A 56,683-nucleotide genomic window follows, 5' to 3' on the forward strand; every position below is an offset into this window, starting at 1 on the left:
AATAGGTGACAGGGAGCCATGAAAAATATTCGAATAGAGGTATGATATGACCAGATAAAACATTAAAAAATTTTATTCTGGCATCAACATGGCAAGATGGATTGGAGGGTGGTGATTGTTTTTGGTGCAGGGTCATTGTGGGGTGGAGAATAGAGGTAGGAAGACATGAAAAGAAGTTATTGCAAGAGTGTGGTGGGTTGGAAATGCAGGTCTATCCTAGAATAATAATAGCTTATGTTTTTGTAGCACTTTAAGGTTTGCAAAGCACTTTACACATGCTATCTCATTTCATCCTCTCAACACTGAGAGATAGGTGCTGTTTTTATCCCCATTTTACAGGGGAAGAAATTGAGGCACAGAGGTTGAGTGACTTACCCAGGGTCACACAGCTAATAAGTGTGTGTGGCAAGATTTGAACTCTGGTCTTCCTCACTCCAGGGCTAGCATGCCATCAACTATGCTATCTGAATAGAAAAGAAGGAATCATTGAGACAGATGTTGTAGAGGTGGAATCCAAAGGGCTTGGTATCCAATTGGATATGAGATGTAAGGCGAAAAGAAGAGTCAAAGTAACACCAAGGTTTTGAATGAGGTAAATGGTAAAATAGGTAGAAATAATAATTTTTAACAACAAAAACTAATAATAATAGCTATCTTTTAGATAGCATCTTTAGATTTTCTTTTTTTTTTGCATCTTTAGATTTTCAAAGCAATTTACATATTTTATCTCATTTGATTTTTGCAACAAACCATTGAGGTAGGTGATATTATTATCTCCATTTTATAGATAACGAAACCAAGTGTTAGGGGAAGGATTTGAACTCAGGTCTTCTTGACTAGCTAGGTGATGAAGGGGATCAAGTATTGGGCCTAGAGTCAGGAAAATCTAAATTGAAATCTAGCCTCAGATATTCAACTAGCTATGGGACCCTGGGCAAGTCACTTCATAGCTTCTTCATGAGCTGTAAGATAGGAATAATAATAACTACCTCCCAGGGTTGTTGCAAGAATTGAGTGAGATGATATTTGCAGGTTTTTTTTCTGTTCATCCCTGGTTTTTATGGTAGATGAGAAAATTCTTCTTGAAAAATAATATTTTATTTTTTCCCAATTGCATGCACACAATTTTAAACATTCAGTTTTTAAAATTTTGAGTTTTTAATTCTCTCCCTTCCTTTTCCCTCTCCGAGATGGTAATCAGTTTGATATAGGTTATATATGTGCAATTATGCAAAACATATTTCCATATTAGTCATATTGTGAAAGAAGACAAACAAAAAATCTCCATAAAAAATAAAGTGAGGGGCAACTAGGTGGTGCAGTGGATAGAGCACTGGCCCTGGAGTCAGGAGGACCTGAGTTCAAATCTGTCCTCAGACACATAACACTTACTAGCTATGTGGCCCTGGGCAAATCACTTAACCCCATTGCCTAGCCAAAAAACAAAACCAAAAAAACAAAAAAATAAACTGAAAAATAGTATGCTTTGATCTGCATTCAGATTCCAATTAGCTCTTTCTCTGGGTATGGATAGCATTTTTCATTGTGAGTCCTTTGGAATTGTCTTGGATCACTGTATTGCTGAGAATAGCTAAGTCATTCACAATTGACCATTCATTGTACAATATTGCTGTTACTGTGTACAATGTTCTCCTGGTTCTGCTCACTTCACTTTGCATCAGTTCATGTAAGTCTTCCCAGGTTTTTCTGAGAGCATCCTGCTAATCATTTTTTATAGCACAATAGTATTCCATCAATATGTTCAGCCATTCCCCAGTGGTTAGGCATCCCCTCAGTTTTCAATTCTTTGCCACCACAAAAAGAGCTGCTATAAATATTTTTGTACAAATAGGTCCTTTTTCCTTTTTTTTTTAAGTCTTTGTGGGATATACATCTAGTAGCGGTATTGCTGTGCCAAAGGGTATGTACAATTTGTTCTCTCTTTGGGCTTAGTTCCAAATTGCTCTCCATAATGGTTAGATTGGTTAACAACTCTACCAACAGTGCATCAGTGTCCCAATTTTCTTATATCCTCACCAATATTTATCATTTTCCTTTTCTGTCATATTAGTCAATCTGATAGGTGTGATATGGTACCTCAGAGTTGTTTTAACTTGTATTTCTCTAATCAAGTGATTTAGAGCATTTTTATATGATTGTAGATAGCTTTGATTTCTTTATCTGAAAACTTCCTGTTCATATCCTTTGATCATTTATCAATTGGGTAATGACTTGTATTCTTATAGATTTAACTCAGTTCTCTATATAGTTTGTGTAAAACCTTTTTAATTTAACATAATCAATATTATCCATTTTACATCTTGTAATGCTCTATCTCTTGTTTGGTCCTAAATTCTTCCCTTCTCCATAGATCTGACAGGTAAACTATTCCTTGCTCTCCTAACTTGCCTATGCTATCACCCTTTATATCTAAATCATGTACCTATTTTGACCGTATCTTGGTAAACAGTGTAAGATGTTGGTCTATGCCTAGTTTCTGCCATATTGTTTTCCAGTTTCCCTAGCAGTTTTTGTCAAATGGCAAGTTGTTATCCCAGAAGCTGGAGTCTTTGGGTTTATCAAAGGATGGATTACAATTGTCATTTACTACTGTGTCTTGTGTACCTAATCTATTCCACTGATCCACCACTTAATTTTTTAGCCAATACCAGATTGCTTTGATGATTATTGCTTTATAGTACAGTTTGAGATCTGGTATGCCTAAGCCACCATCCTTCTCATTTTAAAAAAATTAATTCCCATGATATTCTTGACTTTTTGTTCTTCCAGATGAATTTTGTTATTATTTTTTCTAGTTCTATAAAATAATTTTTTTTAGTTTGATTGGTATGGCACTGAATAATTAAATTAATTTAGGTAGAATTGTCATTTTTATTATATTGGCTCATTCTTTTCTTCAGCAATTGATATTTTTCTAATTGTTTACATCTGACTTTACTTGTGTGAAAAGTGTTTTGTTATTGTGTTCATATAGTTCCTGGGGTTTGTCTTGGCAGGTAGACTCCCAAGTATTTTATATTGTCTACAGTTATTTTAAATGGAATTTCTCTATCTCTTGCTGCTAGACTTTGTTAGCAATATATAGAAATGGTGATGATTTATGTGGGCTTATTTTATATCTTGCAACTTTGCTAAGTTGTTAATTATTTCAACTAGTTATTTAGTCGATTCTCTAGGGTTTTCTAAGTATTATTATACTATTATTATCATGTTATCTACAAAGATTGATAATTTTGTTTTCTCATTGCCTATTCTAATTCCGTCAATTTCTTATTCTTCTCTTATTGCTATAGACAACATTTCTAGTACAATATTAAATAACAGTGGTGGTGATAATGGGCATCCTTGCTTCATCCTTGATCTTATTAAGAAGGCTTCTAGTTTGTCCCCATTACAGATAATGCTTGCTGATGGTTTTAGATAAATACTACTTATCATTTTAAGGGACGCTCCATTTATTCCTATGCTTTGTATTGTTTTTTAATAGGAATGGATGATGTACTTTGTCAAAAGTTTTTTTCTGCATCTATGAGATAATCACATGATTTCTGTTGGTTTTGTTATTTATATGGTCAATTATGCTGATAGTTTTCCTAATATTAAACCAGACCTGTACTCCTGGTATAAATCCCATCCGCTTATAGTGAGATATACATATATATGTGTGTGTGTATATGTATAGATATATATATCTATATCTATATCTATATATTTAGATATAGATATAGATATAGATATATCCTTGTGATATATTGCTGTAATCTCCTTGCTACTATATTTACAATTTTTGCATGGATATTCATTAGGGAAATTGGTCTACAACTTTCTTTCTTTGTTTTTGCTCTTCTGGTTTAGCTATAAGAGCCATATTTCTGTTATAAAAGGAATTTGGTAGGACTCCTTCTTTGTCTATTTTTCCAAATAGTTTGTATAGTGTTGAAATTAATTTTTTAAATTGTTTGGTGGAAATCACTTGTGAATCTACCCGGCTCTGGGGATTTTTTCTTAGGGAGTTCATTGATGGCTTGTTCAATTTCTTTTTCTAAGATGGGGTTACTTAAGTATTCTATTTCTTCTGCTGTTAATCTGGGTAGTTAATATTTTTGTAAATATTTGTTCATTTTGCTTAGATTGTCAGATTTATTGGCATATAATTGTGCAAAATTGCTCTTAATAATTGCTTTAGTTTCCTTTTCATTGGTGTTGAATTCATGCTTTTCATTTTTGATAATGGTAATTTGGTTTTCTTTCTTTTTAAAAAAAATCAAATTGACAATGATTTATCTATTTTATTGGTTTTATCATAAAACTAGCTCCTAGTTTTGGTTATTAGTTGCATGATTTTCTTAATTTTAATTTTATAAATCTCTCCTTTGGTTTTCAGGATTTCCAATTTGTTGTTTAATTGGGGATTTTTAATTTGTTCTTTTTCTATTTTTTTTAAAGTTGCATGCTCAATTCATTGTTCTGCTTGTTCTCTATTTTATTGACGAAAGTGTTTAGAGATGTAAATTTCCCCCTAAGTGCTGCTTTGGCTGCATGCCATAAATTTTGGTATGTTGTCTCATGGTTGTCATTCTCTTTAACGAAATTATTGATTTTTTTCCTGTGGTTTGTTCTTTGACCCACTCATTCTTTAGGGTCAGATTATTTAGTTTCCAATTAATTTTAATCTATCTTTCCACTACCCTTTATTAAATGTAATTTTTATTGCATTATGATTTGAAAAGGATGCATTTAATATTTCTGCCTTTCTGCATTTGATTGTGAGGTTTTAATGCCCTAACACAAGGTTAGTTTTTCTGTAGGTGCCATATATCACTAAGAAAAAGGTGTATTCTTTCTATCCTCATTCAGTTTTCTCTAGAGATCTATCATATCTAACTTTTGTAAAATTCTATTCATCTCCTTGACTTCTTCTTGTTTATTTTTTGATTAGATTTATCTAGTTCTGAGAGGGGAAAGTTGAGGTCGTTCACTAGTATAGTCTATTTTCTTCTGTATCTCATTTAACTTCTTTAGAAATTTGGATGCTACACCATTTGGTGCATATGTGTTTGGTATTGATATTACTTCATTGTTTATGGTACTTATAGCAAGATGTAGTAGTTTCCTTCCTTATCTCTTTTAATTAGATCTATTTTTGCTTTTGCTTTGTCTGAGATCATGATTGCTATCCCTGCTTTTTTTTTTTACTTCAGCTGAAGCATAGTAGATTCTGCTCCAACCCCTTACTTTTACTCTGTATCTCTTTGCTTCACATGTGTTTCTTGTAAATGACATATTGTAGGATTCTGGTTTTCAATCCACTTTGCTACCTGCTTCCATTTTATGGGTAAGTTCATCCCATTCACATTTGAAATTATTACTACTAACTGTGTAATCCTATTTTCCCCCATTTATCCTTTTCTTTCTTTTTCCTTTCACCCTCTTCTCAAATATTTTGTTTCTGATCACCGTCTCCCCAATCTGCCCTCCCTTCTATCAATCCCAACCCCTGCCCCCTCTGCCACCATCCCTCTTGCTTCCTACTTCCCTATAGGGTAAAATAGATTTCTATACCCAATTGAGTGTATATGTTATTCTCTCTTTGAGCCAATTCCAGTGATAGCAAGGTTCAAGAGATGCCCCACCACCAATCTTTTCCTCCACTGTTTTGTCCCTCTTCAAGTGAGGTAATTTACTCTTTTCTACCTCTCCCTTCCCTTTTCTCTCAATGCAATCTTCTTTCTTACCCTTTAATTTTTTTATATCATCCCATCAAAGTCATCCTCTGTCTATGTATATGCCTTCTAACTGTCCTAATAGTGATAAAGTTCTTAAGAGTTACAAGTATTATCTTCCCATATAGGGATGTAAACAGTTTAACCTTATTGAATCCCTTATGTTTTCTCTTTCCTGTTTACCTTTTTATGCTTCTCTTGAATTTTATATTTGAAAATCAGTTTTTTTTTTGTTTAGCTGTGGTCTTTTCATCAGGAATGCTTTAAAGTTCTCTATTTTTATTTAAAGACCATTTCTCTCCACTCAAGGATTATGCTCAGTTTCACTGGTAGGTCATTCTTGGTTATAATCATAGCTCCTTCGCATTCTGGAATATCATATTCCAAGCCCTCAGATCCTTTAATGTAGAAGTTGCTAAATCTGGTGTAATCCTGTGGCTCTGCAATATTTGAATAGTTTATTTTTGGCTGCTTGAAGTATTTCCTTCTTGACCTGGGAGTTTTAGAATTTGCCTATAATATTCCTAGGAGTTTTCATTTTGTGATCTCTTTTAGGAGGTGATGAGTGGATTCTTTTGATTTCTTTTTTACCCTCTGGTTATAAGATATCAAGGCAGTTTTCCTTGATAATTTCTTGAAAATATGATGTCCAGTTTCTTTTTTTGATCATGGCATTCAGGTAATCCAATAATTCTTGAATTATCTCTCCTCGATCTATTTTTCAGATCAGTTGTTTTTCCAATGAGATATTTCACATTTTCCTCTATTCTTTCATTCTTTTGATTTTGTTTGATTGATTCTTCATGTCTCATAGAGCCATTAGCTTTCACTTGTCCAATTCTAATTTTTAAGGAATTATTTTCTTCAGTTAGCTTTTGTAGCTCCTTTTCCATTTGGCTAATTCTATTTTTTAAGGAATTATTTTCTTCAATGGATTTTTGTACATCTTTTTTTTCTTCCATTTTTTGTGATTCCCTTACCAAGCTGTTGACTCTTTTTTCATGATTCTCTTGCATCACTCTCATTTTTTTTCTAAATTTTTCTTCTATCCCTTTTTTTTTATTTTTTGAAATCTTTTTTGAGCTCTTGTAGGAGTTTTTTTTTTGGGGTGGGTGGGTGGGGAGACTGAGACCAATTCACATTTTTCTTTGAGGCTTCATGTGTAAGCGTTTTCACGTTGTTGTTCTCTTCTGAGTTTGTGTTTTGATCTTTCCTGTCACCATAGTAACTTTCTATGGTCAGGTTCTTTTTTTCATTTCGCTCATTTTCTCAGTGTATTTCATGATTTTAAGAGTTAGGTTCTGCTTCTGGGGTTTATAGTTGTCTAGAGGTGAATTTGGGATAGTTCAGATGAGTTCCTGCCTTATTCCACCATCTTGGCTTTGCCCTCCGAGATAATATTTTTAAAAAATAATTTATTTATTTTTAGTTTTCAACATTCACTTCCACAAGCTTTTGAGTTTTAAATTTTCTCCCCTTCCTTCTCCTCCCCCTTCTCCAAGATGGCATGTAATCTGATGTAATCTGATATCCATATTAAGCATATTTTCACATTATTCATGATGTGTAGAAGAATTGGAACTAATGAGAGGAACCACGAGAAAGAAGAAATAAAACAACAAAAGTAAAGAAGAGCAAATAGTATGCTTCCATCTGCATTCAGACTTCATGGTTCTTTCTCTGGATGTGGATAGCATTTTCCATCATGAATCTTTTGGAGATGTCTTAGATCCTTACATTGCTGAGAAGAGCTAAGTATATCAAAGTCAATTATCACACAATGTGGCTGTCATTGCGTGCAATGTTCTCCTGATTCTGCTCACTTCACTCAGCATCAATTCATATAAATCTTTCCAGGTTTTTCTGAAGTCTGCCTGCTCATTATTTCTTATAGCACAATAGTATTCCATTACATTCATATACCACAACTTGTTCAGCCATTCCCCAATTGATGGGCATCCCTTCAATTTCCAATTCTTGGCCATCACAAGAAGAGCTGCTATAAATATTTTTGTACTTGTGGGTTTTTCCCATTTTTATGATGAAATAATAATTTTAAAGCACTCTGGAACATAGTAGGTACTTAATAAATGCTTGTCTCCCCTCCTCTGCCCACTACCCACTATATCATCTAATTGTCTAATAGTGAAATAGAAATGGTAAAGTTGGAAGGAGCATGTTTAATGGGTAAAATAATAAGCTTGGTTTGTGTCCTGTTGAATTTGAGGTGGTTGTGGGGTATCCAGATAAGGCTGTCCCAAAGGCAAAGTTACTCATGAGTTCAGAGCCAATGATACAGACTTGGTAGGCATTTGTTTTAGAACATCAGTTCCCAACTTTTTTTTGCTTTGTGAGCCCATATCAACAACAACAAAAATTATTGTGACCTCCCCCCAAAAGGGGGAGGCTGGGTGGCACAGTGCATAGAATGCCGGGTCTATCATCTTCCTGAGTTCAAATCTGGCCTCAGATTCACAACCAGCTATAATTGTAAGTCACTTAACCCTGTTTACCTCAGTTTCCTCATCTGTAAAATGAGCTGGAGAAGGAAATGGCAAACCACTCCAGTATCTTCACCAAGAAAAGCCCAAATGGGTTCATGAAAAGGTGAACATATCTGAAATGACAAACAACAACCCTTCCCAAAGCAATAATTTAATATACTATTCATAATATTCTTTACAATTATTTACTGCTTAAAATGTCATTGAAGAATTTTTAGTTGGAGCCCTTTGGAACATTAATTCAAACCCCCAAGGGGTTTGAGATCCACTAAATGAGAACCACCAACTTAGAAGGTGGTCATTGAAGATATGTAGGAGTGAATGAGATTGCCAAAGAAGAGAATGTAGAACAGAGAAACTAGAGAAAGAAGAAAAGAGGCCTTCAGAGCCTCCAGAGCTTTGGGGGAAATGGTGGTGGTGGTGAAGGTGGTGGGGAGAGTATATGTGGAGATGGGGAGGCATCAACATGGGCATTCAGTGTGGAGGAAACAGTGTAAGGCATCTGGGGAATGTCAAATAGCCAAGGCCAGTGGGGTTTATGAAAGGGGGTAGTGAGAGGGGAAGTCAGAAAGATTGGTTGGGACCAGATTGTGGAAAGTTGTTGTTGTTTGTCCTTCGTTCTTTTTTTTTCTTTGGCCAGGCAGTGGGGTTAAGTGACTTGCCCAGGGTCACACAGCTAGTAAGTGTCAAGTGTCTGAGGCCAAATTTGAACTCAGGTCCTCCTGACTCCAAGGCTGGAGCTCTATCCACTGTGTCACCTAGCTTCCCCTTGTCCTTTGTTCTTGGAGAGGACCATGACATCAGGAAGATGATGCCATGACTTGCAAGTGAATTGGATTTAAGGGAGGGCTGTGCAAAGTCACCAGCACCTCACTTTCTCCTCCACAGCCATCTCGATCCAGTGGCCAGATACAGATTAGGACAACTGGAGATGGCCCCTGTGGAAGGCCTTGAATATGAATTGAAAGAGTTTGGATTTTATCCTGTTGGTAACAGGTAACCTTTGAAAACTTTTGAGCCATGTACTGATGTGGTTAGAACTGTGATTTAGGAAGATGAGACTGCCCATATTGCTTCCCTTCTCCACCCGTAAATAAGAAGTCCTCCAAAAGTTTTAGTATAGTTTTCAAGCTTAATAGTTTTGAATTGCATTAAGACTTTTGGGACACCTTGTTAGACAGGAAAATTCACAAGGTATTATGTTTGAAATTCAGAGAAATCCAAGATGGAAAGGTATGAAATATTTATTGAATTGAAAAGATTGTTTCTTGTGAATTTTGTCTTTCTTTGTATCTGTAACAGCACAGTACCTGGCATGTTAAGGACACTTAATGTTTATTGACTGACTGATCTGCCTCTAATGTTCCTGGGGAAAGGTCATTTTTTTTCCCCTTCCTGATGTATGTGTGTATGGAGGAGGAGATGCTAAATAAGGATAAATACTAAGCTAAAAATTTGCTGGGGTTCAATCCAAAAGGCTGAACTCTGTCAAAGAGCCGAGGAACCATTTGCTTTAGCCCCTTTGACGATGGAAATTTCCTCAGAGGCTGAGACAGGTACCTAAGGCCCCTGAGAAAGCGTGGTGGTTTGCCCTGTTTGCAGTTTCCTGGGGTTAGAGAAAGGAGAAGCAGTGGCTCAAGTCCTTGAAAACTCTGCCCGATGTTCTGGCATCTTAGGAATCTGCCTAGACAACAGTTTCCGGGAAGGGATCCCATTTTGCCTCAGGGGTGAAGCCAATATTTGCCAATGAGGCCCATTCCAGCTGCCTCTGTCTCTCTGGGGTGGAGTGAGTGAAAGAAGAATGGCGAGCAAGGTTGAGCCTCTTGGAACCCATGGCTTCCTTCAAGGCTTGTGTCCAACGTCATCCACATGAGGCCTTTCCCAATATAATAATTGTTGGCACTTCCTCCCACTCCTGAAATTAAGCTCATAGGATCACAGATCTGGAGTTGGAAAGGATCTCAGAGGCTGTTGAGTCCAACCATCTCATTTTACATATAGTAGGGTTCTTTCCTGTGACATATAATAAGTATTTACAGTGTGTACCATACATATCACTGGGTTGCTCTGGTAGGGAAGCCCTACTTATAGGAATAAATCAGGGGAAGGGATAGAGGAGAGTAGAAGAACCCAGGAATGGCTGCTCCTTAATGTTTTCCAGAAAAAGAAGACTCCTCTCTCTAAAGTCCAGGCTTTTGGCTCTCCAATATCAATAATCCGTGGGAAATTTATGGCTTCAGATTTTCTTTCTCCTTACCTCTCTCCCTCCCTCCCTCCTTCCTTCTCTTCCTTCATTAGTTTGTTCCTTCCTCCCTTCTTTCCTCCTCTCGCTTTCTTTTCCTCCCTCCCTCTCTTTCTCTTTCCCTCCTTCCTTCTCTTTCCCTCTCTATTCCTCTCTCTTTCCCTCCCTTCCTTCTGTCTCTCCTGTCTCCCTCTCAGTTTTTCTCCTTGTCTTTATCTCTCTTCGTCTGTCCCTCTTTCCTTTTGTTTCTCTTGCTTATCACCCTGGGATGGCTTTAAAAATGTTCCTAGGCAGCTATCATGGAGTCTGGGAAATCTCTTCCACTTTCCTATCCAGTCTCTGCCTCCACAGTGGGTACTGGATGAATCTACTCTATTATTTAGATTTCACTGGCTCCCCAATTTCTAACACCCCCACAACAATACAGATAAAGGTTAGAGGTCACTAATATATTTTATGTAATACTAAAATAAATAGCAAAAAACAATGAAAAGAATTCTGAAGGTGAGGAAAAGGAACCACTATGGGCGTATGCTGACTGGGCACAGCCAGCTGCCGAAGGAATTGGGACTGTCTTTCAGTGATCTTTCCCACTCATAGTTTTGTAATTACAAAATTACCAAGAAATCTCCCAAGAACTCACGTATCCAAAGCTGAAATGAAAACATTTAGGTCTGGTTTTGCTTCATTCACTCACACAATCAAGAGCTGACTGAAGTCATCGTCATTTATCTCATCCTTCTCCTCTCGGGGAGTTGCCATTGGCTACTGGTGTGCTAAAACTGGGTGGGAGAAGGAAGTGGTGTGAGGACTCTGAACACTAGATAATTAAATCTGGCGTGACCAAGAATGGACCATAGGTGGATAAGGAGCCATGCAAATGATGATTGAAGTTTCCTGCAAACAAATATGCAGACCAAGCGTTTCTTACTGTTCCTTTTACCCAGCCCAAGCAATTTCCCAAGGAGAGCCCTGAGTTCTTCTGAAGGAAGAGAGGTAGCAAGGGAAGATGGCATTTGAGGGGCACTGGAAAGCATATGGTTAAATTAAGTGAAAGACAGGGAGTGCGGGGTGGGGGGCAGCGTTTAGACTGGAGAAAAGAAGGCTTAGAGGGAGACCTGATCACTGCCTTCAGAGACTTGAAAGGCTGTCAAGTGGCAGAGAGATTAAATTTGTTATACTTCATCCTAGATGTGAAAATGATAGGGATGCAGATTTGGCCTTGACGGCAGGAAAAAATGTAAATAATTTACATTTATGGAGCACTTTAAAGTTGGCAACAGCTTTAAATCTGTCAAGAAGTCCAAAGAGAGGATCCCAGTAAATTGAGTGGACATCTTGTGGAAGGTCTACAGGGTGGCACAAGAGGAGGAGGTGAGGGTGGGCTGTGAACCATTGGAGGGAATAAATGTGATGGAATTGTGGAGCTTCCGAACCCTGTGAGGTAGGTAGTACAAGGACCATCCCCCTATTGTACAGGTGAGGAAACTGAGGTTCTGGTCATGTAGCTTGGTCATGTACCTTGAGTGTCTGAGGCGAGGTTGTAACTTAAGTCTCTCCACTCCAAGCCCGGCACTCTTTCCCAATGGCTGCCTTATTCACTGGAGGTCTTTGGTCAAAGATTGGAGGATTGCTTTTTAGGGAGGTTGTAGAGGTTGTAGGGAGGTTTGCTGATCACGGATGGGTGGGGGGAGATGAGAATTAGTAGAGTGGAATGAACACTAACTATTGAAGGGAGAGAGCTGGGGTTCAAATCCCACTTTGATGCTTACTGTCTGTATGACCTTGGACAAGTCTTTGAGCCTTCCATGACCTCTGTGTGTGTGTGTGTGTGTGTGTGTGTGTGTTTGTGTCTGTGTTGGGGGGAGGTGTTAGACTAGATGACCTCTGAGGTACAAAGAAATAGATCCTATGACAGTTCTGAGATTTTTTTTTCAGTGATTGGATAGAGCAAAACTGCAGAAGAATCACAGATTTGTAGATTTAGAGCTAGAAGGGACCTCTCACAGGTCATTGAGTCCCCCCTCCCATTTCCATTTCACAGATGAGAAAACCAAGTTCTGCACAGAAGTTAAATGACTTTGCCAAGATTAAGAGTATTGGTCATGTCCAACTCTCTATGACCCCATTTGGGGTTTTCTTGGCAGATACCAGTGATTTGCTATTTCTTTCTTAGCTCATTTTACAGATAAGGAAACTGAGGTAAACGGTTGTAAGTCGGCCAGGGTCACACAGCTAGGAAGTATCTGAAGCTGGATTTGAACTCAGGAAGACTCATCTTCTTGACTCCATTGTGCACTGAGCCCCCTAGCTGTCCTTAATACCTATGTAACATTGGGCAGCTAGGTGATGCCAATAGTGCACAGAGCACCAGGCCTGGAGTCAGGGAGATGAATCTTCCTGAGTTCAAATCCAGCCTCAGATACTTCCTAGCTGTGTGACCTTGGCTGAATCGCTTAACCCTGTTTGCCTCGGTTTCCTCATCTGCAAAACGAGCTAAGAAGGAAATAGCGAACCACTCCAGTATCTCTGCCAAGAAAACGCCAAATGGGGTGAAGAGTTGGACACAAATGAAAATGACTGAACAACAAATAACAATAAAAACAAAGTAAGTGGTACAACAAGCTCAAACCAGTTACTCTGATTCCAAATCCAGTCCTTTTCCCATTACACTGTTCATGCAGTCAGTCAACAAGCATCTCTCAGCTACAAGTGCTTACTATGCAGCAGGCACTGGGCTAAGTGCACAGGATACAAAGAAAGGTAAAAAGCAAAAACAGCCCCATCTCTGTCCTCAAGGAGTGTACAACCTCATGAAAATGACCACAACCTCATGAAAATAATTAGGCGTACATAAGATAAAGCAGATAGAGGCAGGCAATCTGAGAGGGGAAGGCACTCGCAGGTGGGGAGCAGGGAGGAAAGCTCTCCTCCAGAAGCTGGGGTCTGAGTCTTGAAAAGGAAGCCAGGCAAACCAGGAAGAGGGGCAGAGAGGGAGGGGGAGGGGCCTTCCAGGTAGGGGCCGTGCTACCAAAGACTGGAGGTGGGACATGGAGTGTTGGCTCTGAGTAGGTCAGCGTGACTGGATTCTGGAATCTAGAGAGGGAAATGAAGTGTAAAAAGACTGGTAGGAACGGGTCAGATTATAAAGAGCTTTGAATGCCGAACGGAGGACTTCATCTTTGATGATGGGAGTGATAGGAAGCCAATGGCGCTCACTGAGTGGGGACGGGGGTGTGGGATAGAGTAAGGAGGATGGGTTAGGGGGGCAAACTTGAGGAAAAGAGCAGCTGGGAAGCTACTGTTATGGGATAGAAGGTTTGGGGGACCTCTTTGGGCACCCTGAATCATGAACCACTGTGATCAGACTAGTTTCTGTTGTTTTAAAAACAGCTTTAGAAGTGTCTTTAAAGGCAGCTAGGAAGGGAAGGGTAGCTTTCTTCTTTGAGGGCTCCCAAGGGAAAGGGGAGTAGCCACTGTCTGGGGACAGAATGTGTAGCTCTCCATTCGGCCTCATCCCCCTAACTCTAATCCCTTCAGCCCATCCCTGGGATGGCTCTCCATGGGAAGGTGGCCCCCCACCAGTGTCCTCATCCCTTCTTAGTCATCCTCCACCTGCCTGGGGCTGGGTAGGAAGCTGCCACTTGGCCCAGCCTGAGGTAGAATCAGTCTCCATCTCTTCACTTCTGAGGCAGCCCTGGATTTGTTATCCTTGCAAGATCCTCCCTTGGAAAAGAAAAAAACAACACAAACAAACAAATCCCCAAACACCACCACCCTCTCATTATTTCTCCCAGCCAGCTCAGAGTTAGTTTTGTTAATCCAAAATCCTTCAGGGCTTTACTCACAGCTGGTGTCTTGGTTCCAGCTCCACCCCTGGCACCAGGAGGGATGGAGGGTGGAGGGAGCAATTAAGTTGAAAGGGAAGTTAATCTCTGCATGTCCCCCTCCCCCATTCTCACATCCCCCTTCCACCCTTCATCTCAATTTGTGAGCCCAGAATTTTTTCTTTCACTTTCAAAGTCATAATCTTCTACTGGTGTCTGCATTTTTGTTTTGGCTGGGGATGAGAGAGGTAGGAGGGGAGGGTTAGTCCAGTGTGAGAGCTGGCCAAAAGTTCTAGTTTCAGGGAAATGATCATGCCAAGGGGGAGTCAGGGAGAGGGGCTATAGCGGAGGATTGATTAAGGGAGGATGAGGCAAATTGGAACTCTAGTCCTTCGGAAAGCTCCATTTCTGAGTCTATTTCCTCATCTTTAGAATGAGGGGGTTGGACAAGATGACATCTTCTCTCCCCTTTCTGAACAGCTACGGAGGCTTCCAAGATGACACCCAGCCCCATTTTCTACACACAGGCCCACCTCTCCCCCTCCCTTCCCAAGCTTCTCTTCTCCATCGGCCATCCTTCCCTTCCTACCTTTCCTTTCCTCAAAGTCTGAAGTGAGGGTTGGGTAGAGAAGCATGGTCAGTGTTTGGGAAAAGGGTCTGTCCCAGCTCTAATTTAATGATTCCATCATCTTCCCCCTTTCCTCTTCTCTCCCCAGTACAAAATTCAAGAACAACCAAAACCCTGAGAAGACCTCTGGGTTCAGAACAGAGAATTCTGCTCCCCATACTCATCCTAATATTCCCTGTGCCTAGGACAGTAAGGAACTCTCCAAGGTGTCTGATAAGGGCATTTCTGGGGGCTATGAACTTTGGAAACATGACTCTTGGAGGCCTTGGAGACAGTGTGCTAGGTATGGTGGGAGTCAATGCCCTTAGAGTTAGGGGATTTGAGGTTGACTCCTTCCTAGCTCTGATGCTTATTAGCTGTGTGACCAAAGACAAGTTACTTTGACATTCTCTTCCTCAATTTCCTCATGAATGGAAAGCCACCTCCTTATTGAAGGAGCTGGGTAGAAAAGTGGCTAGGGCACTGTGGTAGGAATGAAGAAGTCCTGAGTTTGAATCCTGCCATAGACATTTAGTAGCTGTGTGACTCTGGGCAAATCATTTCACCTCAGTCTACTCATCAGGAAAATAGGGATGATAATAATAATTCCTACCTCCCAGGGTTGTTGTGAAGATCAAATGAGATAATATATGTAAAGTGCTTTATAAACTTTAAAGGGCCAAATAAAAATTAGCTCTAATTAAAAGTGGGATGGTACTTTTTACATCACCTATCACATAGTTGTTGGGAGGAAAGTACTTTATAAACTAAATTGTTCTCATTATACTTTTTATGTAATATTATATAATAATCATTATTTACATTTGTGTCTTATTCTCCTTCTAAACTGTTAGTCCATGAGGATAAGAACGGGATATCTTCCCTGGCAGGGGCAGCTAAGGGGCCCAGTGGCTAGAGTGCCATGCCTGGAGTCAGGCAGATTTGTCTTCCTGAGTTCAAATCCTGCCTCAGAAACTTACTAGCTGTGTGACCCTGGGCAAGTCACTTAACCCTGTTTGCCTCAGTTTCTTCACAGATAAAATGAGCTGGAGAAGAAAATGACAAACCACTTCAGTATCTTTGCCAAGAAAACCCCAAATTGGGTCACGAAGAGTCAGAGACAACTGAAACAACCAAACAACAAAGCTAGGGGATACAGTGGATAGAACCCCAGGCCTGAAGTCAGGATGACCTGTGTTCAAATCCAGACTCAGACATTTGTTAGCTGTGTGAACCCAGGCAAGTCATTTAACCTCTGTTTGACTTAGTTTCTTCCACTGTAAAATGAGAATAATAATAGTACCTACCTCCCAAGTTTTTTGTGAGAATCAAATAAGATAATATTTGTAAAGTGCTCAGAATAGTGCTCAGCACATAGTAAGTGGTTATATGAATTATTCCCTTCCCTTGCCTTCCCTTCCCTTCCCTTCCTCTCTTCCTATCACGTGAGACTTTACTTTCCACAAGACCAACAGCTTAACGATACGGAGCCTAGAGTTTTCTGGAACTAAATTTATCTTTTTTTAAATGTCTCTCACTGTTTACCTTCCGTGTTGCATCTTTGCCTACTCATAGGTTAACTTCCTCCGCTTCCCTCGCTGTCCCAGCTCTGGTGTCTGCTCACTCACCAAGCATAGAGCTGGAAGGAACAGTAGAGAACATTTTAGAATAAACTCCCAAAGTAAGCCACCCAAGACATGACAGTATTCCTCTTTCCTGGTCTGGGCACCCTTTCCCATAGACAGCCTTCAAAGCCTACAGATGAGGAAACTGATGCCCAGAGAAGCTCTGAGCAGGTTGGACATATCCTTTAAATGCTCTGCCACAAGATGTTGTCTAGGGAGGGGCTCCAGCCACTGATATTTCCTGCCTTTTGGAACAGACCATAGGGTGAATTCTGTCCCACGCCACACCCCCCCACCCCCTTCCCCTCTTCCCCACCTGGGAGTCCAGTTGCAAACCTGGTTCCCTAGCAGGTGTAAGAAACAGAAACTATTTCTCAGCAAACCTCTAGAGGGCAGTAGGTGCAAAGATTGGGAAGAGAATAGGTGCATTAGCGGAGGTGAGAATGTTCTTCTGTTCTCAGGTGGTAACATGCCCGTTGGGAGATAATTATCATAACAAGAGCTTCTTGGTGGGAGTCTGTCTCTTCTCAGAGAAGGTTAGAAAAACAGAACTCCATGGTGAGCCAAGCCTCTTGGTTGGGAACTGGCCAGGTGCTCATGTCAGAAAGCTCTGACTCCCACTTGGTGATAAGTATTAGACAAGCCTCATTATAGTAATTTACATTATATGGCAGTGTAGTGTAATGGATAGTGCTGGACCTGGAGGCAAGAAGATTTGACTTCATATCCCCGCTCTGATAACAGATAGGAGATCATGGACAGGTGACTTTACCTCTCAGCTTTGTTGTGGAGTCATTTTTCAGTCATGTCTGACTCTTCCTGACCCTATTTGGGGCATTCTTGGCAAAGATACTAGAGTGGCTTGCCATTTCCTTCTCCAGCTCATTTTACCTATGAAGAAACTGAGGCAAACAGGGTTAAATGACTTGCTCAGGGTCACACAGCTAGTAAGTGTCTGAGGCCACTTTTGAACTCAGGAATATGAGTCTGCTCTATCTGCCACACCACCTACGTGTCCAGCTTCTCAGTTCCTTCATCTTATAAGGAGGAAATAAGATAGAGAGCTACCCATGGTACCTACCTCATTGGTTTTTTAGAAGGTCAAAATAATTAAATCAGCAAACATTTATATACTGCTTACTATGTGGCAGACTTTGTGCTAAGCCCTTTACAAATATTATCTTGTTTGATCCTCACAACAACCCTGGGAGGTTATTATCCCTATTTTACAGATGAGGAAATTGAGGTAAACAGAATTAAGTGATTTTCCCCATGGCCACACAGCTAGTTAAGTGTCTGATGCCAGATATGAGATCAGGCCTTCCTGGCTTCAGGCCCCGGGCTTTAGTTATAAACCTAGTTGTAAATGGTTCTGCAAACTTTAAATAACCATCAATTATTGTTGATCATCTCAGGGGGCATATTTTTGTGCACAAATTGATTCAGTCAAGAAGAAGACCTGTCCATCTTGTCATCACTCTAAAGGAATCAGAATGGATATAGGTTATAATTATCTGGAACAATTCAGGAGAAAGTAGAGGAAGTCAACCTGAAATTGTCCACAGTACCTTATAATTTTGGGTTTTTTTGTCTGAATCTTTGAAAATGCACGAAATTCCTAGTGAGGAAATTCACTTTACATATGGGTAACTTATCCATAACTTATATGGATATAGCACCAGCCATGGACTCAGGAAGATCTGAGTTCAAATCTAGCTGCTGACATTTACTAGCAGTGTGACCCTGGGCAAGTTGCTTAACCTCTGTTTGCCTCAGTTTCCTCATCAGCAAATGGGGATAATAACAGCATCTACCTTCCCAGGGTTGTTGTGAGGATTAAATGAGATAATTGTAAAATGTTTAGCTTAGTGCCTGGCACATAGTAAGTACTATGTGTGTTAGGTTTAATAATAATGATGTTTATGATTTATTATAGTCTTAGAGATTTGCTTGGAACTGAGAAGTTGTCAATAAGCATTTATTAAGTACCTACTTAATAAATAGTATTTTGCCAGACCCTGTTCTTAGTGCTAGAGATACAAATATAGGTTAAAAAAAGTCCTGACTCTCACAGTCTAATGTGTGATCCATATTAGCACAGTGCCTAATCTGTGGCGTGTCCCACTCTCAGTGTCCCCATTTGGATTTTTCTTGGCAAAGAGACTGGAGTGATTGTGCCATTTCTGTTTCCTGCTTAGTTTACAGATGCAATCTGAGGCTGGATTCACACTCATGAAGATGAGCTTTCCTGATTCCAAGCCCAGTGATCTATCCACTGCTGCTCCAGTAGACACTGAATAAATGCTTCTTGATTGGCTCGTCCCAAATCTAGTATGTATCAGAGGTAAGATTTGAAACCAGGTCTTCTTGACACCAATGCTTGCCATAAATTCACTGCACCATGTTGCCTCTTGCATACCTTGGATAGATTAGACACAACAAATGTTTGTGGAATTGAACTGGATTGAATCCAGCTGATCATTATCAACTCACTTCATTGCAGCTGTGTAGACCTGTGTAGACCTGAACTGAGGTATGGGGATGACAAGATTTGACAATCTTAAAGGAAAAACGTAAAGCTTTGTTGCATAGTCAGTGGAGGAAAGCAGAGAAAATGAAGAGTCCTGCAGGACTGTGGATGCCAGTGAATTGTGAATTGCTGGTGCTCCCAGGTCCTTTTTTGGTTCATGTTATTTTAGCCTTATTGTTGTGTTCAGTCGTGTCTGACTCTTTGTGACTTTGTAAACCATACCATCTATGAAGGTTTTCTTGGCAAAGATACCGAAGTGATTCACCATTTTCTTCTCCAATGGATTGAGGCAAACAGAGGTTAAATAATTTGCCTCATATCACAGAACTAGTAAGTGTCTGAGGCTGGATTTGAACTCAGGTCTTCCTGACTCCAGAGCCAGTGCTCTATCCACTGAAACCTCCAGCTGCCTCCTATTTTAGCCTTAGCCCACAGAAAATCAGCATTCACATGGGGCTTGTCCCTTAGAGTTATTTCATGCCTTTGATTTGGGACATAATGTGTTTCCCCAATTGGGGTATTTAGCTTTCTGGCATGTTTGCAGTTTTTGCAATAGATACCATCAACTCTTGGATCCTTTGCTAACTCTTCCATGTTCTTGCCCTTAAGTTGAAGGCCCCCTGGCTTCAGATTATCATTGCTATTCATCAGACATGCAATAAGAACTGGCTTTGCCATAAGAATTATCTTCTAGGAGGACTTTTGGAAAACAGCCAAAGGAATAAGAATTTAGTGCTGCTGTTTCTATTTTAGAGGGTCATGCCTTCCACAGGGATATTTCCTGCTGCAGGAATTTCTGGCACCTAGGACAGCACTCACCAAGTTCTTTTCCCATTAGGCTCCCCAAAGCCAAATGGGAACCATTAAGTTTTGAAGCACAGAAGGTGAGCTTCAAAGCTCATTTAATCGAGGGTCCACGAACTTGTTTTTAAAAGTATTTAATAACTATTTCTTTTTCTTTTCTTTTTTCTCCTTCCTTCCTCTCTCCATTCTCTCTTTCCCTTTGTTCCTCCCTCCCTTTCTTGCTCTTCCTTCCTTCTCTCCCTCCCTCTTTCCTCCCTCCATTTTTTCCTTCCTTCCTTCTATGTCTCTGTCTCTCTCTCTTTTCCTTCCTTCCTTCCTTTCTTTTTCTTTCTTTCTTTCTTTCCTGGGTCTCCCTATCTCACCAAGGCTGCACCAAGGAGCACCCATTCAAGGGTTTGATCCTACTGATGGACCAGTTTGCTCCTCCTTCAGCAGGCTGGCAGCCCCCAGGAGTAGGGGATCACTATATTGATGCTGAGTTTAGCGCAAATATCTGATTGCTTTTAGCCCCACTATGGTTCAGAACTCCTAAATTCAAGCAATCCCCCAGCCTCAGGCTCCCCTACTAGTAGGAATCACAGGAATGCACCTGGCCAAAGACAATATTTCAATAGAATTTGTTTCCTTTTTATTTCTATGAATTTTATTTTGTGCGTTTAGGAGCATTACACTGAGAAGGCTTCACCAGACGCCAAAGGGGCCCATGGCACAGAAAAGGGTAAGAACCCCTGATTTAGTTTTAACCCTCCCACTTTTACAGGAGAGGAATTGAGGCTGAGAGATGGGAAATGAATTGCCTTAAATGGCTAGACTTGAATCTAGACCTTCTGATTCTTAAATCTGGAGCTCTTTCTATTATAGTTGACTTCCTCCCATGTAGAAATTTACCTCTATAGCTTAGCAGAAATGGAGGGGTGGATGGGAGTCACATTTTTATGGGATTTCTGGTAACAGTGACTTTGACTAGATGGATTGGTAGCTTACAGGTATCAACCCCTATTATTTAGGGCAGAGATGCCAGAGGAATCTAATTCCAGATTTGCCACTACTAAGTGTGTGACCTTGGGCAATTCACTTCTCCCTGGGTCTTAGTTTTCTCAATGATCACAGGGAGGGATTGGAAAAGGTGACCTCCAAAGTCCTGCCAAGCTCCAACAGTCTGTGGTTCTGTGCATCTGCCAGCACAACACAATGTGGTATCTGCCTGAGGGGGCCAGGGTAATGGGAAATATTAAAAAGTGTCCTATGCCTGAGGGAAACCACACTGTTAGCTAGGTCAGCCTGACTGGCCTAGAAAATAACTTCTTGGAGCTGCCTTTCTCTTCTAGGAACTGTGGTTAAGATGCCAGCCAGAAGAGAAAATAAAATGGCGCTGGGTTGAGCATCTCCAGAAGTAAGAAAAAGATTATGGAGCAAACTCCCAGAAAGATTCAGATAGGCTTTGCAAACATGGCGCAAAACCTATTTTGAGATCGGCATTGAAATTTTGAGAAAATCAATCAGAGTGGCCTCACTAGAAGAGTCTCAGTTGCTCATAGATTGACAGGAAACCGCAACAGGGGTTGTGGTCTCTCTGTCTCTGTCACTCTCTCTGTCATTGTCTCTCCTTCTCTCTCTCTAAGTCTCTGTAGTATCTCTCTGTATATCTCTGTCTCTCACACACACTCTCTCACACACTCTCTCTCACACACACACACACACACTGCTGGGCAGTTTGGTGGTGAAGAGGGTAGAGCACAAGATTTGGATGAACCCAGACAAATCACATAATCTCTCTGTGTCTCGTCTGTTTCCTCATCTGCAAAGTTATTCAGTTATTTCAGACTCTTCATTACTCCATTTGGGGTTTTCTTGGCAAAGATACTGGAACGGTTTGCCATTTCCTTCTCCAGCTCATTTTATAGGCGAGGAAACTGAGGCAAACAGGGTTAAGTGACTTGCTCAGGGTCACACAGCTAGCAGGTGTCTGAGGCTGGATTTGAACTCGGGAAGAGAAGTCTTCCTGATTCCAGGCCCAGTCCTTTATCCACTGTGTCACCTAGTTGCCTCAATTTTGTCCAAAATTGCTGTTGCTATGTGCCTTGTTCTGGTTCTGCTCACTTTCACTCTGTGTCAGTTCATCCATGTCTTCCCAGGTTTTTCTGAAACCATCCCTTTGATCATTTCTTATAGCACAACAATTTTCTATCACATTCATATGCCATAACTTGTTCAGCCAGTCCCCACTAGATGAGCATCTCCTTAGCTCCAATTCTTTGCCACTATGAAAAGAGTAGCTACAAATATTTTTGTAATATGGAGTCTTTCCCTCTTTCTTTCTTAGATCTCTTTGGGGTACAGACCTAATAGTGGTATCCCTGGGTCAAAGGATATGTGCAGTTTAATGACTTTTTTTGCTGACCCACTAATTTAAAACGGAATGCCTGGGCTTTAGAATACGTGTACTTAACAAAGATGGTGGGGATGGAAATAGCTCTTCCCCTCCTGCTATATATATGCTGTTCAGTCATTTTTCAGTTGTGTCTGACTCTTTGTAATCCCATTTGGGGTTTTCTTGACAGAGATACTGGAGTGGTTTGCCATTTCCTTGGCCAGCTCATTTTACAGATGAAGAAACTGAAGCAAACAGGGATAAGTGACTTGCCCAGGGACACATAGCTAGTAACTGTCTGAGGCCAGAATTGAACTCAAGAAGATGAGCCTTCCTGACTCCAGGCCCAGAGCTCTGTGCACTATGGCACCACCTAGCTTCCCGTGTTATGTAGCCACAATAAACACAAATGGGGACCCCGTTCCAAGTCAATGTTGAAAGGAACATTTCAAGCCCCATATGGTAAATGACATTTCGTCTGGAGACAGTCTTAAGTTCACATCAATTTAAGAGAACATAAACAAGTAGAGACATAACTAATAATTTTTTTATGCTGGGGGCAGGTGGCAGGAAATGTGTGCCCTCATATGCTACTGGGAAACTGCTGCATGGGTGGAGTGCCAGGGAGGAGCTCATTCTGGAGACTGGGACGGTTAAGAAGTAGGTCATCTGGTAGCTTAAGATCACAGGAATAGGGATTTAGATCTGCAAAGGACTTTGGAGATCTGAATCTGTCTTCATTTCACAGATGAGGAAACTGAGACAGACAGAGAATAAATGATTTACCCAGGGGCACATAGCTAGTAAGTTTCTGAGGCAGAAACTCCATGCTGCTTCCATCTATTCTCTATGCTCATTATTCTTGCTAACTAGGTGCCATGCTTGCTGCAAAAAGACTGTGAGTGCTATTGATGCCCTCTAAATTACAGCACCCCATAAAAATAATGATAGGTACATTTCAGTGCCCTGGGGCAAAGTCCTGGTGGGAATGTATGGCTTTGTAAATGAGGAATGGGGTTTTTTCCACCCCTTCTGTAATCATTACAATCTGGGGGAACTTGTCAATTGAAACCTTGTCAGATGGCCTCTTCACAAGTTTACTTGAGTTTCAAGCTATTTATGACTTCAAGGACAAGTTGGTGAGGGTAGAGATCATAGCTCCTGAAACTCTGAGGAGCATCATCTCTGTGGAGTGCCTTTGCTAGAGCCGTGTGGTGGTGAACCTTTGTTTCTCTATGTAGCTCTACCGGTGAAAACCACTCACTGGGCATGGGTTTTACGTGACATTTAGAATGCCATTTCTGGCATTTTAGATGATTTATACATTCAAATCCTTTGCAACCACCAAAACTGACTGTTTTCTGCCTGTGGTTACTGTCTTGCTTTTGCATAAAAAACTATCAGCTAGGAATTTCCCTTTGTACAGCATTGGTTTTTTTTTTTTCCTTTCCCTGAATAGCTGTTCAAAGGGGCATAAAAGAGGGACTTTTTGGGGGAGGGTAAAGGAGGAAGAAAACATGAACCAGCCAGCTCGAATCGTCAGTGTGTCCTCATGTCTTTGAGAGTTTTTGATAGGGATAGGGTTTGTACTTAATACTGATGGATTGGTACGGTAAATGATTCCCAAACGGATATTTGTAAAGCACTTAGCACAGGGCCTAGCACATAGTAGGCACTTAATAAATGCTTGTTCCTTTCCCTTCTCCTCACATGATATGATCTCTGTTCTTTTGAACTGATATAAGGTCATTACTCGATAAGGCCATGGTGAACTGACCTGGCACATAGAAGTATTCCCACATTTCTCATACACTTGGCCACCTTCTAAAGCTTTATTAATTATGATCAAGGTGTGCCATGGCCCCAGGTCATCCCTGGGAGACACGTGATGAATCAGACTGTTCCTCTGATAGCAGATTCAGTCTGTTGCCAGCAACAAGCACTGACCGAGACTTTGCAGCCTGGTTACCAGCCCTGTTAGAGCTTATGCTGGGCTGGCAAAACCTTGGAGGGTTTTGTGTCCCACCGAGGTACTGGAGGAGTGCTCTTCTACCCTAGTGTCCAAGAAACCTCCATAGGCCAATCTTGCTCAAGTCACTTCACCTCTGTTTACCTTAGTTTTCAGATCTGTAAAATGGGGACAATAGCACCCACCTCCCATCCTCACCATGAGGATCAAATGAGATAACATATGTAAAGTCCTTGCAAACTTTAAAGTGCAAAATAATTGCTAGATGTAATAATAACAGCTACCTTTTGTACAACACTTTTAAGATTTACAAAATGCTTTACACATATTAACTCATTTTATCTTCACGATGACCTTGGGGGGGTGGGTCCTCCTACTATATACATTTTACAGATGTGAAAACTGAGGCAGGCAGAGGTTAAATGACTTGCCCAGGGTCACACAGCTAGTAAGTGCCTGGCGGTAGATTTGAACTCAGATCTTATTGACTCCAAGTCCAGTGTTCTATCCACTACGTCACCTGGGTCAAAGGACTGTAGGCCCACTCTGCTAAGTAGTTTCTCAGTGGATAGCTGAATGACCACTTGTCTGGTATGTCATAGTGGGAATTCTTTTCATTCACTGATTGGACTGGATGGCTGTGGAGGTAATTTCTAGTTCTCAAATTCTGTGATCCTGTGACTCACGGATGCATTTGGACAAGAAATACAAAGTATGAGAAGAGATGGATGGGGTGCAATTTGTATAAGTGGAGGGAATGCCCACGCTGTCGGACAGGTCCAGAGTCTTACCAATGTATGTAACACATTTACCATATCAGTATCTTGGGTGGGGCACAGAATGAATGCGAGTAGACACATAGTTTTCTGAACCCCTTTTCTCCAGATAGGCTATAAAACACCTATTTGATTCCATGGTGCTTAGAGAACTGAATTTTGTGAATGAATGAATGAATGAATGAATGAATGAATGAATGAATGAATGAATGAATTGAATTCTTAGCTACAAGAAGGGCAGAAAACCCAGGTTGCCTCATCCTCTGGCAAATATGGGGCAAAATTAAAAATAATATTTTCATAGCCCCAAATTACTGCATATAATAAAATATTTTTTATATAAAGCCTTGGTTATTAGAACTTTAAACTGCACTAAGATTTTTGTATACCCTGGATATAAATTTCATGTTTAATATTTTAGAGGATAATGTAGTAGGAAGACCATTGGATTTGAAATCAGAGGACCCAGGTGCAAAGCCTAGCTCTGATGCTTTCCACCTGTATGACCTTTAGTAAATCATTTTATCTTTCTAAGACTGCTTCCTTCTTCTACAAAATGAAGGCAGTTGGCCTCTAGATGTCTAAGGTTTGTCCTAGCTCTAAAGCTTTGATCTGATTTAATTTTTCTTGGGAGGAGTGGTGGTGGGGAAGAGTAAAATTGCACCATGTGAAGCAGTTTGGGAAACAAAGGAACCTGACCCTTGGATTCCTAGTCAGAAGGTGGCCAAGGAAAAAAGATCAAAAAGAATACTGCCTTATAGAGGTTGAAGGGTGCCAGTCTTTCCCAGGCAGACTGTAAGACAGGGGCTGCCTTATATGGGAGATTCCTGATTAGCTTTGGGTCAGAAGGGACATCCAGAAAGAAGAAATTGGTCTCTACTGTTCTGTCAACAAGAACCTACAGGACAGGTTGGAAAATTCAAAAAAGGGATGTTAATTCAGAGTGGTATAGTTATCAAACACCTAAGGAAGGGGTGCAGGATTTGGAGGCAGAAAGACATACATTCAAATCTAACCACAATTACTAGATGTGTGACCTTGGACAAGTTATTTAGCCTCTGCCTCAGTTTCCTCATATATAAAATAGGGATAAGAATAGCACCTATCTCCCAGAGTTTTTGTGAAGATAACGAGATCATTGTAAAGCGCTTTGCAAACCTAAAAATATTATTATTAAAGGGGCTAACTGAAGCACTCACTGAATCATCTGAAAAGTTAAGAGAAGCCAATATGCCCAGTATGCTAGAAACAGGACATTACAAAAACTTTAAGGAATTTCTTTCCCCCCCCCCCAAATCTTCCTTGCTGTTTTCTTTTCTGCAATGTATTTTATTTTAAACATTTTTATTGATCTTTTTTTTTTATAATAGCTAGCATTTAAATAACACTTCAATGTTTGCAAAGTGCTTTTAGACGTTATTTCATTTGAGCCTCACAACCACTTGGGGGGGTGTGCTATTATTATTACCATTTTACAGATGAGGAAACCAAGGCCGTGGAAGGTTAAATGACTTGCCCAGTGCCACACAGCTGTCTGGGGCAGGGTCTGAACTAGGTTTGGCTGACTCAAACCCAGTGCTCCATTTGCTCTGTCACCTAGCTGCTTAATTTGTTAATTTAATTAATTTTAATAACAACTTCTGAGATCCCTTCTGACTCTGAGGTCTTGTGCTTTTATGACAGCAACATGAAAATTAATAACAGCTTTAGGGAAACTTATAGATAAAAGAAAGGGGGGGATAAATAGATTTAAAGTTTGCCTCAAGACTCCTAGAGAACTAATTACGATTTCATCATTTTTTCTTTTGAAGAATTCACACTAAGTGACTGCAGGCCAGGTTGTTTATTTGCAAAGATGTCATACTGTTTAACTGGCAGGTTGTTAGAAACTGACTGTTGTTCTTCCAGAAGGGCTTTGCCTAGCCCAGAGGTGACAGGGAACAAGATAAAACGTGTGCATTTGCTGAAACTTTGTGGAGAGAATGAACATGCATGGTGGTATTTGGTTTGGGGTGAGGGTGGGGGGACATGGTAGGGTTTCTGCAGTGGGGATTTACACATAATCCACATTTTGTGGGAGAAACCAAAGATTTGTCCTAATAATTGCAGGCAAGAGGTATCCATAGAGTAATCGGAAATCTGTGTCAGGATTTGGAAGCACATGGTAACTTAGTTCAGCTTTGTAAATTCACATAAATTTTCAGAGATGCCAACCAGTCAGGGTGGAGCCAAAGTTAAGTCCAAGCCAGCTAGTGGCACAGCAAATAAAGCATTAGGCTTGGAGTCAGGAAGACCTGAGTTCAGATCCAGCCACAGACACGTATTAGCTGTGTGAAATTACTTACTCATCTTCTCAGTGCTCTAGTTAATTCTAAGACTATAAGGTGCAAGAAAGTTGCAACCTGCCCTGGTAGAGAAATTCCTCAACTAAGGCTCTTTATACAAATGAAATTACAAGTATAGCCCTGTAACTGTAATTCAGGTTTTTCTGAAGCAAGCCCTATAATTTGGCATCACAATCACTCAAGTTGTAAGCCAATTTTGGGCCCAGGCAAGTTTGCAGGGGAGTTTCAGACAAGACAAATCTCCACTATTGGACACTGGTTAGAGATATCTTTGTAATCAATGGCCCTCTCCACAGCTGTATGAAACAGTCTTCCAAATACTATGTCTTTTGACTATGAGAACATACAAGCAATGTTTAGAGATCCTTATAAGGCTAGAACCACATTGCCTGAATTGGAAGGAATCTTGGAAGACAGCTAGTTAAACCCATACCTGAATAAGAATCATCTTTCACAGCACAGGCTCACCTCCTCAGAGTTCGCAGCCTAAAGGATTAGAACATTGGAAGGAAGGAAACAAGAATTTTTATATTATGCGCCTACTATGCGGCAGGCACTGTACTAAATGCTTCGCAGATATTTTCTCATTTGATATTTGATCTCATTTGGGAAAGAACAAACCAAAACATTAACAAATGAAACAATGTATATACCATTATAACCCTTTCCCCCATGATTGCCTTCTTCCAGCTGGGAATGTGTGCTCGGTTTCTATTTTGGGTATTTCCTTCCTCTGTGGAGACTTGAGACCCTGTAGTAATTCCTCAGGTTTCATCATCTCAGAAAAAAGGAGACAGGAAAGCTTTGTCCCACCTTCAACAACTGGTAATTCCTGGGCAAAACACTCCGTGTGTTGAGATCTGTAGTTATGCCATTGTCACCCATAGGGGCAGCTAGGTGGCACCATAGTGCACAGAACACCAGGCCTGCAGTCACAAAGACTCATCTTCAAATCTGGCCTCAGTTACTAGCTGCATAATTCAAGTCATTTAATCCTGTTTGCCTCAGTTTCCTCATCTATAAAATGAGATGGAGAAGAAAATAGTAAACCACTCCAGTATCTTTGCCAAGAAAATCCCAAACGAGGTCACAAAGAGTGGGACTGAACGTCACCAATCACAAGCTTTGGGCAAAAGGCAATGAAGCAGGTGAAAGTGATTGATTATATGAAGACCCGACCTAGATTCGAAAAGTGACTTCTGGGCCCGAGTTACATCAGGGAAGCATTCATATCTGGATGCTTACATAGCTTTGTGAAGGCCTCCTTTGCAACACTAATTACCCAGTAGAGTGCCTAATTTTTAATGTTTAAGTGGGTAGCTATTTTTTCCAAGGCAGCTTGGGCACCTTGTACTTCTGCCTGCTCTTCAGACTTTTGAACAGACCAACCAATATTTTGCCTGTTAACAGTTGAGAGCCAAGAACAAATCTCTATGAGGTATAAAGCAAAAGACACCCACTTTCTTTGTGGTCTGTGGGCTATTTTGTTCCTTTCTAGCTATGTCAGAGGTGATGCAGTTGGTCACTTCCTTTGTACAAATGTTCCTGAATTGCAAGGAATGAAACCAAGCTGTGCTTTGCATGTGTTAACCCATGTATTAAAAACACTACTTGAAAGACCAAAACATTTTATTACATTTGAAATTTTAAAAAGAAACATGTCATTGGAAGTGCCAGTATTTAATAAAAGTTTCCTTTTCATGAAGGAGATTCGTTACGTACTGTCTTGTCTGTTTCCATGAAATTGTATCAAAAAAGTAGGCTCTAAGCTAAGGAAATCTGCAGCTTGAAGTTTTAATTCTAATACAATTATAAAACTGTATCCTGTGATCTTAAAAAAAAAATCAATGGATAACTCCCAGCTGAAGTGCTTTGAAACAGGCTACTAGCTTCAGGAGGCCTGCTTATTTTATATACACACAAATGTGTGGGAAACTCCCAGTATGGAACTTTCCTTTGCAAAGTAGATTAATTTCGACCTTTCTGACTTAGGTAGGTCTTAGGAACTGCCTCAACTTCTAATGGTGAAGAGACACGTCCACAGTCAAACAGCCAATCAGTGTGAGAGGCTGTAATGAAATCCAGGTCTTCCTGGATCCAAGCCCAGCCCTCTGTCCGCTGTACCACCAGGCCTCTTTAGTCTATATAATGCACTTTCAACTGTTAAGTTTGGGATCTTCTCCATCTTTGGAAAGTTTAGTTTAAAAAAAAAAAGTAGTTTCTTGAATTAACTGGATCAACTAAAAATGGATGATATTCATTCCCATGACAGAAACTTGGATGAATTAGAGCAAACTATACAACATGACATGTTTTTCATGCCCCTGTGGAGTGACCTATTTCACTAACTAGTATTCCTGCTGCCTACAGGGACAGTCAGTAGATGAACATGGTCCAGGTGTGGGAGGTGAGGCCACTCAACGCCTGCAGCACTCATCTCTGAGGATACCTCACTTGAGGAGTCAAAACACCAGGGAGGTGTATGTAACATCCATCTGTGTGTAAATCCTGCCTCGACAGAAATGAGCAGGATAAGGGCGCTTCAACACACTGCTGATAGGAACCAAGAAAGTTTAAAGCTGAGGCTTTGCTAAGGACCCAAGTAAACCATGGAAAGGCATCTTTAAGAGTCAAGTCGAGTCAAGTCTACGGCATCAAAAGTTAATTCCATAAAAAGAGATGGAAATTCCTTCCATCCACTAAAGTTTTGAGGCTTTAAGTAGTCAAGCCTAGAAACAAAGTTCGAAGAAAACAGTGATCTCTACACAAGTGCTGAAGAAAGGCCATCATACCACTAGGGATATCATAGGTAAGTGGTGCAGTAGTCTTTGGTGAAGGACAAAGAGAGCATATACACAAACCACAAAACACCAATAAAACTCAAACAGTATTTCATTAAAAAAAATAATTCAAAACACATGTAATTCAACATTTATTCTTTCTTCTCACTGTCGTCTGGCGCAGGGTCTGTTGAAGGCTCTTCCACTGTTGCACTGTTGCTCTCTGACCCAGTGTTGCTGTCGCTGGTCCCTTCTTCTGCCAGACTATCCACTCCCTCTTGGCCGCTCTCTTTATCTTCAGGGGTAGATGTTCCTTCTTCACCATTCTGTTGACTTTCTGTAGTTTCCTCTGGGTGTGTCTCTTCTGCAATCAGATATTTTTTCACTGTCAGTCTGAAGGCTAAGATTTACTCTTCCTAAATACGCTGACAAGCAGTTCTTGGGGTGAAATGTGGCAAAATTACTATTATTGCATACTGGCATTCAATGTTAAAGCTGTTCCAAAAGCCTTAAATCAAGACTTTCAGAGAAACAGCCAACATCCATACTTGGTCCTTGGCTGTTTCTTGTTAAAAATGAAAGAACAAGGATTTTGGTCTAACAGCTATTAATGCAATTTTCTTCAGTCTTTTCCCTTAAAATATGAGAAAAAAGGTTTAATAGCTTCTATGGAAAACTTGAACTGGGAGACCTCAATCCCCTTTCCGTCATATCAAAGAGGGATCTAGATCTCAAGTTAATAAGCAATTATGCTGGCCCAGGTCTTCTCTCTATCAGTTATAAATTCTATGCCTTATACACAGGACACTGTGAAGAGTCTGAATTAACCTGAACTTCCACCCCACCCTGAACTCACTGTCCTTTCACCTTCCCACCACAACCTTAGCTGGATCACCTAGTTCTCCTCCCACCCCAAGTGTCAAAAATATGGCACAATTCATGAATTTTTGTGTCATCTGTGCGTAGGGGACACGCTAATCTTTTCTGCAATGTTCTAATTTTAGTATATGAGCTACTGAAGTAAGAACAGATTACCTGGTTCTTACACGAAATTCTCTTTTCTTTCCCTTCTTCCTATGTCACACACTTACCAGACCAACCTTTTTTTTTCCTAGGCTTTGCTCACAAGGAGACTAATATATATTTGTAAATATCAATATAAACGCCATATGTGTTCACAAAAAAAAAAATCCAAACAAGTTAGCTAGGTAGTTCAAAAGTTTACTAATTTCTCTTTAATGATCTTGGGAAAGGAACTTATCTTCTTTAGGTCAGTTCCTCATGTGCAAAATTGGGGGAAGGAAGGAACGGAGTGGGTAATGGAGGTTGGATTAGATGGCTTCCAAGTCCCTTCAAGTTCTAAATCTATGAACCTATGCACTGGGAGTTCTCTCTTTTTTTTCTGAATCATGCAAAACATTTCCACATTGACCATGTTCCTACCCACCCATCCAGAGGAAAAAAAAAAGAAGAAAAGAGGAAAATAATTTGCTTCAATCTGCACTCGAAGTCCATCTGTTGTCTATCTGGAGGTGAATAGCATTTTTCATCACTAGTCCTTTGGAACTGGTGGATCATTACACTGATCTAAGTCTTTCACAGCTGGGTAATTTTTACAATATTGCTGTTACTGTGTACAATGTTCTCGAGTTTTATTCATTTTACTTTGCATCAATTCATACATCTTCCCAGGTTTTTCTGAAACCATCTCCTCTCATTTCTTATAGCATAGTATTATTCCATCACAATCACATATTACAATTTGTTCAGCTATTCCCCAATTGATGGGCATCCCCTCAATTTCTAATTCTTTGCCACCACAAATAGAGCTGTACGAACATATTTTTGTACATGTGGGTCCTTTTCCTTTGATCTCCTTGGAGTATAGCCCAATATACTGAATGTGGTATTGCTGGATCAAAGGGTACCCTTTGGGTACAGTTCTAAATAATTCTCCAGAATGGCTTGACTAATTCAGAGCTCCACCAACAGTGAATGTGTCCCCATTTCCACACAACCCTCCTAACATTTGTTATTTTCCCTGTCAGGTTAGCCAATCTACTGGGTGTGAGATGGTACCTCAGAGTTGTTTTAATTTGCATTTCTCCAAATTATTAGTGATTTGGAGCATTTTTTTCATGATTACTGATAACTTTGATTTCTTCCTTCGAAAACTGCCTGTTCATATCATCTGATCATTTATCCCCATTCCCCTGATATCCTTGACCTTCCTGTTTCTCCAGGTGAATTTATTATTTTTTCCTAGCTTTATCCTTTGGTAATTTGATTGGCATGACACTGAATAAGTAAATTAATTTAGGTACTACTGTCATTTTTATTATAATAGCTAGGCGTACCCATGATCAATTAATATTTCTTCAATTATTTTGATCTGTCTTTGTTTGTGTGGAGAATGTTTTGTAATTGTTGAACTAGAGTCTTCTGAGAATCCTTGGCCCAGACATGATTCTCCATGCTTCTGGAGCCCCGTTCTTATGTGGCCCAATGTAAGATTGGTCCCTTATCCTATGCTCAAGTTGGTCATCTGAATTTCTCTCTTCTTTTTTATATTTGTATCTTTAAACCAAACCAAACTAAACTAAACCAAACCAAACCAAACCAAAAACAAGCTGCTGGGATTAGAAGCCAGCATTCTTCACATTATCCTGATTCTATAACACTTTATTCCCCCTCAGTTTGAGGGGCATAATAGGTAATCAAGGTGCTAATGATTCTATTTTTCATTCTCTAGGAGATATTCCAGCTTAATGGATTTCTCCCAAGTGACCAAATAGGTAGAATATAAATCCTCAGGCCCAAAAACCTACTAAGGTTTGGGACTGGTCCCCCTTTCCTAGGAGAGGGATGTGTCTCTCAAATGACCCCAGAAGTAATTTTACATATAAAAAGATTCCATAAATCTGAACGCTCACAAATATTCTTAATCCTTTACTGCTTCCACTAACAGGCCGGAAAAAAATCTTTTATAAATAAGCAAGAGCTTATTTACAAATGGTGAAATGAAACAAAGGACTGTGTGTTTTGTCTAGCGGTAAAATTTGATGAAAACAAGATTCTGATTCTCAAGCTCTGCTTTAACCACAAGATGTGCTTTGCTCTCCAAATTTACCAAGATCAAAAACATGTTCATACTAAACAGTAAGAGACACAGATAATTAAACTTTTAATTTTACTATCTCAAGTGTTAGTCTACTAAATTAAGTTTTTACAAGGACAATATTTACTTTTCACATGTGAAATGAGGATGTAAAACATCTGAATATGAAGCCTGTGGGTTTAAAGGATGCCTCTCCCACTTAGAATTAATTAAGGTTTGGGAGAGGGGTGGGATAGTATCTGGTTGCTTCTCCTATGAATATTTTTAGACTGATCCTGCCTGTACACTGGAGAGGATTGGTAGCAGGTACTAGGTGGTAAAGGTTTAAAGGAACTAGAAAATTTAAAATGGACTCTCCCAAACAGTGTGGAACAGTGAAATGAGTACTGGCTTTGGAGACAGATGGCCTGGGCTCTAATCCCACCTTAGAGTATGTCATCTTTGGCAAGTCATAATCTCTGGGCTTTAGTTTCCCAATCTATAAAATGAGAGGATTGGACCAGATGGCTTCTGAGGTCCCTTCCAGTACCAGATCTATGAATTCTACAAAATTTTACAAGTTTTCTGGGGATAGCTGTCATTATATACAAGAAAACTGATATTTTCTGAATTATTATTTTCTGATAACTTCTGAAGAAAGAAGAGGAGTTCAGTTTGTTTGAAAGCCTTTACTTAGAAGTAGATTTTTAATCTGTTAAGGCCTCTCTAGATAATTTTAGAAAGGGAAAGGTTAAATACCATATCCCATAGCCCACACTTGGAGGAGTATGCTTTGGCCTCACTTCACAGGGCTTCAGACAGTGTCACAAGGACACACATTACTACCTGTCTCCATTGGAGTGCTTTCCTCTTCCTTCTTCTCATCCCCTTTGCTGGCTGTCTGGTCATCCTCAGTGGTGGCTGCAGCGGTAGCAGCGGCGGCGGCAGCGGCAGCACTAACACCACTCTGACTGCGCTCTGCCTGCTCCATTGCTTCTTTCTCTCGTTCCTCCTGCCGTTTGCGTGCTTGTTCCTCTGCCTGGGCAATTTCAGCTGCTATTTTTTCCATGTCCACCTCCACTTTTAAGCTACACAACTAAAAGCCAGAAGGAAAAACACAGCCATCTTAGCACAGTTTCACTTTAAACAAGTAAATGTGGCTTAAAAACAGATTTATAAATATACACAAAATGTCAAATTGCATGGCTACAAGAATGTGTGAACCTAGGCCTTCTGTGAGATAAATCATCAGTTTCTAGTTATTTGTCATTTATTTATCAGTGAGACAAAGAAAGCCATGAAAGTTAATGGTTCCAAAAGCTCTCTCACAACTGTTATTACAAAGCAGTCAATATAATGAAAATACAGGAGTGAGTAGAGGACTTCAATTTCTCATCTTGAGTTACTCAAATCTAAGTTTACTAGTCATTATGAGAAGAGTTACCTGTGAATCACATCTGATGAGAACACACATTGAAAACTTCATACTTATGCATACTGTTTGATAGTTTTACTATAATACATAAATATATTTAAACTAAATTCTAATTTTGTCACAAATGAACAGTTGTTATAAATTAGTGGTAAGTCACTCCTCTTTCAAAAAGAGATAAAAATTATAGCAAAATTAATTTGGAGAGTGGCAGCACTGTGTAGTAAAGAGCTGAGCTCAGAGTCAGAAAGACCCAAGTTTAAGTCCTACTTGTCACACACAATGGCTGTATGACTATGGTAAGTCACTTAACCTCTCAGTGTACCAAGCAACTCTAATACAACCATAGGTTGCAGAACACTTGCTGCTAACCTTTGTTGGGAGTTTTTCTGGAAGGGATTTCCCTATACCAATGAAATCAAAAGTTGGTTCCAAAAATACTAAAGAAAAAAATTTCCTATCACAAACAGAATTAATAAATTAAACTGTTACCCTCTTGAGTTCATTATTAAATGAATCTGTGCTTTCTAAGAACTTCCTCTTCTTTTCCTGGTGACGTTCTTCTATTTGTAAGAGTTCAGCTTCTAATTTTCTCTGTAAGACACAAGATCCAGGCTCAGAGTGTTTTCTAGCACACAGATAAGTTTTTCCTTTTGTCCCTATTCACTTCGACACAAAAATCTGGTTATAAAAATCCAGCTTGCTTTTTCCAATGGTTCTTCCGCCCCCTCCTCTTTTAAATGGCATGGCATTAAAGAGTATTTTTGAGTTTTTCACTTTATTCTCTTATAATATATCATGTCTAGATAATATTTTTAATATATTGAACTCAGGAAAGGGAAGTGAATGTTGAGTCCATGTGGTATAGTGGAAAGCGTAAAACTAGAATAAGGACCTGAGTTTAGATCCTGCCTTTGGTACTATCAAGCTATGTAACTCTGGACTGTCTCAGCTCCAGTTTTCTCATCTGCAAAATGGGGCTAATAACAGCACTTACTTCACAGGGTTATTAAGAAAAAAATAAGATAAAGCGCTTTGCAGAGCTTAAAGAGCTATATAAACGTCAGTTATTACTAATGCTGTTGTTATTCAATAGTTCCAAGTTAACTGATTAACTCTCAAACTCTTCAATAATTTCTTTAAAGTAAAATACATCAAAAAAAAATCAGAGTTAGCAGGTATCTAAGTTAATCTATATTTTTAAAACTGACAAATTCCCATTACAAGGTACCATACTACAATTCAAAATGATGTATTATTATGCAGTAAATCTCAAGGGAAGACCTCACCCTTAATCTCTTCCCCAAACCCAAGAGAGGTTAAACTGAATGTACAGGCATTCAACATGTACTTTCATGCAGAGTACAAAATCAGGTCACCTACTGCACAGCTTTACTCAAGAAGTGACAAATATTTTCTCAATAAGCAGTCTTTACCTGATGGACCATTAAGGACTGAACCTGTCGTTTAAGAACCTGCATTCTGGCTGTGGTAACGACTGAACGAACATCTGGCACCACACTTTCACTTAATATCTCACTGATTAGACGGTGGTTTCTCTGGAAACGGGCAGTGGCTGTGTGCTTCATTGAAAAACCATCATCATAGTCTGTAATAAACAATATGTTTGTGAAAATGCTACCCACAGCCATAAACATGGGACAGTATTTGCAAGGTCAACAATTAATTGCCCAGCTAGCAATTGTGCTGGGCTTATCCAAGAATGCTATGGCACAAAGCCATGTAGTGGCCACTCTGATGTTAAACACAGGCTAGGACATGCAAAAATCACTGGTCAAGGTGAGAAGTCTCCCACAAACTCTTACAGGATAATGAATACCAGAGAAGGAGCTGGCTAAAGTGCAATGGGAGACAGAAGTCATATCTTTTTTTGGTCTCGAGGCTGCTCAAAGCACTGAATGAGTTTGTGTTTCACTCTTGGCAGTGAATTAAGAATTTAAGAGTAGGTAAGTTATTCTGAAGTTAACATAGTGGAACCTTCCTTTATTTTTAAAATTTTATGATACTGTACTATAAATGTCCATTTATTAAATTAAAATATAATTTGTTTTGGCTCCCAGAACTCCTGGGAAGGACTAACTGCAAACACTCCCCTGCATCCAATGCCTTTTTCTTTTTAATTCAAGTCAAGACCAATCATAGGAAAAAACAAGGTGCCTGTGCTGGGGGGCCCTCCAGCTTTCTTCATCTTTTATAAACATTCAGGAAGAAAATCCTGGTCACAAATTGAGAAATTTATCAGGTATTCTGGAGACAATGAATATGAAAAACTAGAAACAGCAGCAACTGTGCTATTTTTTAGCACAAAAAGGGAAGTGGTAATGAAAGGTCTTGAAGGATTATGCCTACTATTCAAGACCTCCCGTTACTTAGCTAAAAAAGCCCATCCCTTTTACCATCTGGATCCTCTGCAGGTTGGATGCTCATATAAGGTTCTCCTTTCTCCATTCGGGACTGTCTCTGCCGACTTTCCTCCTCTAATGCAGCTTCAGCTCGACTTTTTGCATTGATGTAAGCAAGGTATGCAGGTGAATTATGATAGGCCTTCATAGATTCATTATACTCTATCTGCAATTTGACAGAATTGGTTTTTCACATTTGTGATTAAAATATCCAAATGGTCTGTTCTGTGCTCTTACCCTACTTCCTGACACATTACCTTTTCTGCTTCGTATTCATTCAAATATTCTTGTTTCTCTTCATCAGTAAGGTCTCGCCACATCCCACCAATAATTTTGCCAATCTCCCATAACTTTAAGTCAGGATTAGAAGCCTTTACTTGGTCCCAAACCTTAAAAAGAAAACATCCATACTTTTAATATTGGTCAAAAGGACATGTGGGCTTTCAAATAGTCTTGGGTTAAAAAAAAAAAGACACACAAGCCAACATTTAAAACCATTATTAAGGTTTGAAATTATACTTAAAAGAAGAAACAAAGACTCCACTTCTTGATATTTTGTACCCACCTTTCTACTGTATCTCATATAGGGCATCAGAGGCTTATCTGGTGGCTTTGGGGGTTTGGGAATTGTAATGCCAGAGGAAGCCTGTAAAAAAAAAAAGAACTGGATAATCAGTTGCAAATAGTAGCATATGGCAACCTGGAAATAGACATATAAAAAAAGGTATTTTTTCTACTTGTCCATTGATACTAAATTCAGTTTTCTCCACTGAAAGATATCTTCACAAAGGCATTACCAGAAAACCAAGGAAATGTCTCTGAAGGTACACTGCTTTGTCAGCTTTAATACTAAAGCTAAAAAGGTGGTAAGGGGAAAAGACAAAGCAGCATGAAATGATGTAGACATCAGAAATATGGATACATGTCAATGACTTACAGTTGAAACACCAACTGGCATTCTATGTCCTTTAATTTACAAACATTTGGTTCCAATGACATACAGTCAACACTTGATTATCTGCACCAAACCCTGAGCCTTCTCAGCACTTACCAGACATACCTACTCTGCTGAGAGGCTACTTTGTCCTTGTTTTGTAACCATCAGCATAGTACTCAGACTCAGTAGAATTCCAACTTCAAAACCAACCAACAACACCCGCCCCCCAAACCAAAAAACCAAACTGACTCCAGACCAAATCAACAACCAAAATACTCAAACCTTTACTTACCAACCTTAGAAACTGGTTACCTTTCAATCCTGTTTTACGCTTGGTTTAAATAAAATCAATGGCATAAGCACAGGATGGGGGGAAAATTACTATGTAGTAATTCATGTGAAAAAGCTCTGGGGGCTTTACCAGCTTAAAAAGAGCCAACAATGTGACAAGCCAACCCCAGACCCTGGGATCTTAGGCTGCCTTAAGGCAAAGAGTGTTTGGAACAAGACAGATCCCAGTTCTATCGCTTGCACTGTTCTGAATATTTTGTTTGGTGCCAGGAAACATATTTGAAGGAGACTGAGGCAGTGAAGATCAAAGTTATGCAGGATGGGAAAACCATTTTATACAAGGATGTGTAGAAATAGTTGGATATGTTTAGCCTGAACAGGGCAACATTTGAGTGGGACATGATAGCAATCTTCAAGTATTTGAAGGGCCAAACTAGTTAATAAGATATAGAATAAAGTTCACCTCTTTCTCTCTAGTGAATAGGTAAAAAAATTATAGGTAGCAGGGAACTAAAGGACACAGGGTTCTAAGGTATTTGGAGATGGAAAGCTATGTCAACTATAAAAAGCTCCATATCACACAAAAGTGATTTTCATGTAAATTATAGAGAAGAGGAAAAGAGAGGGATAGAAAAGGGATTTAGAAGAGAGAAAAAATAAGGGGAAGGGAGGGAAGAAAAGAAAGAAAAAGAAAGCAAAGTAAGGGGAGAGGGAGAGCTAAGTAGAGGATTCTCACCACATTACTAATAACTGTGTTAGATGGCTGATGACCTCAGGCCCAAGAAGTTATTTTGGGGCCCTTGTCCTTGGAGGCATCTAGGTGGCCCAGTGGATAGAGCATTGGCCTTGGAGTCAGGAAGATCTAAATTCAAACCTGACCTCAGACACTTACTAGCTTTGTTGCTCTAGATAAGTCATTTAACTTCTGCTGGCCTCAGTGTCCTGAACTATAAAATGGGGCTAATAATAGCACCTACCACCTAGGCTTGCTGTGAGGATTGCATGAGGTATCTGTAAAGCAGTGACTGACACAAAGTAGCTGCTTAATAAATTTTTATTCCCTCCCTCCCCTTCTCTGAATGTCTAAAGTTTTATTTCAAGAACTCCCCATAACAACGAAAAATACTGAAATGGCAGGAATGGAGGAGTGAAGTCAGACTCTAACATACGAATATACTACATTTTAAATGTGTAATTTGTAAAATTCATTTCTAAGTTTGGTATGCTAAACACATTTTCTTTTAAAAAGAAAGTTATAAGCGAGGGAATGTATAGACCATACAACACAGACCATATCTCTGATTCTTGTTTTCAACGATTGCTTCACATGAGGTTAACTGGATAACAATACATTCCAACTGAATTGAAAGGGGGTGGAAGGAGTCTCTTAGCCTGCAGCATTTTAATTTGCAACATCTCTTGAACAATACACACTTCTTTTTTCTGATACTGCTACTGGTCTGGTGCAGCCCTGCATCAAGAGGGACTAGTATAATAAATAGCCTACTGGTTGGTCTCCCTGCCTCTAGTCTCACCCTACTCTAGCTCATCTTCTGTTCAGTAGTCAAACTAATCTTCCTAAAATGCAAATTTGAATCCTTCACCCCTGCCATTCAATGAACTCTAGTACCTCCCCATCATGTCCAGGATCAAATATAAAACTGTTTGGCATTCAGAGCCCTAAACAACCTGCTCCCCCTACCCCCCCTTCAGTCCTACTATACCTTAACACCGTCTGTCCCATCTCTCCTTTTTCCCTCGCCCCATGATTCAGTGGTACCCACCTCCTTGCCGTCCCTTGAACGAGACACTCCACCTCCAGGCTCTGAGCATTTCCACTGGCTATTCCCCATGCTTGGAATGCTCTCCTTCACCTGTCCCCTGGCTTCCTTCAAGTCTAAGCTAAAACCTCATCTTCCATGAGAAACCTTTGTTCCTGATTCCCCATGATGTCAGTCCTGTTAATCCCTTCCCTCTGCTGATTATCTCTAATTTATCCTGTCAATCATCTCGTTTGTATATAGTTATTTGCACCTTGTCTTTGCCATTAGACTGTGAGCTCCTTGTGGGCAGAGACTCTGTCACTGCCTTTGTACTTCCAGTGTTTAAGTAACGTCCCTGGTACATAGTAGCACGTAAGAAATGCTTGTTGACTGACTGCAGCTCAGGCAGCAGTTATCTGAATATAATGGGAATAAGCAGAGTACAGGTAAACTGACATAACCCATACTGCACTCAAATTATGAAAATCTTACCCTAAGTTGTAAAGCAAACTGGCAACTTCTGGGCCTATCACCAGAGTAGGGTATCTAAGAAGATATCTACACATTTCTAAAAACTATTACTCAAAGAAGGGCATCTTTATTTTTTTTTAAATTTAATTTTAAAATACTTCTGTGGCAAAAATCCTCAACTTCCAGTAAACAAGAATGTTATTCCAAGCGGTAAAACCACTACACTGGTAATTCTACACTGTTTGGATTCCAGGGAAAGAAATAAAAGAATGAGGTGGAAGGACAACCTTAACATTTCCATATTTCTAAGCTTTTAGAAAGAAATCAGAAACACTTTTGTTTTTTTTGGCTAGGCAATGGGGTTAAGTGACTCGCCCAGGGTCACACAGCTAGTAAGTGTTATGTGTCTGAGGCAGGAGGGCCAGTGCTCTATCCACTGCACCACCTAGATGCCCCCAGAAACACTTTTAACGATTAAATTGTGGTAGTTTTTATCCACGTTAGGATCTAGACGATTGACCATTTTTTCTTAAGAAAGGTTACATTAGTGATATTTTTTTCCCTAATAGATTTCCCCCCATTTCCTGAGTGACATTTTCAAAACATTAGCACACAGGAAGTTTCCCCTACTTATAACCAGCTAATTTGCATAAAATATGGTAAAACCTCTTTATTAAGAATTCTCAGGAAACAAGTTATTCTTGATAGTTATTTTCTGGCTGGCTCAGGGCTTACCCCATCACCAGTATTTTAACACCTTCTATGCTTTCAAGCCTCTTAACTATTCTGGATAAAAATATTTAGATAATTTTTAGCTATAAACACCTAAACAGAAGATACTTTTGCTTGATGACTTTGGATGGTACTATACTGTGATACAATGATAGTCTCAGGGCCCTTTGTGGTAGGTATGGCTGAGAGCTGGGCTGTAATTGTTCCTCTTATCCTTTCTAATTTTCCTTCTAATCTCGGAAACCTGATAATCAACTTTAGTAGAACTACAGGTAAAGTGAGACTAAAATAGATGCTAAAGGAAGTCATGTAGCCTCATCCCTGTAGTAAAATGCCTGAGCTTTAATATGAGGACCTTAGGACATCTATTTTTCTTGCTCACAGAGATCCTTTTGGTAATCTTCCTTTTGGTAATCTTTGGTTTTTGTATGTTTAGAATAGGTGAGGTATTTACTGAAGAACTATTTTAAAACTGTGTGTGTATGTGTTACTGCTCTAAAGCTGATGAGATGAAATTTCTGTGAGACTCTGTATTAAGACACTTAGATCCAAGCTATGAATTAATTTGACTTCACAATTCTTTGTGAAGAGCTTATTGCTATCATTAGAATTAAAAAAAAGTTTCACCAGTGCCTATAGAAATGTAGTATTTTTTTAGTCTACAGATTGAGAAAGAATGGAAACAAGGTTTTAACATAGAACTGAGGGGAGCTCACGGGAAGAGACTGAACAAATGACCTCGCTCAATCATACCTTTCATTTTATCGAGGAAGAACTAAGGTCCACAGAAGTAACCTGTAACTTGCCCAAAGACACAGAACTTCTTAGGAAAAGAACAAAGGTTTGAGTCCACATTTCCTGATTCTGAACTTAACTTCAGGGCTCTTTCTACTGCCCTGCATCATTTCTTAGGGATCCCTTGAATTAACTGACTTGTATCCTCAAATCTTAAAATATGAAAATAAAACTTTGAGCATAGAGACAATTTTTTTTCCTAGGTTGTTTCTGGTTCTGGCATACAGCAGGCACTTAAAACACGCTTGCTGACTTAAAAATAGAAATTCAGAAGGAGATTCTCAAGTATAAATGGGCAATCAAGAAGGTGGTTTTAAAATTCCTAAGTGAGCAATATTAGAAATGAGTTAACTAAAAGAACAATGAATTAAAGTGTCAGAAACCAAGGACTGAAATCCCACTTCTGTCTTTTACTAGTTATAACACCCTGAGCATTTGAAGTAACTTCTCCAGTCCTCAGTTTCCCTATCTAGACAATGGAAGTACTTGTATCACCCATCTCACAGAGTTGTTTTATCAAATAAAAATACATGTGAAAGCCTATGTCAGATTCTATTTATATGTTTTCAGAGGTCAGTTTACATACACAAGTGTAAATAGTTTTGCATTTCAAGTCCGTTCTTCACCCCCCCAATTATATGACCTATTTGCGTCAAGCCCAAAAGGTCCTCTTTAAAGGGGGTTTCTCTACTTTTATGGGGTCCTTTGAGAAGAACTGTGTTTTCTTTTGGCTTGCAGCACTGTAGTATGGTAGAGAAAGTACTGGCCTTGGAGTTGGGAGACCTAGGTTCTAAGGCTGGCATTGTCACTAACTAGCTTGCGTTTGTGGGCAAGTTACTTAATCGGTCTGGGCCTCAGTTCTCATCGTACCTTCTATTATTCCAATATAGTCTGACAAATACTAACAACACAGACAATAAAGGTGAACATATTCATGCTACTTCAGGACCTTTCCACTGTTGCTTTTTTCCTTTTGGTCTGAGGGCTCTCAACTTTAACAACTGTGCCTTTACGATTCCTATAGTACCCAACAGATGTGCCCAAAGTTATGAAAAAGTACTCAAGCAGGTGATCATAATGGATGAAAATTTTTCTATAAAAAATCTTTTAGCTAGATTCCAGTGAGGGTAAAAAAACCAAAGAAATATAAAATTCATACAGGACTGAACCTATTAAGGGTTTAGAGATAACAGAAGAGATAGTGTTAAATACTTGTAGAGTATTTAGATCACCAATTTTAAAGAGTTGACAGCTAAGAACCAAGAGAACAGATGCCCCAGAGTTCACGTCCACAACGTCTGAAGCTGCCAAACTAAAATTAAAAGCTTCATTTAAAAGGCCGCTCAGTGCAAGGCCCTATTAAAGTTTAGTTAGTTAATACCTAAATCTCTCAACCACAGGGAAAAATATAAAGAAAGCAACTAAAAAAGAACCCAAAGAACCACAAATTCCTAAACTCAACCATTTACATACCAGCCCACCCTCAAGTCAGCATTCACTCCAAATGCTCTGTCCTAAGATATCAATCACCAGGATGGAGTAGGGGAGAAGGGACTAGATGTCAGGACAGCAGTTTTCCAGCTCTTCCTGATGTGATCTTCAGAGTGTTCCCTCATTACTCAGTGGACAATGAGTTCACATGTCAGACACACTCACTTTTAAGTACAATATGCATTTCAAAGTAAAAAGAAATTATTTTGAGATTACAGACACCATCAGTACTGATAATCAAGAGCTGACTGTAGAACACGGCATCAAATTGATTATTCCATTGAATTTGCTGCCTGCATAACTTTCTGCCAGTATTTTGAATTAACTAATATAGATTGTGTTTTTTCCCTTTAATTAAACATATACATATTAGCAATCTTTCATAGTCTTGCCATTTCAAAGTTATGCACCCAGGCTTAGGAAAACAAAAATGTACATAAAAGTTGTATGCATTAAGGAATGCATACACACATGCACACACTTAGGATTCTCTTCTAAAATACCATGAAATAGGCATGGCACATAAAACTTGATATGCTTGTGAAGTACAAATCATGTAGAAACAATGAAAAATCTAAGACGAGAAGAATCTATCAAGCCAAGTAATGGACTTAGCAAGATAGACACAAATTTTGATAATACCAAACTTCCGCTCACAGTTTACTACAGGGTGAGAGGGTTTCTTTAATGGCTACCATAATCCATTTTACTACCCATAGCTAGAAAATAATTCTACAGTAACAGCCATTCAATGAATAAGTTTTAGTTAACATTATAGTTAGGTGTTTGGGAATAATTTGGCTTTTTGATCTCTTCTCAAATAATTTGTAAGTTTAAGGTAGGGTACTTTTGCTTCTTTAATAACTAAATTTATTTGTATGGGACCAGCCTCATGTTGAATTTAATGCCATCAAATCCTTTAATAACATATTAAAGCTTCATTTAAATTAAATAGCACAAGAAGTTTTGAAACAACTATTTCTTATATTCCTTTTTCTCCCTACCCTAGAAATGGATGTTCATATTTGTTCATCAAATTTTGACCTGAAAGATTTACTTCCTTTTATACAGCAGAGGCGACATCAAAAGCCTTATCTTTTCAAATGAAGAGAAGTAGGCTTGCTTCCTTTTGGTGGCTGCTTAGGGATCTATTATTAAACCCAAAGAACAAATGAACTGCCAGTATAGTGAGGTGGGGCCTGAAATCTCAAGTTTCTGGCAGACCAGGACAATGCTTGCTATCCCTTACCTAGCCTACTCAATGGATTGCATTCTTAATTAGAAAACTAGCTTTTTAATCTAATCCCTAAAACAGCAGATGAAATTGATAATACCTCTCTAGCTTAAAAGGAGACATTTAATCTACAAAAATGTATGGTTTTTTTCTACTTTCAGTAAGTGAGTTCAGTATTTAGGCTTCCTCCTACTGATCAAGTAGAACAAGCTATTCCTTTGCTGCAAGTATTTTTTTCCCCCACAACTCCATTTTGGGGGAATGTAAAATATTACAATGGAAGTGCACAGAATATTGGAAAAAGCAAAGTTAATTTTGCAGTCAAATTATTTTTAAAAAATGGCCGTATCCATGATTTGGAAGGACCTAATTGAAGCCATTTCTGGTCAATTCCAGGTGTCTGCTGGATGCTGTAATAGTTGATTCTCCTACCGTGACCCGGCTGTTGGTGCCCGGGTTCCCTCCCAGCCTGTAGTTGTTGTAGGCCAGATGACTGTATGGATTGTATCCCACAAACCCTGGTGTGCTGGGCATTTGCTGATGGAAACAAATGAGACAAAAACACGAATGAGAAATGAGCTCAAACGAGGAAAACACAGAAATGAAAAATGATCTGCATATGGCATGCAAAAGCAACCTAAACTTAAACAAGCAAATGATGGGTTGCAGTCTGGTTGGCTTTTTCAATACAGAAACAACTCCAATAGAAACCTGCTTGCAGGTTTGTTTTTGTTTTGGCAGATAAAGCATTTAGGTTTTACTACAGATTCAGAATTACTTTATAATCAACTAAAATGGGCATGGGTCTAAAAATGACAAAGACATACATTCTAATTTATGCTATTAAATGGTAGAACTTAGGGATATATGGTATTTTGAGACAAGAGGCCTGGAAACATGATACACCAGAGGTCCTGGAACATTTTACATACGAGACACTGTTAAGCATTATGTGGACACCACCAATGATGTCATCTACCAAACACACAAATAAAAACAAGCAATGGATCTGCTTTCAAGATATATATATATATGTATATATATAGAATATAATTGCATGTAAATATGAGAAATGACAAGCACCTGATTAACTAAGACCGGGTTCCCGAATACAGGGGAACGTACCTTGTGGAATTCAATGGATGTTAAACACATGATTTAAAAACAAAGACTTGTAAGAAATGCATGGATTTTGTTTAAACTTTCTTTTTGGACTACATTCTATTCTTTAAAAAAAAAGCCATCACTTTTATAAGCTCCTTTTTCTTCTTCCACTTCCTCTTCTTTGATTCGTCTTCTAGAGCTCAATCTCGAACACTTCCTGAATTTTGCCTCAAAGTGTACTCTTCTTTAGTCAATCCCTACATAATGGTCTTTAGTTTTTCTTTTCCTATTTAGTCCTTTGGTAGCACTAGACATTTTAAGATTGCAATTCCTTAATTTGCAGCAGAAACATTGTGTTTTGTTAATACAGTGAAATGGGATCTTAAATGGCCCTAAGTTCTTTACACACAGGAGCCTTATATGATTGCTAACAGTTACTATAAATATGTCCAGTGTTCATGAGAATCACAACAAAGATGCATAAGGAGAATGCAACAGAGAAACTAAAAGTAGTAAATTCTTTTCTTATGAAATTCAAAACCAAAACAAGCTGACAAAAACCATTTCATCTGAACATCTGATTCACAACTTTAGCCCTGTATAATGTAGATACCCAATTCATAAACTCACCGATTCAACTGTTACTAGTGCAAAATATAAACAAGTTTCAAAATATGCTGTTGTGACCCAAACTTAGTGTCTAAATACAGTGTACAAAGAAACACTGAATTGAAATATTAGGAGAAGTAGCAGTTGACCAACTCCTAGTCTTTCCTATTATGGAAGACGCAAAAAACAACTTAGAGTCAAAACCCAGAAGAAATGCAAATGTTAGTGATGAGGCGCATTTATTCTGAGTAGTACATTGGGTGGGAGTACAGAAAAAAGTGAGGGAAAAGAGCATTAATTTGACATCAATCTGTTAAGTTACCAGAATTGTTACCAATCAGTATCTAAGGCAACATTATGATGATACAACAATGTAAAACTTTCTCAAGACAGGCAGAAATGCATTTTTGTATTATGCAACAGAAAACACATGTGATTTCTCAGCTGCTGTATTTTAAAATGAAACACTTAGAACTACACATAAGAAGATCTGTTTTTACCTAAACACTGGCTAAAAGTGACTATTTCTATCAACAAGATACTTCCAATAGGTTACAAAAATAATGGGAATTATTACAAGAAAATAACATAAGAAAAAACAAAAACCAAGGGAACTACAGAACTAAAATGAGAAGCTGAAATGTTACAGACCATATCAATCTCAAAACTAAAGTATATTTAGATTGCAAACATTTGTTCAATTTCATCTGTATTGTGCCTAATACAGTACCATAGAGATAGATTGTTAATAAATGTTTTTTGATTTAAGGGTATATACTCCACAGACCCCTCAGAGCCATTTGTCTGTAAGACACAGAAATGCTGACATTTGTGACTGCTTAAGACTTGTGTAAGTTGGCCTATTTGAAAGCATGCAATATGATTTTAAAATTATTTTAAAAGCTCTCATTACATAGAGGACAAAAGAATTGCTGATAAATGTAATTAAAACATAGCTAAGCTGAAGTAATTACCATAGTGATTGTCTGATGGGGGAAAGGCACATTAGTAGTAACACATAAAGAATCTACTATTAATGCAATGCAAAAGCTCAAAATAATCTGATATATGGGCATAGAGGTTTTATATACATGGGTTTGTGATATAGTGAACTACCTCAATGTTTCTTAAACTCCAAAGAAATCAGGTCTATTGAGGTCTGAAGAGCTAACTGTTCAACATCAGATTTGCAGACTGGGCAATTACTTTCATGTTGACCAGGGAAGGGTCTCATATGCACTGGGCCAGATCTTGCTGAGTAAGTAAACTACTCCATTGTAACTATGACTATTTCTCAGATCAGTAAAGTATTATTTAATGAAATGTAACAATGCTAGTAATCTAATATAATATGGCCCATCTGTAACACAGTCCTTCCCTAAACAGCATGAAATGAAAATGTTTAGCAAGTGCTTGAGGGTTATTATAAAACTAGGGATTTCACTATTCTAAAAAAGACTATATAACTTTTTTTTTAAAAAAAGAATTACGGACAGAAGGGAATAAGCAACAACCAGCTAAGGCAATTTTTTTTTAGTGCAGAAAATGGATGTTCTAATGGGTAAAACCCAAGTTTTTTCATTTAATAAAATGATGGATGGGATTAGCCTAGATGACCTCTAAGATCTCTTTAAGCTTGAAATTCTATGGTTTCTTTTTACATGATGACTACTGCCAAGATAAAAGAGGTGAAATTAGAGTTATGATTATCACAGGGTCCTTACTTTTTCTCAGTACAAGAAAAACTCACCATCAGGAATTTTTTGCAATTGAGAGATCACTGTATCTTGGCAGTTTATTCTTTTAAAATTTCAGGGTTAGTTCAAGGCAAGATGTGAAGAGATTTTAAATATTTAGTAGGAAATACTATTTTTACATGAAATGTTTTCATTCTGGTTGCTGTATTACTGAGTGATTGCTACTGGAAGACATCTGGGTTTTTGTAGCAAGGCCAGACTTGGCTATTACATTAACAAGAAAATTAAAACTTACTGTTGCAGGAGCTGGGGTGGGAGGTGGGGCATAAGATGGTCTTTCTGTTTGAAAGAAAATAAATAACTTCTTGTAAACAACGGAGATATAACACTAAGCAACAAAACTACCAATGGCCCTGTTTTGAAGAAAAATTTGAGAAAGAATATTTTGGAATTCCCATTTGCTAGGGCATTAGTCCCTTATTCACATAGTTTGATAAATATAAAAAATGAAACTTACTTGACATTTTGGAAGATTAAGCTCTCAGTCCCTTAACAATGAACTTGGGACACTAAAAAAAACAACAAAACAACAAAGAAAATCAAAAGTATGCATGAGAGAATGTTTTCCTAAGCAGTCAAAGAATATGATAAATAAAATAGTGTTTCTGGGTAAAACAATTACAAATTTTGCCTTTTTTCCTTTTTCAAATTCTATAAGAATGTGACTTGGAAGCTTATTTTCCAGAATTAAAATGACTATTCCAAATTATTGGGGGAAAATAACAGTGATTGGACTAGTGCAATAGTTTTTAAAAGCTTACCCTGAAATTCTATGAAATTACTGAGCTATTCTCATTTCAAGAAATATTTGCTGATAATATAAGCAAAAGTAAAGACTTTCCTTTTAAAAATTAATAGTAGAAAGAATATAGCTAATCAGCAGTTGCTTTATATTTAGTACCTTGGAAACTGCTCTTTATTACTATTTTGAAACTGGGCAAAGAGTAGGAATTTCCACTGCTTAAGGGAAAACTACAACTATCAAAAAGAGAAGCAGCTATGCTACATAAGAGCAATGGATCTGAAATCAAAGGTCTTAGGTTTTAAATCACAAATCTGTCCTGTAGTTTTGGGAAAGTCACTTAATCCTCTCTGGGCCTCAATTTTCTCATCTGCAAAAGGAGGTGATCAGACTTGATCAAGAGTTCTCAACCTGGGGTTCATAAAATTGTTTTAAAAAATACTTTGACACATGTATTTCAATGGAATTGGTTTCCTTTGCTTCCCTATAGTCCTGCACATTTTATTTGTTTAAAAAAATACTATTCTGGGAAGGCTTTACCATACTGCCAAAGGGGTCCATGAACACAAAAAAGTTTTAAGAATCTTTGAATTGGATGATCTCTAAAGTTCCTTGCAAGACTAAATCCTATGATCCTATATGTCTGTTTTAATTAACTGTAAGTTTCACAGAAATAGTAGTGTTTCATTTTATTATATTCCTGAGATCGGACAAAGGATTCATGAGCATAAAGTAACAATGCTTCAGGGCATCCAAGTGCAGTGGAAAGAGCACTGTCTCTAGAGTCAGAGAACCAGGATTGTAATTCCACATCTGACTATTATTTACCTGTGTAACCTTTCTCATCTGTAAAATGATAGGGGTGGGGCAAGGGGTAGGGGGAGGAGATTGGATTAGATGGCCTCTAGGGTCCTTTCCTGCTCTAGACTTATTAAATTACCATTGTGTTTATCTTAAAAGGAAACATTTCATTCTAAGTACATATAAATGAGAAAGCTAATAAAAAAAAATCAGAAAAATGACAAAGTTAAGTATCCCTTTAGTAAAAGCCCTAACCATTACAGGATAACTTTCACCCAGCATCACACTCAGTGACTGCAATGTGGAATGAATGCATCAGACAAAGATGATTTTGGGGGGCATGTATCACCCCAACAAGGTTCTTTAGAACAAGGGGATGGGACCATGTCTACAACGGGATGAGAATTCCTGGTGGATCTAGCCTCAATTACTCTAGGAAATTTCCCTATTTTTAAGGAAGAAGCGCATGCAGATGTTATGAAGCTCTGGCTATGGAGTATTCCTTTACTTAACGCCCTCAGTCAAGCTGTCACCTTCGAGCTTGCTCGGCCGGACTCCGGCCGCACTTCTGGGAAGAGGAGTGGAAGAACCGGGTTGCTCCCAGGGGATGGAAGTTAGACTGCGACTGTCCCACCCAGACCTCCACATTTAAATTCTCTCAGTTAGGAGACCGACACGGATAGAGGAGCTCCTCTGGGACCACGGCCTAGACAAAGAGCTCCGGTTTCCCGGTCCCCGGCCGGCGGGCTGCCGGTACCTCAGAGAGCTCCAGACGCCACACTCCAGCTGGGGCCGCCCTAGGCCTCACTCCCTCTCACCCCGCCTCACAGCCGCCCCCACCGCCCAGTTTGATCTCGGGTTCGGGGAAGAGGCAGGGGCGCCGCAAGGCTCTCACCCCCGGCTCAGTGGCCCCGTCCTGCTTCACTTACCCGGGCTCTGGAGAGAGGCCGCCGCTCCGGCTCCTCTTCCTTTGTCCCGCGCAGGCCCCGCCCCCTCGCGCCGCGCCGCCGCTTTCGCGGTCGCACTTTCGACACACGGTTGGACTCAGGACTTGAGCCAGCGGCGGCTCCTGGGAGGAAGGAAGCGCGCGAAGAAGCGGCATTGCCGGGTGAAGAAGTCTCTGGCACCGAGTTCGTCTCTCTTTTCCCTCAAAGTTTCTCGAATTCCGGAGTTTTTCTAGCGGGGCGTAGATTCGCCACAAGCGCGGGAGTGGGAGGGGCAGGGAGGAAGACGACAGCCCATAGACAGGAAGAGGCCCACTTGGAAGCGTAAACGCAGCCGCTCCTGGAGGCGTGGCCAGCGCGACGAGGCGCGGGGTGCGTGGCGAATGCGGCACCTCGTGGCCCAGAGCGCGCGCTCGCACAGCCTCTCAGACTCGAGCTGGGGAGGGAGCGAGACTCACCGTGGCGTAAGAATGTGGGCGTGCGTGTGCACGTATGCATGCGTGTGCGCTACCCCAGCTCAGCGCGTGCTCCCTCAGGACCGTGAGGCGAGATTGCTACCTTCTGCTCTGAACTGAGCCGAGTGTTAGCCATAATCCGTCCGTGGCCTGGCCAAGATGTATGTCAGCAGCAAATAAATTCTTGAACGAGCGGCGTGTGAAGGAGAAGTGACCCGCACTGGAGGATGGGGTTAGGATTTTTAGGATTCAGAGCTGGGAGAGATTTGAGGGATAGAACATACAGGCATCATCCATTTGTTTTACAGAGGGGGAAATATGTCTAGAGAAGTTAGCCGACTTGCCCAAGGTCATGCAGGTAGTACATAGCAGAAGCTAGAGGCATCTCCAAATCCATGGTTCCTTTAACAACAAATTAGGGGACCCACCTGCCATATTACCCCTGCACCCTAGCATTTCTGTATACTGTGACAGCTGAACTGTAGACTTATGCTCCCAAATCTAGTGCTTTTACACCTACGATGGGCTTCAAAGCAGTCTTTCAGGGAAAAAAAAAAGGGGAGGAGATTGTCTCAAAGAGGACAGCTTGCATCCTGGGGATGAGGGGAAAGGAGGTGGTTGCCAGGCAGCTAGCCTGCCTTGTTTCCATAGTAACCTGCAGCACTTCAGATCATAGACTCGGGAAGTTAGAGTTGGGGAAAAAATCTTACAGAACCTCAGCTCAAGAAGATCTTAACGGAGAGACTGGGGTTAGGGGAGAGAAAGCCATGAATTTGGTTGTGAAAAAAATTACATCTTTATTTTCACTAACCTTTCCCTGAAATTTAGCATTTCCTTCAATTATGAATTTTTAAAAAACACACACATTATCCTGAGAAGAGGTGTGTAGGTTTCACCAGACCGCCAAAAGTGCCCAGGACACCTGAAAAAGTTGGGAAGTCCTGTAGTCATTTTTGACAGTTGAGAAAACAAGACCTAAGAGATGAATTGATTTGGCTTAGATCAGTACGTTAAATTAGGTTAAGACTGGAGCTTAGGTTTCTTGATTACCAATCTAAGTGCTTTTCTAAGCCCTTTTTCTCCCTAAAAAAAAGTGTGTGTATGTATACACACACAAATACATATATCTTTTGCCACTTTAAGGCTTCCTTTCTCCTTATTCTACAGCTTTATCATGATCTTTTAAAGCACTCCTCTTTCTACCCCTCCTTCTTTGGCTTCCTTGGTGGGGAACCAGGGCCTATGCTGTAATTGTTTGTGCTTCAGGTCAAGGTCTGAGTAGAAGGCCACATATGCCTTTTGATTTGAATATATAGCATGGTCCCAGGATCTTCACTGTCTGCCTACTATGGCAAGCTCTTCCTCTCTCCTGCCTTCTTATTAAAGGCATTTAATTGGTAGAGGTATTGTCCGTGTGCCTCCCCATATTCTCCACCCCGAGTCTGTCCTCTTCTCAAGAACTACCTTGTTTCCCTTGGAAACTTGTAAAATGAGGAGGAACTGCAAGCAATTTTATAAGATTTATGTAAACATCCCTGCCTCCTATTAAGAGGGGAAATAGCTATAAACTGGAATATTTATTCATTCTCAATGTTCCTTTAAAAACCACAGCTTTTAAAATCAAAGAATTAAACATGAATCGAGATCAACACTATAATAAGCACAGATACGATGGCTACAGGTACTTAGCCCTGTAAAGCAGACAAGTAAAGTAAAGCAAATACAGAGACCAATATACTAAAATATGCTTGATCAGACAATATGGCATTCAGAATTTGCCCTGCTGAGTGGAGGTGCGCTGGGTGGGAGGTTGGGAATGGGTAAGTATGGGATAGTTTGTCTGTCATTATTATCGTTTCACTTTAGCTCTACAGACCAATTCCTACCAAGACATTACCCCCTTATTTATTCCTGCTTCCTTTTTCACATAACTTGGAGAAGGAAGAAAGTAGCTAAAGAAAGAGAAATTCAGAGGCTAAGGAATAGAGTAGATCTAGGGAAATGCTGTGGGACCTGATGGGATGGAGGTGGGGAGTGGGAAGGGGTGAAGTCCATAGGAGAAGAGAGGGTAATAGATGACATATTTTGCTTCTTAATAGTTTGATGAATCCATGGTTTAATTTATGTGGATACTTTCTCCATTTTTGTTGGCCATCCTTTCAGTCCCTTAGGATTTCAATCTGTGTCATGCTTGACTCTTTTCTTATCCCCCATGTCCAATCCATTGCCAAATCTTATTGATTTACCTCCTCAACATCTCTTGCCTCTGGTTCTTTCTCTGTATTCATACAACTGGCACCCTAGTTTAGCACCTCATCCTCATGGATATTTTTCCCTCTTACTTGGACTGTTGAAATTTCCTCCTAATTTGTGTCCTTGAATTCAGTCTTGTGCTCTTACCTCACAAATCCATCCTCAATCCATGTACTAAATTGATATTTTTAAAGAATAGAGATGATCAGGCCCTACTTCAATGGCTTCCTATTGGCTCCAGAGAAAGTGTGCATTCTTTGTTCAGTATTTAAAGTCCTTCACAATTTGGCTCCAACGTATCTTTGCAAATTGATTTCCACATAATTCCCTCATGCACGTTACATTCCAGACAAACTGATTTACTTGATATTCTCTGGACATGGTTTTCCATCTCCAGTCCCCACGCCTTTGCATTGGCTGTCCCCCATACATGGAATGCTTTCCCTTCTCACTTTTGCTTCTTGGAATCCCCAGATCTCTTCAAGGCTCAGCTCAAGTGCTACTTCCTTCAGGAGACCTTTCTGGTTCCCTCTAGTTCTTAGTGCCCTATTCCTAAATTGCTTCGTGTAAAGGTGAGCCCAAAGCACCTTTTGGCTTTGGTTGGCCATATTTGTATGTGAAAGGCTATGAATGTGGTTGGGCAGGTAGGACAGACAACAGCCTTGCCCCTTGGACTTAGCTGTGGCTCTGTAAGATCTCCCCTCAATTCATCTACTGGAGAGAAAGATTTGGGTTATAAAACTGGATAATTTGGAACTTTAGGGCCATTGGTAATTATTGGACAAATAGCCCATGTAAGGCTAGTCTTCAGAGATTAAAATCAGGAGGCAGAGGGAATGTTCAGCACAAACTGGGATGAGGTTTTTGACAGAGAGACCCAAGTTCCCGGGCAAGGAAGTATATAGTCCAAATTAAAACTTAAGACTGAAGGCTTTAGAAGAGCTTTGATCCAGGGGCTGAGAATTTCATAATTGAGGATAAGATGCCTAGCTAAGCCTCTGAGAGTAACTACCTAGGTCAAAAAGGAGGAAAAAAGTTTAAACACAAACCAAAACAACAGTTTATTTTTCCTAAAGAGGGTCTTTTTCCCCCCCCGGTTGGCTCAAGTCAAGGGTGGCTGCTTTTCTAAAAGAACTATAAAAAACCCTCTGCTTTAACTAAATGGACATAGCAAAGCCCACTCTTCTCATAAAGAAGAGCCAGGCAAGAATTACAGCTGAGCAAGAAGCTGAGAGTAGAGAGAAGCAGCACAGCTATTAATCAATGGGGTCTGGCCTAGCCACGTCTGGTGTAGCCTATATGAACCTTGCCCAGCATGGCAGTGCCCTCTTGGGCTGCGTGCAATAGGGTAGCATCTGATGGAGACTACATGTCCAGTGGAGACCAGCAGAGAGCAGGCTAGATATGTTAAAGGCATAAAATACCTTTCACGATACCATATTATGCTAGCCTTTTATGTTAGCTATTCAGATTGTATAAAAAACAAAACAAAATTAAAAAAATCACTTAGGTTTTAATGGCTTAGCTTTTCTCTTTCCAGCAGGCTGTCTGTTTCTTATCCAGGTCCCAGCCCTCCTATCTGGCACCCCTTCTTTTCAGCCCTACTTTTCTGAGCCCAACAGTTCTCCCCCAATATCTGGAATCTTCTATCTATGTTAGAAATCTTTAGTTTCCTAGCTCATCAGTTTCTCTCTGTCTGTAACTTAAGGGGTGGGACCCTTCCCCACATGGGATGCTTCCCTTCCCCACCTGAATGAGCTTCCCTGACCCTGTCTCCCCTAGCTGAAGCCTCTTACTAGACCATCAGACCTGCCTCTTCTCCATGCCTGAGGACTATGGTGCCTAAGATTCTCTGGTGAGAGCCCTTTGTGTATCCCTTTCTTGCATCTTCCCAGCCCAGTTTTGGAGGAGGGTGCTGGGCTTCCCTAGTTTGGAAATGCCAGTACTGCACCCACAAAAAAGGAGGAAGGAATAGGGCATCCAGTGGCCTACTCTAGCATTCTTCCCTTTTCCCTGCCTCCTGATTGTTTGTGGTGTCTCTTCTTAAAGTACCTGGCTTCCACTTAAGGGCTTTCTTTTAAACATTCCAGATAAAAGGGCACATTCATTTAATCCAAGCAATGGCCCTAACTAAGCTCAAAAGTTATTGATGATTAACTGTTGACAAAATTTAGGTGTGTCTCTTTACTTTAAGGAAATCCCAAATGTGCAAATTTAGATTTGCAGAATACTGATGTTAGGGGTTAATTTTATTAAAGATTCCTTTATATAGCAAGAACTGGGCATTTAAAAATATGATTTGATGTCTAAAAATTCTGTTTACACAGTCTTTCAGGTATATATATCCAATTCAGTGGTGGGGAACCTTCAGCCATGAGGCCACATGTGGCCCTCGAGGTCCTCAAGTGCAGCCCTTTGACTAAATCTAAACTTCACAGAAAAAATCCCCTTAATAAAAGGATTTGTTCTGTAAAACTTGGACTCGGTCAAAAGGCTGCACTTGAGGACCTCGAGGGCCACATATGGCCTTGAGGCCACAGGTTCCGCACTCCTGGCCGAGAAGCCTGCATAAATTACTGGGGAATAAAGTTAGAAATCAAGTTGTTCTTGCCCCTTTAACTAGCAGAAAGCAATCCCTAAATGTATGACCTTTTGGCATATTCACTGTGAGTGATGGCTTTAGAGTAGGGGCTGTTTATCACTGGAGTGTTTTCAGCAATGTAGAAAAATCAGAATTTGTGAAGGAGGTGATGGAATGTACTTAGAAGAGAATCTTGGCATGCAAAATAAACATATGTTACTCAGACTTAGTTAAGCTAAATTGGGGATACCCATCCTTCCTACTTCTTAAGCTTTAATTAAAATAATTAACACGAGGGATTTAATGTAAACTCTGAATATTATGAAAGAATAGGAAGACCTAAGATGATAAAAATATTACGTATTATTGGAAAAATAATAATTATTATTGCAAAGCTTATTATTTACTATTATTTTAAAATTTAAAAAAAATTTATATTGACTCCAAGAAGTAGTAAAGTGTATAGGGAGTTGGCCTTGGAGCCAGGAAGATCTGGATCCAAGTCTTGCCTTTGACCTATACTGACTTTGTGACCCTGGATAAATTGTAACCTGTCAGTGCTCTAGACCTCTTTAAGACTATATCTTGTAGGAAAAAAAAGAAAAAAAGACTGCTTTGTAGAGAAAGTGCCAGTATGCTTTAGTAGA

The 56,683-nt window shown here is 39.7% G+C and overlaps 1 protein-coding gene and 1 non-coding gene across 3 annotated transcripts; both read right to left on the minus strand.

Annotated features, from left to right (window-relative positions):
- Window positions 1–30,218: 30,218 nt before the first annotated feature.
- SMARCE1 (SWI/SNF related BAF chromatin remodeling complex subunit E1) lies at window positions 30,219–50,841 on the minus strand. Of its 2 annotated transcripts, none has more exons than XM_020997516.2 (11): window positions 50,733–50,841; window positions 48,718–48,769; window positions 48,496–48,539; window positions 45,223–45,327; window positions 37,642–37,722; window positions 37,334–37,465; window positions 37,071–37,242; window positions 36,090–36,262; window positions 35,146–35,247; window positions 34,068–34,317; window positions 30,219–30,488 (listed from the first exon to the last, which is right to left on the minus strand). In XM_020997516.2, the coding sequence occupies exons 2-11, from the start codon at window positions 48,722–48,724 to the stop codon at window positions 30,277–30,279; spliced, it is 1,278 nt and encodes a 425-aa protein (XP_020853175.1). In that variant the 5' UTR covers window positions 48,725–48,769; window positions 50,733–50,841; the 3' UTR covers window positions 30,219–30,276. The 2 variants fall into 2 exon arrangements, with proteins under 2 accessions (XP_020853175.1, XP_078012157.1); XM_078156031.1 differs by lacking the exon at window positions 50,733–50,841 and adding an exon at window positions 50,699–50,720.
- On the minus strand, window positions 31,046–31,152 carry LOC144458039 (U6 spliceosomal RNA). The gene has a single exon (XR_013487597.1). It is a non-coding gene; the product is annotated as a U6 spliceosomal RNA (small nuclear RNA).
- Window positions 50,842–56,683: the final 5,842 nt, after the last annotated feature.

This window comes from Phascolarctos cinereus, unplaced genomic scaffold (assembly GCF_003287225.1).
Source record: "Phascolarctos cinereus isolate Bilbo 61053 unplaced genomic scaffold, phaCin_HiC Scaffold_5;HRSCAF=322, whole genome shotgun sequence".
Taxonomy (NCBI): Eukaryota; Metazoa; Chordata; class Mammalia; order Diprotodontia; family Phascolarctidae; genus Phascolarctos; species Phascolarctos cinereus.

What these genes read in the sequence shown, in the direction of transcription:
- SMARCE1 (XM_020997516.2), bottom strand. An exon ending in CCACCCCAGCTCCTGCAACA is followed by an intron (nt 45,328 to 48,495) that starts GTAAGTTTTAAT and finishes TGTTTCCATCAG; the next exon opens with CAAATGCCCAGCACACCAGG. An exon ending in ATATGAGATACAGTAGAAAG is followed by an intron (nt 37,466 to 37,641) that starts GTGGGTACAAAA and finishes TTTCTTTTTAAG; the next exon opens with GTTTGGGACCAAGTAAAGGC.